The sequence below is a fragment of the Vombatus ursinus genome, unplaced genomic scaffold (genome assembly GCF_900497805.2).
Source record: "Vombatus ursinus unplaced genomic scaffold, bare-nosed wombat genome assembly UNPS02000577.1, whole genome shotgun sequence".
NCBI classification, from domain to species: Eukaryota; Metazoa; Chordata; class Mammalia; order Diprotodontia; family Vombatidae; genus Vombatus; species Vombatus ursinus.
The window spans coordinates 13,201,406-13,273,494 of NW_020940355.1; the positions used below are offsets into that span (position 1 = coordinate 13,201,406).

At 38.3% G+C, this 72,089-nt stretch overlaps 1 pseudogene; it reads left to right on the forward strand.

The window, feature by feature from the left end:
- The first annotated feature begins 14,880 nt into the window (after positions 1-14,880).
- Positions 14,881-57,521, forward strand: LOC114046784 (annotated as a pseudogene).
- Positions 57,522-72,089: the final 14,568 nt, after the last annotated feature.

Here is a 72,089-nt window from a genome sequence, read left to right on the forward strand (position 1 = left end):
TTCTCATTCAACAAAAGCTGAGGCCCCAAGGCAAGACATCTACCAGAAGCCTTAATGTCAGTAGATTAGAGTGCTTCTCTGAGCATGAACTAACTTGGAGGGAAAGCTGAGCCAGCATATAATGGTCAACAGTGGAATAGAAAAGGAGTTGGCAATCCAGCCTCAAATACTTGCTAGTTGTGTGACCCTGGACAAGTCACTTAAACCTGATTGTCTCCAAAAAAAAAAAAGAGTGGGCAGCTTTCAGAGATTTGGTGTACAGCACTGTATTTACTCATCTTGGCCAGAACACATGCAAACATCAAAACTGGTTTGGTGAAAATGATGGGGAGATTCAGTAGCTGCTAAACAGAAAGTGAGAACTCCATAGGGTTTATCAGCAGGATAATTCATCCATCTCTAAGAAAGTAGCTTTTAACTCCATCAAAAGTAAAGTTCAAGCAAAGCTTAGAGAGATGTAGGGTTCTTGGCTCAGTAAGAAGGCAGATAAAATTCAGTTTTACTCTGATAGTAACAATCTAAAGTGATTTTATAATGCCCTGAAGGCTATTTATGGGTCAGACACCTATGGTGCATCTCAATACTCAGTTCTGATGGAACCACATTGATTAGTGATAAGGACATCATCCTGGAGAGATGGGCTGAACACTTCCATAGTGTTCTTGACAGACTGTCATCAATCAATGCTGAAGCCCCTGACCTCAGATTGAAGTCAATCCCTGTCTAGCAGGACTTCCAACTGAAGAAGAGGTTTTGAATGCCATTAGGCTGCTCTCATGTGGCAAAGTGTCTGATGCTGATTCTGTTTGTTTTTAACTTTTAAAATTTATTTTATTTCTAATTTATGAAATAAAATAAGAATTTCCATAATAGTAGAATAATAAAAAATATTGCACATGAAATGGCAAATGTATTATGTATAACTCACTATTCCTTCTAAATATATAACAAATTTATCATGTAAATTTCTTTTTTTTTCTTTCTCTCCCTGCCCCACCCTAGTGATGGCTTCCATTAGACACAAACATGTATATGCATATGCATACATACACACACACACACACACATAAAATCATTCTATACCTAATTCTACTTATCAGTTCTTTCTCTGGATGCAGATAGAGTCTTCTTTCATAGGCTCTTTTTAATTCACTTGGGTATTTATAATCGTCAAAATGACTTAGTCACTCAAAGTTGTTCTTAAAACAATATTACCATTACAGAATACAATGTTCTATTGGTTCTGCTTATTTTGTTCTTCATTATTTTGTGCAACCATATTTTACTAAAATCAATGAGCTCATCATTTCTTACTCATAATTTCTTATAGCACAGTAGGATTCCATAGTGATTATATAGCCCATCTTGCTGAAACTTATAAGGCAGGGGGTTTGACTAAAATTTTTTGGCTTATATGGCAAGAGGAAGCCATCCCCCAGGAGTTCAAGGATGCCTCCATTGTCTATAAAGGAAAAGGGAATAGGTTGTCCTGTGACAATCACAGGGGAGTCTCTCTGTTAGTTATGGCTGGCAAGATTTTTGCCACAGTCCTCTTTAATAGGCAGATTCTCCACCTGGAAGATGGTCATCTACCTGAGAGACAGTGTGGCTTCAGAAAGGGCTAAGGAACTGTCAATATGATGTTTGTTGCTCAACAACTCCAGGGGGAAATGATAGGAGCAGAATAGAGATCTGTATAGAACATCTTCACTTGGTCCAAGGACTTTAATACTGTCAGTTGTGAGGGCTTGTAGAAAATCATGGCAAAATTTGGTTGCCAGTAGAAGTACATGAGTATTGTCCATCAGTTTCATAATAGCATCCTTGCACAGGTTCTGGAAAAATGGAAAATGCTCTTGTGTTTTCTCAGTCACCAATGGAGTGAAGCAGGGTTGTATGCTTGTTCCCATGCTTTTTAGCATGATGTTTTCAGCAATGTTGTCAGATTCTTTTGATGAGGATGAAAACAACATCAAGGTCAACTACCACATTAATAATAAATTATTTTACTTGAAAAAGCTACAAACGAAGACTGAAATAGAGGGAGAATTAGTATGTGACTTTTTGTTTGCAAATTATAGTGAACTCAATGCAGCCTCTGAAGCCGAGATGCAACAAAATATAAATAGATTCTCTCCTGCTTGTGCTAATTTTGGCCTAACAATTGACAAAAAAACCAGTTTCTCCACCATCTAGCATCTCACCATCCATATGGAGAGCCATCAGTTATAGCAAATGGAGAAATTTTGAAAGCTGTGGATAATTTTATTTACCTTGGCAGTATACTGTCCAGGGATATACACATAGAGATGAGGTTGACACACATATTGCCAGAGGTAGCTCAGTGTTTGGGAGGCTCTGGAGAAAAGTGTGGGAGAGAAGAGGTATTAGACTGCTGACCAAACTGAAAGTCTATTGAGCCATTGCACTGACCTCATTGTTGTATGCCTGTGAAATCTGGACAGCAAACCAGTGCCATGTCAAGAAACTTAATTGCTTCCATTTGAATTGTCTTAGGAAGATTCTGTAGATCACCTGCCAAGAGAAGGCACAGGACACCGAAGTCCTTTCTTGGGCTGAACTGCCAAGCAGTTAAACTCTAGAGAGCACAACTCTCACAGGCTGACCACATTGTTCAAATGACAAATGTACTTTTGCCTGAAAGACTATTTTACAGAGAACTCACAAAAATCAAGTACTGACATGAAGTGAAATGATAGAAAGACACTCTTAAGCCTTCTCTGAAGAACTTTGGAATTGATTGTGAGAGATGAGACAGAGTGGCACAGGACCCCTCAGCATGGCATGCCCACATCAAAGAAGGTGCTGTGCTTTATGAGCAAAGCAGAATTTCAATAGTTCAAAAGAAACATGAGATATGCAAATATAGAGACATCTCTACCCCATGGTGGACTATTTGAGCCCAACCTGTGGTAAAGCCTTCCAAGCTTGTATTGGTCTAATCAGCCACAGTTGGACACACTGTAGCTTGACCCCAACATAATGTCATTTTGGTCTTCTTTGAGAAAGAAGGACAAGAACCAACCATGGTGGATGGGATAGTCAGTCAATTAGGAAAGTGTAGAAGGATTGCCTTGATTCAGTGAGGACCCAGTTGAGTTTATATAACGTAAATTTGTAATGGATCTGGTCGGTATGGTTTAATGTTTTCTCCAACTTCATTAGGCAACAAGTGAGTAGGAATGAAGGTAGCAGATAGTGAGAATAGTCCAGGGATTTGGCTTGTCAGGGTAAATTGTTGATAGGACATTGGGGTAAGGGATTTGAGAGAAGAGGACAGAGTAGAGTCAAACTGGTTCACTAAAAGGTCAAGATAGGGAAGAGAAGAAAGTATAGACAGTGCAGAATCCCTTGATTCCTCAATTCTCTCCCAGACTATCTCCCCTGCGCTAGCCACTCTTTCCTCTTCTCCCCCATTTTGACTCGTTGGTGAATAAATTCAACTATTAACTGTCCTCCTCTTCTGAATCCTTAGACTCTTTCTATGACCAATTATGCCCAGCCAAGTCTCAGCCTTGGATCACTCTCACTATTTGCTGCCTTCACTCCTACATACATGCTGCTGAAGAAAAGTGAAAAAAAAATCATGCAACTGTTCTGTCTGTGTCCTCTACAAATTTATGCTACACAACCTCAACTGGTCCTTCATTGCTCTAGGCAATCTTATTATACCTCCATTAGCAATTCATCATCCCACCCTCCCCAGTGGCTCTTCTAAACCTTTTCATAACTCCTGAAATGTCCAGTGGCTTTCTCTCTAAGATCCTCTTAGCTGAGAATCTTGCTTCATATTTAACAGAAAAAAAATTGAGGTCATTCACTGTGAGCTCTTCCTTCTCCCCTCTTTCTCATCCCCTATCATTCAGATGCCTTCTTCCATCATCTCTTCCTATACCTCAGTTTCATACAATTAAGTGGCCTTACTCCTTACCAAGGCTAACTCCTCTAATTGTTCAAGTGATCCCCATACCACTTTGTCTCCACCCACAGATTACTCTTTCTCTCATCCTAGTCTTTCAATTATTTTCAATCTCTTCCTCTAATGGCTCATTCATTACTTGTCTATGTCTCCCCCATACTGAAAAAAAATCTTGTTTGATCCTTCCATCTCTGCTGACTTCTACATCTTTTCTGCCCTTTGTAGCTAAGCTCCTGGAAAAGGCTGTCTATGATGGGTGCCTCCACTTTTTCTTCTCTTGTCAGTCATATTTTTCAGTCGCTTCCAACTCTTCATGACCCCATTTAGGGTTTTCTTGGCAGATACTGGAGTGGTTTGCCATTTTTTTCTCCAGATAATTTTACAGATAAGGAAACTGAGGTAAACAGGGTTAGGTGACCTGCCCAAGGTCACACAGGTAACATGTGTCTGAGGTCAGATTTGAACTCAGGAAGATGAATCTTCCAGGCCTGGCACTCTATCTGTTGAGCCACCTAGCTGCCTTTTCTCTCCTCTTACTTTCTTCTTAATCCCTTGCAATCTGTCTTATCACTTTATCATTCCACCTAAATTGCTCTCTCCAAATTTACTAATGGTCTCTTAATTGTGAAATCCAATGGCCTTTTCTTAATCTTCATTCTCTTTTATCTCCATACAGATTTTGTCACTATTGATCATCCTTTCTTCCTTGATAATCTTTTCTTTCTAGGTTTTTGGGACACTAATCTCTCCTGGTTCTCCTACTACTTATTTAACTGCTCCTCCTCTGTCTCCTTTGCTTGATTCTCTTCCAGATCATGCTTTTAAACTATACATGTCTATCAGGGTTCTTTCCAGGGCCCTCTTCAATTCTCCCTCTATATTATCATAGAAGTTGAGAAATTGGGAGATTAGATTGTTTGAGGGAGTAACAATATGTATGATGATGTCCCCTGGTATGAGGGTGGGAGCTGGGAAGAAGAGAGAAAATATGTCAGGCACTGAATTCATTGAAGAAAGAAGTGTAGTGTCCTGGAGGATGGTTGACAACAGCTATCAGAATTTTGACTGGACAATAGTTAGGAATTGTGTTAACCTCAAAGGAAGAGAGGCTCCTGAGTGACAGAACTCCTGAATTCCTGGAAGTAGCAACTGGGAGCAAGGAGTATTGCAATTCCTCCATCTTGACCAGTGAATAGAGGAGGAGGGAAGAGGGAATAAATGAAAGTGCAACCAGTGCTGGAAAAGGAGGTGAGGGAGGTTATGTTATCAGAAGGGAGCAAGGTTTCCATGAGAGCCAGAGATGAAAAGAATGGGAAAGAAAAAGATTTAAGGTAAAAGTAAGTATGCTACCCCTATGGAGCAAGCATTCCAGAGAATACAGTGGAAGGGGTGGCTACCTTTAAAGGGTGACATCGGGTGGATTGGGTTGAGAGGGTTGAAGATAAGAGAATTGAGAATGGGAGCTTCCCCATCCCCTAGTTTCATTAGTGACCTTTTTTCCTGCCTTTTCAAAAAAAATTCAATCACCACAAATCAGCATCTTTTTTTTTTGTTCAAGCTCTTGAGACTCACTCATCTTTTGATTTCTTCTCCCATCCCCCTTCTCCCTTGCATTTCTCTTCCTTGCCTGCCCTAGATCTCATCCCACACTGCTGCCTTGCCTCTTCTCTCAACACCCACTCTTCACTGAATCTTTTTTATTTTTTCTCTGAAAGCATATCTCTGTCTCATCTTCTTATCTCTGGAGAAATTACCTCACTGCAGTGAGCTTTTGATTTTATTTTCAATCCTTTTAACACAGTCAGTCCCTGGATCTATTCCTCAGTCCCATGCCAATGGATCCTCTAAGTCAGACCTCTGGTTCCCACCATTGTTCTCCTATTGATTGGTGAGAGCTCACTATAGGTGTCCTTTACTGTCTTTGCCTCCCAGAGTTTTTACCTTCCTTTACATATTAACTCAGATATCAACTTTCCATGTAGTCTTTGTTGACCCCAGTTGTTACTGCTTATTTCATCCTAAAAATTCTCTAGAGCACTTTGACCTCCCTCTTATGAGCTCCATTCCATACCTGACATATCTGTCTGTGTGTCACATCCCTCGCCTATCCCACCAACCAACCCCACAATAGGAAATAAGCTCTAGCAAAATGATTGGCACATAGTAGGCATTTAATAAATATTTGTTCAATTGAATGACAATGAAAAGAACATTTGACTAGGATTCAGAAGACATGGGTTTGAATCTGGACTCTGCTATGTTTCCTTGATCTAGACACAATCTTTCTGGGTCTCAGTTTCTTTCTCAGTTCTTTAAACTGTCACATGAGAAGAATGATACCTGCCCTACTGATTTCATTGGGTTATTGTGAGGAAGGAATAGGATCATATATATGAAAGTATTTTCAAAACTGTTAAGTGCTATGCAAATGAAAGGTGGCATCATAAAAAAAAAAAACATGTATCTCAGTAAAGAAACTTCTAGTTTTCCTATTCTTTCTTCAGGGTTTCCATTGGGAATTTTATGTCCTGACCTCATCATTTTGCTTTTCAGGTTTTCAATCTCTAGTAAAACACACACATGCACATACATGTACATGCACATGCACACTCAGTATATCATACACACATGCACACAAGAACTCAAATGCACATATATGCACATACATAGACACACACAGAGCAGGTTTCATCCCTTTGCCCAGAACTTGGGCAAATGTCATACGGAAAGAGCCAGGGCCTCTTTATCTGAAGACCTCTTTAATGACACTTTTGATAGCAACATGACAGAACAATTTGACTGCTCTATGCAGGACACTGTTCTAAGTGCTTTTTAGTCAAATATTTAAATGATGATAGTCTCTGCCCTCAGGAAGCTTCCAGCATAGTGGGAAGCACCTTTTGTTTATACAGATGTAATTGTGTGTATCCAGATATTCTCTGCTGGCTTCCAGTAAACCGTGTGGGAGCTTTGGAGGCCTATGTCCAGCTAAGTGAGATGCAGGGGCTTGCAAATGAAGATAACAAAGGTCCCCCTAATTGCTAGCTGAGCCAGAAAAGGTAATGACTCACCATATATACAAAAGGAGCTATTGGACTTCCCATTTTTCCTTTCTCTCTTCCTTCCTTTTTCCTTCCCTCTCTCTTTCTGTCTTTCTTTCTTCCTTCCTTCCTTCCTTTTTCTCTCTCTCTCTTTCTTCTTTCCTTTCTTTCTCCACATCCTGAAAGTCAGGTGGAAGAAGGGGAAATTTACCTGACTCCCACTTAGTCTCCATGTAGCCATGAGCACATGGCCACTTTCACCTCTTTTGTCATTGTTCTTTACCGATTTTAGGATTGGTGTCAACTTTTTGAGTTTCGAAAGTGCTAAAGGTCCTGAAAGGCCTATAAATGTGGCACCTTTGGTGCCCCAGTGATAGTGTGTGAAAACAAGGAAAGTCTCTGCATCAGAGAGGATGACCACAAGAAAGATGTTCTAATGTGACTTAGTTAATACAGTATCCAGCAAGGGGAAATGTGAATTGCCTGATTAGCAACGTTTCAAAAATGGTTTAAGTTTTGATGTTGTTTAAATATTAGCCTCATAAATCATAGTAACTGTAATTCTAAGTCACTGAATCCTCTTCTAATCATTCTGTTAACTCACTTTATGATTCTTATATATTTAGCATTCCTTTTTGGTGAAAAGGAATAAATAACTCTATTCTCATGTCTTATTCATATTATACACTGAGTAACTTTGTTACTTTCCCTCTTTAGAAAAATCTCAGAGTTGTGATCTATAATTTAGCAGTATCCCAAGGATGGAGGTTTGTGAGTCTATAAGTGTGACAAAAGGGATACTCCTCTCATACAAGGAAGACTGTCTAGAACTGAGCCTATTCCATTAACCTCAGTCCCTGGGTATAGGACAGTGAGGGGTATTTGTTCTAACCCTGTGGGCTCACCCAAGTGGTCTATTACTAGTTCAGTACTATGCAAACAAATATTATACAAATATGATATAGAGAGACAGGAGAAATCTAGACAAAGTATAAGAAACTTTCAGATTTTAAAGAACCTTTTTGACTGGGGACAGGGAGATCAGTGAAGACTTCAAGGAAGGTGGTTTCTGAACTAAGGCTATGAGGAAGAAGATTTTAACAAATGGTGGTGATGACAGAATGTGTTCTAGGTATGGAGGATGAACTGCAATGATTAATTGAGATAGGAGATGGAATGCCAAGGGCAAGGACTGATTTTCATTGTATCCTCAGTAGTTAGCACAGTGCCTGGCACAGAGCAGAAGCTTAATAAATGCTTATTGGATTGACTTGATTTGACTTAATAATGATCCAATTGGGCTTGTATGGAAAGTGTGTGTGTGTGTGTGTGTGTGTGTGTGTGTGTGTGTGTGTGTGTGAACATCAACTAAGGCAGTCAAAATAATTTGGATCTAGACTGTTGTTTAATCAATTAGTCATGGCTGACTCTTCATGACCTTACTTGGGGTTTTCTTGGCAAAGATACTGGAGTGGTTTATCATTTCCTTCTCCAATTCCTTTTATATATGAGAAAACTGAGGCAAACAGGGTAAAGGGACTTGCCCAGAGTTACACAGCTAGTAATTGTTTGAGGCTATGTCTCACCACTGGACCCTGATGACTCTGGAGGAGAAAGTTAGGATGTTGACCTTGCACAGTTTTGCCTCACTTAAATCCAATTCACTTTCAAATCAAGACATCACCCTCCCAATGTCATTGTTCCTCTTAAGGATGAACAACAATAATTTGTGAGGCTAGAATTGAACCCAAGTCCTCCTGACTGTGGGGCTGGTGCTCTCTCCACTGTGCCACCTAGCTGAGTGTTCACATTGGAGTCAAGAGTTAACCTAGGTCTCCTAACTCCAAGTCTAGTTCTCTTTTCCCAGCTGTGGACTTGATACCCATCAGCAGGTAAGTGGGTTAATCCAGGTCTGACTCTCACTTTTATGGAAAGCGTTTCATTGGTATACACCTTGAGATGACATTCCAAAGCCAGTGTTGAGAGTCCTTATTGGAGTACAGAGAGAGTTTAGCTTCCTGAGCCATTGGTTAGGGTGAGTGGTGATGGGGAGGAAGCAATATCTGCGTGGGCAGGTAATCACAGTTACATCTCTGTAGGGACACAGCCTACTGAAGCTGCGTGAACTGGACTTACAGCTCTCCTCTCCTGGCTGCTAAGTCACACTCAGCTTGATCTAGTTGCCCTGCTGAGTCCTTCTGGGCCTCTCATGACTTTTTCTGGGGAACTAATACGACAAGCCTGCATTTATGCAACAAAGAAAATCAAGTTCTCTGGGGGACAGAAACAAAGACAGAAACAGAAGTAGACAATTTAAAAAATCGTCATAGTGTTCTTTCATCCTTTGGCAATGTTGGTTTATCTGCACAAAGAAACTGGGGATGGAATTTGAAAAGAGACTTGGTTGGCAAATAGTTTTTTCTACCCAATTATCTCAAATCCTTTTCAATCCCATTTAGAGAGGCTACTTGTCCAACAGGAGCTGCCTCCAGTGATGTGATGAAATGATTGATGAAAAAGGTAATCAAATGAGCAATTAATACTTGGTAGATGGGAGAGGCAAGCCTACAAGCTTAATATGGAATCCTTAAAGAACTTTAGTTTAACAAAAAGGAGAGCTAAGAGTTAAATGAGTGAAATTAAACACAGTAGCAAAGTGCACTCAGAAAACACCCACATTTCCAATATACAGCACAGCCTTCCCACTCCCAACATATTTCTCTGGCTGGTTTCACAGCCCTCAGTTAGCACTGGGCCTTCATGAAGAACCCTTATTGCTTTTTAGTGGACAATCATGTCCTCCTGAGAATCCTACTGCCTAATCTCTGCAAGTGTTGGAGGCCAGGACAAGGGACATTTCTGTTCACATTAGCTCAAATAGAATATGACTTATCCCTAAGTTTATCATCTATATTTCTGGCTCTGTTCTCTGGTCTTTTCAAACCTATGTTTCAGAGGAGCATTTGGTAACAGAATGTAACCCCAGCTAAAACCCATTCCAACTCTGGTGAATTTAAAAAAAAAATTCTCTCAGACTGTGATTTTCATGATTTTCTTAGCCTATCATTTAAAGAATTCTTCTTGTTGTTTCTTCACATGTATCAAAAGAGACACTAAAGAGAATGCTCATATGAGAAATTTGGACCTAGGCTAAGAGAATAGTTTTAATCAAATGCACTTATTGTCTGGTATTAAGTATCTATACGATCTTCAGCGTGTGTTTTAACCTCTGTTAGCCTCAGTTTTCTAGTCTGTAAAATGAGGGGATCTATCTATCTATCTACCTATCTATCTATCTATCTATCTATCTATTTATCTATCTATCCATCTATCTACCTATCTATATAATTAATAACCATTCCACAATACATAAATGGTTAAAGGATAGGAATGAACAATTTTAAAATGAACTAAAAAGAATGTACAACCACATAAAAATCTTCCAAATCACTAATAAGAAAAATGCAAATCAAAACAACCCTGAGGTTTCATGTCATACCTTGCAAATTGACAAAAAGGACAGAAAATGGCAACAGTCAGTGTTGGAGGAGATGTAGGAAGATAGGTACACTAATATATTGTTGGTCAAGCTATGAAATGGTACAACCATTTTGGAAAGCAATTTGGAATTACGCAAATAAAGTGACTAAAATGTCAATACCCTTTGAACCAGAGACTCCATTATTGGGCTTACACTCCAAGGAAGTTACTGATAAAAAAAAAAAAACAGTTCCCATACACTACAAAATATTTATAGCAGCTTTTTGTGATAGCTAAGAATTGGAAACAAAGTACATGCTCATCAATTGGGGAAATGGCTAAACAAATTGTGGAATTTAATGCAATGGAATACTACTCTGTTGTAAGAAATGATATGTGTGATGAATATGGAGAAGCATGGCAAGACCTTTATGAACTAATGCAAAGTGAAGTAAGCAGAGCCAAGAAAACAATATATATAGCAACTACAACAATGTAAATGGAAAGAACAATGACACACCAAAAAATGAAAAGTAAATTTAACAAAAATATAAAGATCAAGTAGAACTCAAATAAAGAGCTATGAGAAGACACCTCCAACTTACCCTTTTGTGGAGGTAAGACGTCTACAGGTGTTACACATTGTATATGTTTTTAGACTTCCTCAATGTATTGATCAGTTATGTAGACTTTTTGTTTTTTCTCTCTAAAAAACTGTTTGTCATTTGAGATGACTACCGGGGAGGGGAAAGTATGTATGTATGATACCATGATGATGTTAAAAAAACAGAAAAAAATCAATAAAAATGTTAAAGAAAGAAAGGAAAAAGAAAGAAAGAACACTTATTGTAAGTATTTACTGTCTTATCTTAATGGTATGGTAGAGAGTGGCAAAGAAGAATGGAGGGCACTATTTTGTGAACCCAATAGAATAATTATACTCTTGATACTTTAGAATTTTTTTCAAGACTGGTAATGGACAAATTTCTTCCTTTCACTCATTTTCCTCATCTGTAAAACTGAGCAAGTTGGATTACCCCAATGTTTCCCAACCTATGAGGCTTAGAACACATGAACTCAATGGAATTATTACAAGGCATGTTCAAATGCATATGTGCACTAAATACTGACATCTTGGTCTTTTTAACCACAAGAATATTCAGCATAAATAATATTTGGGGTGTTTTTTTGACATTGATTTAATTTCATTGACACTGTGAAGTGGTATGCTACACAAATATTAAGTTTAAAGTCAACATATAAGGCAAAAATCCTGCATAGCCATAATTTCTCTTGAAATGTCTTAAAATCTCCCACAACATCAGTAGAGAATCAAAAGTACTAGGTCCTCTTTAAAATAAGATAGTCCATATCAGAGAGTAAATGTATCTGAGATGGTTGCTATGGCAATAACTGAATCTAATATAAGCAGTCTAGTGGCAATATGGAACTAGTCTGACTGAAGTATCTGAACTGCATCTACTGAGCCAACATAGCTATTGAACATGCTCTTGTATTTACCCACATTTTATCGTCAGCTTGTTGGGTCTGTGAATGGTTACATTTAGCATACTCTCCCCCATCAGAAAGGCTAGGGAACTGGAGTGTAGACTGATCTTAAGCAGAAGATAAATTAAAGCACCATGGTAGGATGATGGTGGTAATTTGTTTGACCACTTGTAACATTTCCTAAATAGCTGGAGAATTTCCGTTATGCATTGATGGAGGCAGGAACCAAACTGATGAAATCACAGATCTTTGAAGTAAAGAATTCTCTTCTATGTAGATGAATACCTATATCTTCATATATGCTCCCTATTGTGGAACTCTACTACTAATAGGAGTTAGGGTTTATACAGATTTATATAGCATTTGTTTGCAAAGCACTTTGTCAATCTTCAGGTACTATTATGATCTCCATTTTACATATGAGGAAACTGAGAAAGAGAGGCATGAAGTGACTGGTCCAGGTTCATATAGTAGGTAAAATGTCTAAGACAACATTCAAACCTAGGTCTTTCTGACTCCAAGTTCAATAAATTATCCACCGGATCATCTAACTCTAACATTCTTTTGTATAGAGAAAATTCAGTATAAAGCAGATAGTTCTTACACCCCATCTCGTATAACTTAGTTCCTAAAGCATCCTAAAGTCTTTTTTGTAAGGTGGTTTCCCTCTTATCATGGCCACACAGCATGGACTTTGAATGCAGTGGCATAGCAAAGCATTTGTAAATGTGCTTTCCATCATACATGATATTCAAAAATATATGTTCTTTACCTCCTTAAAAATATGAAGGCAAAGAGCTTTGGACTTGTCGTAAGAAGCACTGGGTTTGAGTTTTTGAGCCCAAGCTCTTTTGTTTACTGGCGTATAGCTTTGATCAATTCATTGACAAATCAATGGATAGCTAGGCAGAGAAAGAGACTTGGATTTGGAACTAGAGGGCCTGGGCCCAAATCTCTACTCTGCTATTTTATAGAATTATTCATTTAGAGCTAAAAGGAGCTTTAAAGGTCATCTAGTCTAAGCTTTTCATTTTACCAATGTGAAAACTGAGGACTAGAAAGGTTTGGTGTTCAAGGACTCATTGGTAGCGTCTTACTACTTAAATGACCTTGGGCAAGCCACTTAACTTCTCTGGTCCTCAGTGTCTTCATATGCAAAATTAAGGTATTGGACGAGATAATCTTTCTCTGTCCCAAATCCTAGCTGAACCCCGCTTTCCTCTTTGGGAAAAAAGGGATAATGCTTATACTATGTGCCTTCTTGTGGTAAAGATAGAAATAAGATCATATTGATGATGTTTAACCATAGAGTATTATATAAATGCGTGCTATTATTATTATTGTAAGAATGGTTTCTTCATCTAGACACCTAAATTAGGATAAGAGCTGAAATATACCACAAGGGTCAGAGGAAAATAGTTTCAAACACCTGGAAGAGTAGTAGACAGGCCCCTCTCCTGGACTCCCTCACCAGATCTTAAATACTTTATTCTCCTTTCTTCTTCCTTCAATATCTCCCCAGAATTCAGAAGTTACACAGAAGGCAAATTGCTTAGCATCATATACCGATACAGGCTTTTTTCTTCCACTAATGAGTTCAAACTCATTTATGAAACTCAAGCAAATTTAGATTTCCACTGAAGAGCAAATCTTGAATGTAAACTTCCCCCATACCTGCATGTAGGACACAACCTGCTTCCTCTAGACAGTATCACTTACTGTCAGTAGTTCAGAGAAGAGACTGCTGATGGTGGATGTTTTCCTGCATCTAGAACCTGAGATGCTTCAATTCTGCCATCTGTTCTGAGGATTACCTTATTACCTGCCAATGGCTACACACAATGAAAAGAATCAGAGTAAATGTTCCCATGAGAAAGGAAATCTGTCTGAACAGTTAGTCAAAGGTATGAAGCTGTTTTCTGGAGAGATTATGTATTGTATCTGTCCCTTCCCCCCAAAATATTAGATGCACCTCATAATAAAATGAGCTGGGAATGTTTATTATCTGACTAACTGACATTCATGGATTCCATGTTAAGAATCCTTGCCCTTAATACAAGGATCTAAGACATCTCCAGAGACCTTGTGATGGAAAATGCTATCCACATCCAAAGAAAGAACTGTGGAAGTCGAATTGCTATTTTTTTTCTCTTCTGTTGAGTTTTGTTTCCTCCTTCTGATGGTTCCTCCTATTGATTTTAATTTTTACTTACAATATCGCTAATGTGAAAATATGTTTAATATGAATGTAAATGTATAGCCTATATCAGATTGTGTGCCATCTTGGGGAGGTTGGTGGGGAAGAAGGGGGAGAAAAATTTTAAACTCAAAAGCATATGGAACTGATTATTGATAAATCAAAATAAATTAATAGAAAAAGAATCCTTGCCCTTAATAAAAGACTTATGGATGTCTTATACATCACTATATTATTTGGGAACCATATCACATTGAAGGCTAATACTGAATTTGAGGTCCATTAAAACTTCCAGGGACTTCTAAGTGCCAAGATGGTGGAGTAAGAAGTAAGTTGCTCTCACCCTCCCTTATTGACCCAGAAAATATCACCCTGAGAAAAACCCTAGAACAGCTGAGCAAGTGGAAAGTTGGGGTGCAGCAGTCTTGTAGCCAAGGAAGCTTGGGGGATTAACAGGAAACGCCTCTCTCACTATAGGGGAGGGGGAACAGTACAGGATGGGAGGCATCCTAGCAAGCCAGCAGCAAGCCCCACCTCAGCAAACCAGGGGGAGATCCTGAGCCTCAGGGTGGTGGAGCAGGCAAATGCTAACAACAGAACCGTCAAGTGCCTCAGCACAGGTAGGGGAGCTGGTAAACACCAGCTTAGAAAACCACCAGGTGTACTGGCATTCTCCAAACATTTGAGTGCCTTAAAGGACCCTGGGTGAGCAGATGTCCTCCAGAGGCCAGACACCCCACCCCCACCCCAAGAGCTCCACTGCTGCTGACATCAGTTCAGCACCAGGTAAGTTGCCAGACCCCTACAGCCCTCCAGCTGCCAGCACCTGTGAGGTCAGTGTCCCCTGCACTCCAGCAGGAGAGCTCAACTTTAAAAGCCAGTAAATAGGCAAACACCATGAGGAGAAAGCAGAAATGGACAATGACCATAGATTCTTTCTTTGGGGATAGGGAAGATCAAAACATAAATTCAGAAGAGGACAACATTGTCAATATACCCACATTCGAAACCTCAAAGGAGAATATGAGTTGGTCTCAAGCCCAAAAACTTTTTTGGAAGAGTTCAAAAAGGATTTTAAAAGTTAAATAAGAGAGGTAGAAGAAAATTTGGGAAAGGAATTTGTTCTTGTTGTTCAGACCTATGATTCATCAGTGTTGGGATTTCTCAGTCATTAAACCATCTGCAATTTACACAATTAGACACTTGCCTGGGTATATTCAGAGCTTAAGTGATTTGCCCATGGTCACAGCTAGTATGGGCCAGAGATTGCACTTAAACCCAGACCTTTCTGACTCCAAGTCCAGTTCACTAACCCCTACACTATGTTGCCTCTTAGGGTAGTTATGACAAGATGTGGAAGGTCTGGATATGCAGTAATTTCTATAGAAAATATTTGGAAGAATTTTTTTGGGGGGGAGGGTTTGCTTTTTATTTTTTTAACTTTATAATTAATTTATTTGTTTTTAATTTTCAAAATTCAACATAAATGTCAACATTTAATTTTCAACAAAACTATAAGATTTTGAGTGTTAAATTTTCTCCCCTTTTGTCTCCTCCTCCTTCCCCAAGATGGCATGCAATCTGATATAGGCTCTACTTATACATTCATATGAAACATATTTTCACTTTAGTTATGATGTAAAGAAGAATTAGAACTAATGAGAAGGACAACAAGAAAGAAGAAACAAAACAACAAAAGAAAAGGAGAGCAAATAGTATGCTTCCATCTTCATTCAGACTCCAAAGTTTTCTCTGGATGTGGATAGCATTTTCCATCATGAGTCTTTTGGAGTTGTTTTTCAGATTCTACTTCTCACTTTGTACTTTAAAGTGGATTTTGGAACCCAGGTATACAACTTTATATTTATTTCTGTTAATTTTTTTTCTTATTCCATTAGACCTATCATTCTATCTTGTTGAGATTTTTTGGGATTCTGATTGTCATACAATGTACTAACTATTATGTCATCTATAAGCACAGAATCTACAGAATTTCAAAAGTAGAAGAGAATTAGTCTAATTTCTACCTGAAAAAATATTTCACTTTTAAACTTATTGGAAAAGGTCATAGACAAAAATGTTAAACTGCACTAAGTCATAGATAGGTTCTTTGGGCACTGTACCAGGGACATGACTAAGTTGATGTTGAACCAGCAATGACTTAATGCTCTTTGGCTCCAGTCACTCAGCTGTTACTGATCCACCTAGCTTCACATATCATTTAGCCTATATTTTTCTATTTTGTCTTCAAGGATTTTGAAAAATACTTTGCTTTTATTCATTTCACCATACCATATTGCTTCCTAAACTGGCTCTCATTCCTCCTGTTAAAGCCTGGTTACTTATTTAATACCTAGTAAGCTAGAAATCTGAAAAATAATTTGCACAAGTTGTCTCTCATATCCAGAATCTCACTCCTCACGTCTACCTCATAGACAAATTAACTTTCTTCAAGGCTTGGTTCAAATACTATCTCCTGAAGACTTTCTTCATCTTCTTCATGTTAGTGCTTCCTCCCTCCTCAGTTTCTATCTGTTAATTATATATGTCAAATCCTGGATTATAATCAGCAAACGTGGAAGAAATTTATTAAGAAAAATTTTAATGTCTTCTTTCTTGCTCTTTTCATGGTAGCCTAATAGTTGCTGGCAGTGACTGGTCCTGGCCACTTCTTTAGTTGCCAATCAGGCTAATTCCCAACTTAGACAAGTTTAAGGGAATAATAATCAGGTCTCCCAAATCCTCTCTCAAATAGCTCAATCCTGACCTCTTTACCAAGTTTTAGACTCACCTTTCCAATTACCTACAAAATAGCTTCAATTTGAATGTCCTACTAGATGAACATATCTAAAACTGAAATCCTATTTTGCCCTAAATCTCCCCTTGTTACTAACTGCCCTACCTTTGTCAGTTGTATCATCATTCTCTTGGCCAACTTAATCATACTGAAGATCTTGAAGCCATTTCCCTCTGCTCTCAATGCATGGGTCCAATTAGTTCACAATTTTTCAAGATTCCACCCCTGCCTCATCTCTTACATACATCACTTTCTTTATATGCCCACTGCCTTTCCTCTAGTTTCAGTCTTCTTTTTCTCCCACCTAGCTGGTCACAATGAGCTCTTAATTAATCTCCTGGCATATAGTTCTTCCCTTTCCCATTCATGGTAGTCATATTGCTGTCAGGGTAATCATTTTATTACAAAGGTCAGATGATGTCACTTCTCTGTGCACAAACCCTCCATGGTTCGAACTGGAGAGGCAGCATGACATGATGGAAAACCTTCTGGAGTTTTACATTAAAAATAGCATGAGTAACTCCATTTTGCCTTTATCCACCATTTGTGAAGTTAAATTTCAATTGCTTGTAAGTCACCTGATTATAGGAGAGCCAGAAGATGGGAAAGTCAGAATATTACCCCTCTCTCTCACCTCAGTTTCTTCTGATCCTCTCCACCAATAAAAAACAGGGTGACAATCCCTACATCCTGTTTTTCACTCATTTAACTGTTTGTTAACTGTGCAAAAACATTTATTTACTGCGCAAAATTGTTTATTAACTGTGCACAAATGTTCTGGGTCCTTGTACTGACTGAGAGCCTTGCACCAGACTTGTTTTGCAATCACATGCCTTGCTAAAAATAATTGTTGTCTGGTTGAATCTTGGAATTTTTTTTCCTCTGTAACAGGAGACAGAGGACTTGGGTTCAAATTTGAGCTTCTTTACATGTTTGATTTTTGGTAAAATGAGGGGAGTTAAGTTAGATCATCACTAAATTCTCTTCCAATTCTGAGGTATCTAGATGATACAGTGGATAGTGTGTGGGACGTGGTCAAGGAGCCCTGGGTTCAATCCTGCCTCAGACAATTCCTGCCTGTGTAACCCTGACTACGTCACTTAGTCTCTCTCATACTTAGTAAAATGGGGCTAACAATAACATGTCCCTCACGAGATTGTTGTGAGAATCTAATGAGATAACAAATTTAAGCCTCTTTGTAAATGTTGGACTGTTAAATAAATGCTAGCTATTATTATCTGTCATCCTGTTGCCTACCAAATAAAATTCAGATTTGTTAGCCTGTCATTCAAGTCCCTCTATAATCTCACTTCAACCACCCTTTCCTTCTTTATCTCACATTAGATCATGTCACATAGGGATAACAATTGTCCCATTATTTATTGATGTAGAGGATGCCTTCTGCAGGCCCGCACTGCCTTTTCAACCTTTAGTTTTAGTTGAGAGCTTAAATGCCCAGGCTCACACAGCAAGCAACCCAAACACCCCAGAAGAGAGGGAGGTATCTGTTTCTTTCCCTTTGGATCTCAGTTAAGTGCAGTAGGAACAACCAAAGAACCCAACTGGTTTCAAGACCAGTGCTCTATCCATTCGCCATGCTCTTATATCATATGTGCTCATCATACACAAATTTTTGTGGATATATATATGCTTAGGTTTCTGTATATGCACATGTGCTTTTGATTTTACATGAGAGATAGAAAGCTTTAGTGGATAGAGTAGAAGGAAGTCATGCCTCTGACACAGACTGGCAATGTAACTCTGGGTAGGTCATTTAATTGCTCAATGCTCTAGGCGGTTGGTGTCTAACTCAATTAGAAAGGGGGAGTGGAGGCACTAAAATGTACTTAAGGATCCCTGCAGGCCATATATTAGCTTAGAAAGCCACATATTAACATTATCTTTATTTTATTGTTATTTTTTAATTTTGTTAAATATTTCTCAATTACATTTTAATTTGGGTGAGGTAGGACTAAGGTGTTGTGGGCCCTGCGTTTGACAGCTCTGCTCTTTGCAACTTTCTAAGACTATGAGATATGGAGAAGGTACTGATCTGCATTGGTAGGTTTCTTCATCTGGGACATACCTATACCAAAACCAATAAAACTACAACTTTAGTCCCTAATCCCTACCATATACATATAGAAACCCCCCACATATACCTAGATATTAGAAGCAGCCAGGTAGGTGACACACTGAATAGAGTGCCAGGCTTGGAGTCAAGAAGACTTATTTATCTTCCTGAGTTCAAATTTGGTCTCAGACACTTACTAGCTGTGTGACCCTGAGCAAATCAGTTAATTCTGTTTGCTTCAGTTTCCTCATCTGTAAAATGAGCTGGAGGAGGAAAAGGCAAACCACTCCCTTATCTTTGCCAAGAAACCCCAAATGAGATCAGAAAGAGTTGAACATGACTGAAATAACTGAACCACAAAATAAATGTTTGTTGAATGTTGTCTGTAGAATCCATACTAATCATCAGTATCCCTTCCTTGTTGCCTGATTCACTTAATGTATTTTTTTAAAGATTAGTTTTTATTTTTATTGTGTTATACCTACTTTCTTTAATATTATTTAATTTTTCTCTGGAACTAAAAAAGAATGTGCATATTATCTTCCTTCTCATTGGGATTTTTCTGTTTGTGTCTGTATTTTTACCATTTACTTTTGCTATTCCTTGAATTATCTTCCTATGATTAGTCTGGAGTAGATGGGAGAAGAGTGGTTTAAGGAAGATTGATGCAAGAAGTTTCCTGAATAATTTGAAATCTTACTGTCTTTTCTATGCAAGCCCTAGCTCTGCCTGGGCAAAAGTAGCCTTAGTTAAGTCTTCTAGCTCATGTTTCTTGAAATGTGGATGTAAGCCATGCAAACAGTTTCCTTTGGATTTAGTTAATTTATCCAACAGACAGAAACATCTCCACCTGCCCAGGTAATTGAAGTTATTGGGAAGGATCACCAAATCTTAGAGAATTTCTATTTGATCCCAATAGTTAGACAATGTTTTACATGAGAGTTTTCGTAACAGAAACTGGGCTTAAAGACTTAAAAAAAAGTCTTTCTAGAGTGCATTGTCCTCATAATCTCTACTGAATCACTGTGAGGGACTATTACTTATTGTTGAAAAATTGAAGTAGTTGGGTCAGATCCAGGTCCTAGGTGACATAAAAGTTGATGACCTGATGAGGTATTAAAAATTGCAGAAAGAGACCCAAGGGACACAAAAATATTAACAAGGTATTAGAACTAATGGCTCTAAAAAAAAATTTTTTTCCTAGCTATGTTGCATGAAGCAGAAATGCTATTAATGGACTTTGATTAACTCCAGTGTATCAATGAATAGAAAAAAATAATGGTTACATTAATTTATAAGCCATGTAAATATGAAGGTTAAAACTAAAGAGAAAAATATAACATTTTTTCATTAGTCTACATTGATTTAAATCACCAAAATGCTCTATTGATTAAGCCATTTTAAGGCTTAAAGGCCCAAAAAGGCAAGTACCTTTTCTTTCCTGTACGTACATTTGTTGTCTAAAAAAATAGCTTATTTGAGTTCCTCCTTGAGTATCTTAGCTTTCTTGGTTGGCTATTGTTTTTCCCCTTGTCCTCAATCCTATCTTCAGCCTCTACTACCATCTATAAAGACAAAGGAAGGTAAGTAACACAATGAGGGCTACTCAGTAAACATTGGCAGGTGTCTTCAGGCAGACCACGTGGAGCACATCCCACCTACATGTCAACTCAGTTGTTTTTTGTTTTATTTTTCATCTCATCAGGAAAAGGCAAAGAAGGCAAATTTCACAGAAATATCATATAGGATTGTTAAATTCCCAATAAAGAAGTTGTTTTATTTTTTTCAAACTCCCTTCCCCCACCTTTCTATCAAGATTGCTTTAATTATAGTGAGGTAATGTGAAAAGAAAATAATGAAGAAACAGGAAGAGAGAGAAAGGGAAAATATTTCATTTATATAATAATTTGAAAACTAATCCTGATATTGACTTTTTCAGCACCAACCCAAAGCCCACAATACCTAATTCCTCCTGTCAACAAAATTCTAGCAAGTAAAAACTGAAGATGATAAATCTGCTCAACCTTGACTTTATCAAGACATATATGACAGGGAGCTGGACATTCAGAGACAAGCCCTTATGAAGCTGATGGCATTCTCCATGTGGGCTTATGCACAACTATTCTATGATTCATTCCTGTCTTCTGACTTCCTGGTGGGAAAAAACGCCTTTTGATTGGCTGGTGCACCAGAACTGAGTGTACATACAAAAGGGCTGTCATTGGTCAAAGTCAACCTTCTTTTCAGACTTTTCTATTTTATCTCCAATATCCCTTTACCTTAGGTAGCAAAAAATAGACACATTGGGGCAAGAAGTAAGTGTACCATGGTCATCCTAGTTAGGGAGAGTAGGTTAATCATGCTCTCCTGACCCAGAGGCTTACAGTGGTCATTACCTCCTCACTTCACTGCATCCAGACAGGAAAATGGGCTTGCTTTGGCTTGTTGGTGTTTTTTTGAATGCACACTCAGCAGCCAATGATAAGGACTTTTCTTCTCTACTGGGTAACCAGACAGGAAATTATCATAGTACATATTTTTCTATGTGAGGCATTGCATCAGACTAAGCACACTGTTTATATTCATAAGAACTGGGTAGTCTTTCTTCACACATAGAACCAAATTTGGGCAAATCCAATTTGACCAACCTAGTTAGGATTTAAACTCCATCAAAATGTCCCTTCCTCTACTATGGATTAAGTATTGGGGTGGTTTGAATAAGGACTCCTGTTTAGATGGTCAAACTTAATGCAGCAAGCACTATTATTCAGAATAGGGGTCAACAGAATTTAAGAATTGGAACAGGTCACCTAGGTTACCTGGGCAGTGTTCTCCTTGTCATCAAATGTGAGTTTCTGTTCAGCATGAAAGATTATAGATTTAGAGAGAGAATGTTCCTTTGAGGCTGGTGGGTTCTGCCCCCTCGTTTTACAGATGATGAAACTGAGGTGAAAAAAGTTGTCAGGATTGCACAGCTATTAAGTTATCAGAAAAGGAATTTAAACCCAAGTCTTCCTTGCAGCAATTCCAATGCTTTATTATGTTACATTGTTTCCTACTTTGCCAAACCTGAGGTTTGTATAGCACCTAATCATTTCCTGAAAGCCAGAACTGTGATTCACATTTTTATTATTTTTCCACTTTCAATATCCTTTGTTTCATTTTCATTGGAAAGACTCCCAAGGTATAGGTGCTCATTACTGCTGGCCAACTAACTTTCTGTCCCCAGTGCCTAGTGCAGTGCCCCCACATGGTAGGTGCTTTTAAAAAATACTTGTTGAATAAAAGCACATAGTATGTCTCAATAAGAAGTGAATATGCATTCTTTAGAAGCAGATTGGTATAGGGTGTGGGGCACTGGGCTTAGAGTCAGGAAAGACTGTGATTCCTACAAAGAGGTGACCAAGAGAAGAGGTCATGAGGTGGGATGTTCTGTCTTTGTGAGGGTGGAGAATATCAGACTAGAATTATATTTGTCTCCCCTATAAGTACTGTTGATGTCTAGTGGCATGATTTCTAGGTTCAAAAACCACTAGCTTCTCTGTCCCTTAAAGGCACAGAGTACTCCAAACTTACACCCATTAGCTTGGCCCCTTCTCACCAGGTTACACAGAACTGCCTCAGGCTCATTTTCTTCACTCATGAGCACCACAAAGTTAAGAATGTTTGACCTGTTTTTCCCTGCTGAGATTTGTGAGGATAAAATGGCATAAAAGACCAAAAAAAATGAAATTGCCATAAAAGTGAGGCATTGATGCCTTATCTGTAAATAACCAGTTGATTTGAATTACTCATTTAAACTTACAGCCCAAGCCCCAGAAATCACATGCTTACATATTTGTTCCAGCTCAGTCAGGACTGTGAGCTTGGTAGCAAATGGAAGGCTTGGGAGGAATTACAAATGTGCCCCAGTGTGTTGCAGTTCCACTTTAGTCAGAGCTGAGGCATTTAAATTCTCACACTTAACAAAATGTGTAAAATCTTTTAATAAATGAGGTGGTGGCCTTCCATAATGCACTGCTTTGAATTTTCTAACTAGTGTTAAATACCTTCTTTCCATCCTGTTATAAAAAACATTCTTTAAATAGCTTATGATTTTTCAATAGTTATTGGACAAGGCTTTAATCCTACCTTTTCAGACTTTCTCATTCTACTGTCCATTGTGTGTCATAAATTCTACCCAAAGTGGTCTATTTAGCGTTTGCTGAGCCGTGCCTCATACTTTCAGGAATTGGCTCATAGAACAGATTTGTGGGATGGTGGATTGCATGCTGGACCTGGAGTCAGGAATGCTTGAGTTCAAATCCTCTCTCAGGCACTCACTAACTGTGTGATCCTGGGCAAGTCACTGATCCTCTCTCACATTCTCTTTATTTATAAAAATGGCAATAATAATAGCACTAACCTTATAGGGCACTTGTGAAGATCAAATGAGACTGTATATGTAAAGCATTTTGTAAACCTTAAAGAGTTATTATTCTTGTTGCTGCTGCTGCTGCTGTTGCTGTTATTGCTTGTAATATCTCTTACCTCTTCCTTCATTTGTGCCATTTGATACCCAATTCCAATTCTACTTTCCTCCGTGTATGCTGCCCAGCCCCTCACTCACAGGTGATTGCTCCTACCTTTGACATTTAATAGCATTTTTAGAATTTTGAACCTCTCACTGTATATATTTATTTATGCATATTCTCCTTTCCTTCCTTCCCTAAAGTCAAGATAGTCTAATAACAAGAGCTAACATTTACATAGTGCTTTAAGGGGCTCAAAGTGTTTAACATAGATGATTTCATTTGATGAAATGGTTGGTAAGCTTTGAGTTGAAAGATCTTAGATTCTAACTTCTTTATTTTACAGGTAAGTAAAGTGAGTCATAGAGACATTAAGTGACTTGCCCCATAGCTAATAAACATGTGAGGGAGGATTATGAACCAAGGTCTAGTCCTGATTCCAAGAACATGCCCTAACCACTGGGCTCCAGGGGCATTCTAGTACTCTAAGAATCTTTTCTATAGAGTGGTAGATAAGCACCTTCCAATCTCTGACTGGCTCCTGCTACCGGTGCCCCCCCATTGATGGGACAGGCATTCAGATTGGGGTGTCTTCCCCACCCTCATCTGCAAAAGTACAATAATTTTAGCCCTTGTCAAGCTTTATAAGATTGGGCCCTGTCATGGAGTCATCAGGGGAGGAAGTCTGTGAAAAGGCTCCTGGGCTCAAGCAAGAGTGGAATTTAACTTCAATAGAAGTCAAGGGCAGGAGTAGTGACTTTGATCTCTCCCTGGCTGCCTTAAGCTTGTGCATATGTGTGTGTGTGTGTGTGTGTGTGTGTGTGTGTGTGTGTGTGTGTATGTGTGTGTGTGAGATAGAGCTAATTTATCGGGCAGGAAAATTTCAGGCAGGTATAATGTTTTCATATCCTCCTCCCTTCCTCCCCTTTGCCTCTTGGAGTCATGGATGGAGAGTTTTCTAGAACAAAGTTTACACATCAGAAATTTTGTCAAGGATGTGGGGTAACTTTGTATTGTGATGTCAATAATCCTGATTTTCCCTGAGATTTCCTTCATCTTTCCCTACTATTGTCTTCTCTCCTCCCCTCCTCTCAGTCTCCCTTTATTTTCCTGACCCTGTCTTACCCACAGAATCATTCTGTTAGATCCTGTTTTACAGATGAAGGAACTGAGGCTTAGAGCAAGGAAGCAAACTAACTGAGGGCACACAGCTACGGATTAAGGTCTCCTACTTTCAGGTGCCCTGGGTCTTCCCTTCCAGCATCCTGGGACATCACCAGTCTTGACCTTTGTCTTGCCACTGGAGTTTGATAACTCTGGAGGAGAGAGTGAAGATGATGACTGCACAGCTCTTGCCCAGTACATGAGCAAGTCGAGATATCACCCTCACAATGTCATCGGTTCTCTTTGAGAAAGAAGGACAAGCAACAACTCTAGGAGGATAGATAGAGTCAGGAAGATCTGGGCTCAAGCTTCTCATCAGACACACATTCCCCAGTTGTGGGAAGTTGGGGAAGTCTTATTAATTTCTTATTGCTTTAGGCAAATCTTAAGTCGGTATTGTACAACAAGCATTTCATTACCATAGAGTTTTCTCATTGGGAGTTCTCAGGGCTTGTTATCTCAGAGCTTGTTAAAAAAAAAATTCTCACCCTCTCTCCTGACCATCAGGGTTGGGTGGGTGGGGCTCAGCCTGTCCTGTGTAATGATCCCAGTAGCCTTCCTACTCTACTAAACTAAGAAGCTCCAGGAAAGTTAAAACACACACACACACACACACACACACACACACACACACACACAACTTGAGGAACCCTATCAGACAATGATAAGCAATGTCCCAAAGCCACCCCACTTCTGCTCTGCCTTTTTGAGGAGGGGGGATTTGCATATCCTCTAGTCTCCAATTCCCTCTGAGTCTTCTCTCCTTCACGAGCATGAATGAGCACTAATCCCGAGGTTCAGGAAAATGCCCAGAGTCTAGAGATGGAGTGTCTTGTTTAAAGAACAGCAAAGTGAAAAAACGCTCTAAATCACTATTGATTAGAGAAATGCAAATTAAACCAACTCTGAGATGCTACCTCACACCTGTCAGATTGGCTAATATGACAGAAAAGAAAAAAATGACAAATATTGGAGGGGATGTGGGGAAAATAAAACACTAATATACTATTGGTGAAGTTGTACACTAATTCAGCCATTCTGGAGAACTATTTGGAACTATGCCCAAAAGTCTATAAAACCATGCATACCCTTTGACCAAGCAATGCCATTACTGGGTCTGTATCCCAAAGAGATTTAAAAAAAAAGGAAAAGGACCTATGTGCACAAAAATATTTATATCAGCTTTTTTAGTGGTGGCAAAGAATTGGAAATGAGGTGATATTCATCAATTGGGGAATGACTGAACAAGTTGATGAATATAATTGTGATGGAATACTATTATGCTAAAAGAAAGGATGAGCAGGATGCTCTCATAAAAACCTGGATTTACATGAACTGATGCAAAGTGAAATGAGCAGAACCAGAACTTTGTACACAGTAGAAGCAATATTGTACAATGAAGAACTGTGAATGACTTAGCTATTCTCCATAATATGACGATCCGAGTCAATTCTGAAGGACTTATGATGAAAGGTGCTGTCTATCTCCAGAGAAAGAACTGGTGGAATCTGAATGAAGATTGATGCACACTTTTTCTTTATTTTTTCTCATTTGTTTTTTTTTTTTTGGTCTGTGTTTTCTTTCACAGCATGACTTAAGTGGAAATTTGTTTTGCATAACTACACATGTATAACCTGTGTCAAATTGTTTACCTTCTCAATGGGAGGGGGAAGACAGGGAGCGGGAGAACTTGGAACTAAAATTTTGAAAAAATGTTAAAATTATTTTTACTTGTAATTGGGGAAAAATAACATATTAAATTAAAAAAACAAACAAAAAAAACCAATGAATAGCAAGGAAGCCAGTGTGAAAGATTAAAGTATAATAATGCTGGGAACAGGTTGTGAAGGACTTTGAATGCCAAAGAGAGGATTTTATATTTTATTGCAGAGGTCATAGGGAGCCACCAATGAAAATAGAAAAGAAGTTATTTTCTTTCTCTCTCCTGATTTTTACAGCTGTGAATTTTCATATGATCACAGGACCATAGCTATATACCTAGAAAAGAACTTAGAGTTCATTTTGTCCAATGTCCACACTTTACAGATGAGGAACTGAGGCTCACAGAGATTAAATGAGTGCCCCAAAGTGGCATGGTCAGTATGAGAGTTGTGATTCAAACTCAGATCCTCTGGCTGTAAATCCATCTTTTTTTCCCACTATACCCATTTTGCCTTGCAAATTTAAATTTCGTATGTTGAAATTTTGTTGGCTCCTCAGGAGTTATATGTTGCTGAAGTAGGGAAAACAACAACAACAACAGCAACAACAATACTGTGTTGGGAGTCAGGAGACCCAGATTTTAGTCCTTCTTCTGCTTCTAATTAGTCACATGATCAGAGGTAAAATGTATAGCCACCCTGGGGCTCATCTATAAAATGAGACCTTCCAACTTTAAAATTCCATGACTGTATGAATTTAAGTTCTAGTCAAACATGACTGTCAAATGAACAAATTAACAGAAATTTCATGAGAGCTTTCTATACTTTGGGGAGAGAATAGTATCTGAAGAAAGAGCAATGAAGTGGTGAATCATACACAGGCAGTTCTCTATGTCCCTCCAGAATGGACTAAATGAGGAAGACTGCCTTAAAAAGAATAAACAATGAAATTCTGTTGTCCAGAGACCTGGATCCATCTCATGGAGCATTCTTTCATTCATTCAATAAGCATTTTTTTTAAGCATTTGCTATATACAGAAGCACTGTGTTCTCTCTGAGTGGGTTATGTGGTGGTGGGGAGATTGGAGTGCACTATTTTAAAATATAAAGAGTAATAGGAGGGGTTCATTTATCTCAAGGATTATAGATACATTTGGTAACATTTTAGAATGCTATCAGTTCTACAGGCTTAGCATCTTAATGGGTTCCGGGCTGAAAGCAGTCAAGGGCAAAAGCTAATAAAAAGATAATTTAGTTGTAGTCCTAGGTCTAGCAAGGTCTGTGCACATACACAATGGCAATGCAGTAACCATAGCTGATTATAGAAAATATCAAGAATGGAGAGAATGTGAAGGACATGAAAAGGAAAAAATGCAGCTAAAAAAAAGAAATAAAGATAATTTTTCAACAATAAACAGGTCAAGAAATAACCAAGTCCATTTTGATTGTTGAATCTTTGCTGGAGAATTTTTCTCTTCTCTCTTTCTCCAGGACAGTGAGTCATTATCAAACAACTTTCATGGTCCTAAATTTTGAAGAGGGCATTCAACCACAAGGATTTATATGTAGATAATAACTAAGGGAGAGGGGAGGGGGAACTCAGACACATGGAGACTAAAGGTACTGATGGGGAAAGTTGGGCATACTTTCGAAGGTCTAAATACTTTGCTTACTCAATTTTTAGTATTAAATCCACCCCCCCCCGCAAAAAAAACCTAAACTCAGTTATCAGTAGAACTAGCTTAAGGCAAAACTGAGAAATCTTTGTCCCTGGGAATCCCTTGGCTCTATTCTTTTTCACTGGATATAAGCTTCTTAAGGGTAGGGAGGGATTTGTTTTTGTTTTTGTATCCCCAGTGTCTAAAACAATGCCTAGCTGCCTAGCACACAGTAGGTTTTTAATAAGTATTTTTTGACAAAATGTTCAATTTGTCCTTTCAGTAGTATCCCATTCTTCTTTCCCCATAGCCTCAACTCAATGTAAGTCTCATCTCTTTGTCAAATAAAATCTGATATTTGATCCCTCATTTACATTTAGATATGAATTAAACTAAATTCAACAAAAATTGTAGATATCTATCATTTACAAGTCACTGTGCTAGGCTTGAGGCAGATATAAAGATAAACAGGAAGGGTTCACTTATCTCAAGGTTTGTCAATATATTTGATAACATATTCAAGTGCTATCAATCCTACAGGCTTGGCATCTTTTTGGGTTTCTGGCAAAAAAGTCCTTAGGCTGACTTTAGATTTAAAGCTATAAAGCACCTTTTAAGTCATCTAGACCAATTCCTTCACTTTACAGATGAGGAAACTGAGACCAAGAGAGATTAAGTGAAGTGTCCAAGGTCACCCAGCCAATAAATGGAGCAGCTGAAATTCAAACCCCAGTCCTTTGACTCCAAATCCCATAGTCTCCCCCCCCCCCCAGATGGTCCTATACTGATAAAGCCATGGTCAGTGGAATTTATAGCATTAGTCTTTCCCAGTCTCTGAAATTCCACTAATTGGGTTTCATAATATTTGTTGGTAAGGATAATTCGAATAATTATTAATTATTTAATTTCTTTTTTGTATTAAAGTTTATATTTCTAATTAAAAAGCATGTATTCTCTTTCCCTCTCCCATGTATTGGCCATTTCCAAAAAATGTGCATGTTATTTTGTTATGTTGTTTGGAAGTGGATGGCGTTCTTCATCATTGGTCTTCTGAAATCATTATATTAATCACAGTTCTTAAATCTTTCAAGGTTGTTTATTTTTACAATTTTGTTGTTGTAGAATAATATCTTTCTGGTTTTAAGGCAAAACTGAGAAAATCTTTGTCCCTGGGAATCCCTTGGCTCTATTCTTTGTCACTGGATATAAGTTTCTTAAGGGTAGGGAGTGATTTTTCTGCATCAGTTCATGCGAATCTTACCAGGTTTTGAAACCATCTCATCAATTCTTTATATTCTAGTATATTCACATAACGTAGTTTGTCCAGCCACCTCCCAAGTAATGGATGCCATTCCTAGTTTCCAGTTCTTTGCCATCACACAAAGAGCTGCTATAAATATGTTTGTACATATGGGTCCTTTTCCTCTTTCTTTGATCTCTTTTGAATAGAGGCCTGGTAGTGGTATTACTGGGTCAAAGGATATGTACAATTTAGTAACTGTGGGAGAGATGATTTAATTTCAAACATAGTGTTGTAATGTTAGTAAAATGCTTCTTTGAATTAAAATTTAACATTGCCCTCTTTTGTCAGAGACTTTTCCTGTGATGAAATTTACCCCTGTCTGCCTCCTCCTTTCCTTTTCTCTCAGTACATTTTCTTAGTTAGATCAGATTAATTCACTTACCTGGATCCATTTAACCCACTTGATTTGATTTTTTTCATCATTACATCAAAGTCAATTTATACCCACCCCCTTTATGCATGCCCTTTTAACAAGGTGTAATAACTCTACAATTCTCAAGAGTTACAAGTGTCATCTTCCCTTGTAGGGATGTAAACAGTTTGCCCTTATTAACAACATATTGTATCTTTCTGTCCCATTTACCTTTTTATGTCTCTCTTGAGTCTTGTGTTTGAAGATCAAATTTTCTGTTGAGCTCTGGTCTTTTTATCAGGAAGGTATGGAAGTCCTCCATTTTGTTGAATATCCATCTCCTCCCCTGAAAGATCATGCTCATTTTCTCTGGGTAGTTGATCCTTGGTTGTAATCCAAGCTCCTTTGCCTTATGGAATATCATATTACAAGCCCTATGGTCTTTTAATGTAGAAGCTGCAAGGTCCTGTATAATCTTGACTGTGGTTCTATGAGGTTTAAATTGTTTCTTTCTGGCTGCTTGTAGTATTTTGTCTTTGACCTGGTAATTTTGGAATTTGGCTACTATATTCCTTGATGTTTTCACTTTGGGATCTCTTTCAGGAGGTGATTGGTCAATTCTTTCTATGGCTATTTTACCCTCTGGTTCTAGGACCTCAAGGCAGTTTTCCTTTATGATTTCCTGAATGATACTGTCCAGGCTCTTTTTTTCATCATAATTTTCAGGTAGATCAATAATTTTTAAATTGTCTTTCCTGGATTGATTTTCCAGGTCAGTTGTTTTACCAATGAGGTATTTTACATTTTCATCTATTTTTTCATTCTTTTGTTTTTGTTTGACTGATTCTTGCTCTCTCATAGAGTCATTAGCTTCCATTTGCTTAATTCTAATTTTTAGCAAATTGCTTTCTTCTATTAGATTTTGTACCTCCTTCCCCATTTGGCCAATTTTACTTTTTAGGGACTTGTTTTCTTCAGTGTACTTTTTTTCCAGTTGGCCAATTGTATTTTTTAAGGACTTGTTTTCGACAGTTAATTTTTGTCCTTCCTTTTCCAAGCTATTGACTCTCTCTTGCATACCTCTCATTTCTTTTCCCATTTTCCTTCTACTTCTTTCATTTGACTTTTAAAATCCTTCTTGAGCTCTTCTAAGAAGGCTTGTTGGGCTTCAGACCAGTTCATATTCCCTTTCGAGGTACCAGATGTGAATTTGTTAACAATGTTGTCCTCTTCAGAATTTCTGCCTTGATCTTCACTCTTCGCATAGTAAGAGTCTATCGTATGTTTATTTTTGCTCATGGTGTTTGCTTATCTCCTGGCCTTTAAAGAGATTGGGCTCTCCTGCTGGGGAGCAGAGGGCACTGACCCAAGCTTCTTGTTTGGGAGCCTAGGGCCTGGTCAATGGCTTTGTGTGCTGGGACCTTCAATGTTGGCAGTGGGAGGCTGTAGGAGTCTGGCAGCTTACCTGGTATTGGGCTGGAATCAGCAACACTGGAACTCTAGGGGTAGGATTGGGCAGTGTGGCTCCTGTAGATTTCCTGCTCACCCAGGCCTTTCCTTCCTTTTGCTTTCTTCAGCTCCTTTCAGATGGATATTGTAGGGTGTTTATCCACCTGGGGCCCCTTGGAGTGCTGCTTCCCTTAGTTTTGCTGAGGCGCTGGAAGAGTCGGTTGCTGTAGAATGCCAAAGCACCTGGTGGATTTCTGAGCTGTTTTACACTAGTTCCCCTGCCCTCAATGAGACACTTGGGGGTCCAGGTGTTGGTGTTTGCCTGCTCCACCACCTGGGCTTCAGGATCTTTGCCTGGTATGCTGAGGTGGAACTTTCCACTAGCTTGCTGAGATGCCTCCCATTCTTCTGTACTACTCCCCTTCCCCCAAGGTAAGAGGGGCCTTTCCAGTTAATTCCTCAAGCTACCTGGGCTACTGGCCTGCTGCACCCCATCTTTCTTCTGGTTCAGCTGTTCCAGGGTTTTTCCTGGGGTGATATTTTCTGGGCTTTCAGGAGTTTATAGGGGAGGGTAAGAGAGACTCACCTCTTACTCCACCATCTTGGCTCCCAGAAGCATTATGATAGTCTTTTGAAAAGAATACTTTTCAAGGAATAACCTCCTCAGCTAAGCAAGTTATAGCACATGAATATAATGGAATATTACTTTACTGTGAGAAATGATGCATATGATGGGTACAGAGAAGCATGGAAAGACTTACATAAACTGAAGCAAAGTAGAGGAAGTAGATGGAGTTAAACAGCATATGCAGTGACTATAACAATAAAAAGAAAACAATGAAACAAATGTAACAGGTTGCTGTGAAACTATAGTCACCAAGCTTTACTTCTGAAAAGAGTCAGGAGAAGATACCTCCCTTCTTTCCTTGTAAACATGAGTGTCCATGGGTGTGGAGCTCTGCAGATAATGTCAGACTTTTCCAATGTGTCAGTTTTGTTGAGTTATTTTCTTGTTTTTTTTTTTTTATTATAAGAATGGCTACCTGGGAGAGGAGCAGGGAAGGAAATACAGGTGGTATATAAAAATATATTGATTATTTTTTTTAAAAAAGAAGATATTCTCCTTACCATTTACCCTGTACACACAGTTACTCCCAGAATGTGGTCTCTAGCTATGCTGCTCTTTCATTTCTTCATCACTCTCTAGATTTGGGGCACTGACTAAAATCTTGAAATCATCCCTTTCTATCATTTCTGGACACCCTCAAGCACATCCAGTTTGAGATATCCAATAGGCAGTTGGGGATATGGGACTGGAGTTCTGGAGAAAGATTAAAGCTGGATAAATAGATCTGCAAATCATAAGCATAGCCATGGTAATTGAATTGATGGAAGCTAATGAGAATCCAAGTGAAATCTTACAGAGGGATAAAAGAAGAAGGCCCTAGACAGAGCCTCGTGTAGGGGGAGGGAAGATGTCACGATCATTAGTGGATATAACCTGGACAAAGACCCAACAAAGGAGATGGAGAAAAAGTGGGTATATAGGTAGGAGGAAAATCAGAAGAGAATAGTGTCATGGAAACCTAGAGAGAAGAGTATATTAACAATGTCAAAGGCTTCAGAAAGGTCAAGAATGGTGAAGATTGAGGAAAGGCTGTTAGATTTGGCAACTAAGAGAACAATGGGCAATTTTAAAGAGGGTATTCCAGTTGAATGATGTAGTTGGCATTGTAAAGAGTTCAGAAGAGAGTGAGAGATAGGAAAGTGGAAGATCTGAATTTGAATCCTGCCTCATATACTCAGTAGCAGTGTGACCCTGATGAAATATTTTCCTTATAACACAACCACATGAATTTACATCTCCTCATTGGTAAAGTGGTGAAAATTGTAGCACCTTCCTCACAGAGTTGTTGTGAAGATCACATGTCAATATATATAGATAAATCCACACACATATCAATCTATTTACAATACGTATCTACATGCCCATACATGTGCATCTATCCATATATACACACATACACACACACATATATATGTACATATATATATGTGTGTGTGTGAGATATAAGTGGGAGCTCATATTATTAAATAACCTATTAGATGAGAAATGAGGAAGAGGGAAAACTGAAGGTAAACCTAATATTTTAAGTATGAGTCAGGGTGAAGGTATTGCCACTGACAAAATAGGGAACCTAGAAAGAGAAACAGGTTTTTGGGGAGAAAGATAATAAGCTTTGTTTTAGACCTGGTGAGTTAGAAGCCCAGGTGGTATATCCAGATGGAGCTATCCTGTGGGCAGTTGGAGATGTGGGTCTGCAGCTCAGTAGGATGCTTAAGCACTTGGGATGTATTATTCAGACCACCCAAAGCTGTCAGCATCTCTACTAGGCACTAGCCCAACTTCAGGTAAGGCTGTCTTTCCTGTCCCTTAAGGCTGTGTCCTCCAGCTATTCCCTAAATCAGTTCAGGGCTTGGATCTTTCCTTCTTCCATCTTTACTAGGGGCTGATTTAAGGAATGACTAGAGGACCCCATACCCTTAAGGATTATCAAATAAAGCTTTAGCTAGGGCTGAGATAGTACCTAGTAGAGATGCTGACAGGTCTGGATCATTCAACCCAACCTGTATGACTAAGCAGCCTTTAGAGCAGTAGATTCTGATCTTACAACTGCCTACAGTAATGTAAACCCTTAATGTTTTCTTCTTCCTGCTTCAGGAAGCCCTATAGGCTCTTAGGATCATAGGATTTAGAGCTAGATGGGGTCTTAAATGTCATCTAGTCCAAAACCCTCACTAGACATATGAAGAAACTCAGGCCCCTTACCAGGAGAAGTAACATTCTTAAGTTTACACAGGCAGTAAGTAGCAGAACCTGGACCCTTGAATCCAAGTCCAATGCCTTTGTCATTATACCCACTTTAAAGTAAATCAGTCCCCTAAGTTGCAGTTGTTATAGGAGGAAATAATGGAACCCTTCTCTCTGAATTGTACACATGGATCTGGCTGGGTATGGTGGTACCTACCTGGTCTCTGGTGTTGCTAGGAAGGTTGAGGTTGGTGGATAACTTGAACTCAGGAGCTGTGAGCAGCAGTAGGATTAAAGCCCATGGGGTGTCCGCATTAAATCGGTTATTAATATGATGAGCTCCCAGGAAGGAGAGGAGGCAGGGACCAGCCTGCCTAAGAAGGGATGACCTCATCCAGGAAAAATTATCTGTGCTATTCAATATTGAGTTCAAATCAACTCTGCCATCGCACCTGGATTGGGAGTATCAACTTATTCCCCCATAATCCCTCTAAACATTCCAGTAACTTTTCAGATCAAATCATCCTTCCCTAGCCCATACTCTCTTATGTATGTTGTTTCCTGCATTGTAACATAAACTTCTGAGGGGAGGGACTGCCTTTGTTTTTATATTGGCATTCTCAGCACTTAACACAGTGATTGACACAGAGTCCTTAATAAATGCTTTTCCATTCAAATGCTTACATTCAATCATTCCAATATATAAGTGGGGTATATTGGAGTCAATCACACAAACATAATTTGACTTTATATATACTTCATACATATTTTACTCACAACCAAATAAGATATGCATATATGCACACACAGAAATTTATACATATGTGTATACATATATATTTATATGTAAATACGTATGCACACATGTGTATATATACATATATATGTGTGTGTGTGTATATACAGTTCTTTATTTATAACCAAATAACTACCACACAAATTATATACATAAGGCTCTTTCCAAACCTGGACAACCAAACTCTATCTGGAGGCATGCCTAAACCCAGGAATTCTAGGAATCCATTCTGAATGGGAATTCTGAATGGGAAGCCACTCATATTAGTAGCTAGCAAGTATTCCCAAAACCAGGGTCAACAGATATGCCCAATGCTCTTTTACTTACAATCTCCCAGAGGGGTAGATGGCTAATTATTTGAGGGAATTCAGACCAAGGGTACTTATGCCTTCTTTGCTGGCTTTCTTTGCTGACTTCTCCTTCACTGGTTGGGCTTTCCAGTCCTGGTCTCTAATCACTTCTCTGTAGGGCCAGATCATTGGCTATACTGTGTGGGATCCTGCTCATTTCTTTCAACTAATTCATCTCTAATGAAATTGTAGAATGGTAGAGTTAAAAACAGGCATCTCCATGAGTAGCTCCATCCTTCCCTCTAAGTCTTCACTACCCATTCTGGGTAGCTCTGATGTATGCTCTGTCACTTCCATCTCTATTTCTTACATTAATTTCTTTAGCAGCCAAAGTTTAGTCATGCCCTCCTCTTCCTCCTCCTCATGCTTCTGTTTTCTGACACAATACATTTCTACCCCATCAATAAAGAAGTAGAGATGGGTATAATCAAAGATTGAGCAGAGGTGAGGTTTCTAAAAGATCCATCCCATTTTCAAATGGTGTATGTTGCCTTGGCTGGTACATCTCCCTATTTCCTAGCATTCTTTAGTGATAATAATGATAACTCACATTTCTATCATGCTTCAAGGGTTAGAAGTGATTTTTTCATAACAACCCTGTGAGTACAATTGTTGTCATCTCCATTTTACAGATGAGGAGGGAGATAGAGAGGGGAAGTTGACAAATAGTAAGTATCTGAACCATTTCCAAATTCAAATTCAGCTTGAACTCATTAAATGCTAACTATATACAAGGTAAGACTCAGATCTGGGTTCTCTGACTCCAAGACAAGAGATTTGTCCATCATACCACACTGCTCTTATTTCATTAATCCTGAGAGAAGCTGTGATCCAGTGCTCTTCATAGATTTTCTGCCTTGCGTCCTAAGTGGAGAGGCCCTTACTTTCCATAGATCGATTTCCTTAGCATCTTTTTCTTCTTCAATGATAAGCTGATAACTTACTCAAAGAGAGGCAAGGCGTGTAATGAAAAGCTCACTGAACCTACTTCAACTTTGGAGCTTGGGTCTAAATATGTGACAAGTGAGCAAGTCATTTCATTTCCTTGAGTCTATACCTCTTTTTTATTTAAAAATAATCTTTTGTTGATAGCTTGTATTTTTACATCACATTCATTTCCGAATGTATCACCACCTATCCTCTGAGTGAACCTTTCTTTGTAAGAAAGGAAAACGGCCACATGTAAAATATATGCAACGTTCTGTCCACAGTCCCCTACCTCTTCAGGAGAAAAAGAGAGATACATTGCCTTATCTTTTTGTAGAGTTAAGATTGGTCATTTTCATTAAAATACCACTGTTTTTAGTTTTATTTTAGTGGGGTTTTTTTTTAGTAATCAGTGTGTCTATTTTTCTTTTAGTTCCACTTAGAACCAAACTTTACTCTGTATCAATTTATACAAAACTTCTCATGTTTCTCTGAATTTTTCATATTCCTCAATTGTCACTACATACTAATATTTCATTACATTCATACGTCACACTTTGTTCAGAAATTTCCCAATGTCTTGTCATTTATATTTTCTTATTTGCAAAATAGAGCAAATAACACTTGACTTAATTGCCTCAAAGGATTGTTGTGAGAAAACTGCTTTGTAAATTGCAGGGCACGTTCAGAAATGTGACCAAAAAATCCTGGATTCTCTCCTCTAGGTCTTAGAGAGCAAAGGGAAGAAGAGAGTGTAGCCTTAAAAATAAAGCTAATCCTCAATTGTTTTAGAGAGGATTATCTTGGTCCCTTGTTTCTTTTCTTCTTTTTTCCTGCTATATCTTCCATATGGCCATCTTACTGTTAATTAACACCTCCACCAGACAGTGGGCTGAGAAAGAGAGAGGAGGTGAATTCCAAGGCATCCATTGAGGGTGTTGATTCCTGAATCTCACTCCCTCTAATGCATTATTCAAGAACTTTTTTTGAACTCTTATTGTAAAAGGTAGAATTGCTTCTTTCTGAGGAATGATTTTTACATGAGCATGAAACTCAAGAGACTACTTGTTCTTAATAAAGGGGAAAAAAATAACACCCCTCATAAGGAATAGAAGAATGTCACCTTTTTTCCCCCTGGAAGCAGTGGTTGTCATAGCTGCAAGTACGTTTAAAAAAAAAAAAGGCTCAATTTGGTATTTGTGATGCTATCTACTGAACCTTTCTTCATTTGATTCAAGTAAGTACAGCTTTCTGTATTTATAGATTCATAGAGCTTTTTAGAGTAAGTTAAAATAATTAATAAATTGAATTGGAATGTACTTTACATACTCTGTCAATTAAGCTGACATTTGGGGTTTTCTCAAATCTTATTATATGGTGTTGATAATCATTCAGAGGTTCAAGGTTTTAAGTCCACCCTTGATACTTTTGATCTGAGTTTTAATGTTAGCAGCAGCAGGGCCAACTTGAGGTGAAACTGTGAAGTAGGCAAAAATCTGATCCCCATCCCTGTGCTTTTATGTACTCTGACTACAAGCAGGCCCAATAAGGAAGAGAGGTTGGTGTACTTCTCAGGGATACCAACAGCAGCTGCTCCCTTCCTGCCCCCACAATTCAACTGCTCTGCCTCACAGAATCCCAGAACCTCACAATTCTAAGAGTCATAAGAGGCCATCTAATCTAATCTAAATCTGAGAAAGAATACATGATATAGCCTTCTCATTCCCAACATTTATTCATCCAGCCTATCTTGGAAGAAATCAAGTGATAGGGGAAACTACTATATCCTGAGATAGTCCATTCCACTTCTGGAGAACTCTAATAGGTAATTTTTCTGTATATCTAGTTGAAATCTGCCTCTCTACAACTTGTACCCCTTATCTCTAGTTCTACCCTGTTAGAATCAAACAGAAGACTATTCCTCCTTCATGTGACAATAGTGATCATGTTTCCCTTATCCCTCCAGTAAGTCCAGTTTAAACCTCCCCAGTTCCTGCCACCAGTCCTCCTCTGGTATGATCTGAATGCCCTTCAGCATCCTTTTGTGTTTCTCCTTTGAACACTATCCAGCCTACTGATGTCTTCCCTGAGAATACCTTGAACTAAACACTTTTCTGCAGATGTGGTTTGGTCAGAAGAGTACAAAAGAACTAAGAAGCCACCTCACCAACCCCTGTCTTTGTTCCAAATACTTACAACGAGCAATATGCTAGTAAATATTTAACAACCAGCTCTCAAAAAACCCAAATTTAATCTGCGTTAATCATATCTTTTTCATCACTTTCTTAAGTCTAGATAATAAATTGGAAAATAAATAAAGCCCCGAGTTGCAGCCAATTTCAGAGGTATAAGTGCTCACACTGAAAAATTTAACAAGCTAGCCAAACAATCTGGCTCTAGCACACCCCTGCTTACAGAACTCTTCACAGCCCAAGATCACATTAGCTTGGTTGCATGCCTGATAGTGACAATACCTGCCTAATAACTTATGAAATTACCCACATGTTGGCATCTTGTGTACTCTAGTCATAAGACCAGCCCTGATCATCAGCACAAAAAAAAATTAATTGATGATGGTGAATGTATCATTGTCTCACAGGACTAAAGCATGGATCCCAATGTTAATAGTTAAAATTCTACCATGTAGGCTGATTTTCTTCAAGCCTGGGCTAATTTTCTCTAGGAACGTGGCTTTTCAGTCCTTGCTAATTTCAGGATAAAGAGGTGTCTGTTGTTCCAGATGTTTTAATTTTTTTAGCCTTTGTGATATTGCTGAAGGGAAGTGGGTGGTAGCAGGAAGGAGTAGTGGGAGAAATTTAGGCATGATCAAGCCAGGAAACTTATTCTCCTTCGGCACACCAGACTCATAAACAATGAACAAAGCAAGTGTGATTGTTTCACCACAGTGGTAGCATTCTTTTTTTGCCATTTAAATTAGTGATGGGCAGATGGATTTGCTTAAGCTATTTTTGTCTTAGAAGATCTGGGATGTGTGCATGTCTGTGAAGCAGGAATTGTTGATTTATTCTTTTCTAGGCCCATTTAAGCTTTTCATAGTCTCAGATTTGGTTAGGGACTTCAGGTCATCTTGTCAGAATTCCTCATCAATGCAGGAATCCTTCTTCATCTCTGACAGATGGTGATCCAGCCTCTATCTTAACACCTCTAGTAATAATGGTTATCATTTAAACAGCACCTTAAGGTTTGCAGAAATTTATATGTAATATCTCATTTGATCCTCACATAACCCTGGGGGGTAGATGCAATCATGATCCCCATTTCACAGATGAGGAAATACAGGCCAAGACAAGTTAAAGAATTTCCTAAGGATACACAAACAGGAAATGTCTGGGGCAGGATTCGGCACTCTAGGCACAGCTTCACCTAGCTGCTTTCACTGGTGCCCTAGAAGTCACTATTGCCCAGAAGCATCCCTTTTAGTCCTCTGGTTAGCTTTCAAAGCCCTTTATAATTGGGCCCCTTCTTATCTCTCCAGCCTTTCTACACCCTACTCCCCTCACTGTACTCTGAGATCCAGTGGTACTAGCCACCTTGACATTTCTCATACACTCATACATGATACTTTCTCACTCCAACCATTTTCATTGGCTGTTCCTCATTCCTGGAGTGCCCTCTCTTCTTTTGTCTGCCTCTTGATTTTCCTGGCTTTCTTAGCTAAATTCCCTCCTGCAAGAAGCCTTTTCCAGCTTTCCTGGGAAAGGCTTAATGTTTTCCTCCAAGAGCACCCCAAATTTATCTTGTCTATATCTTATCTCTATGTAGTTGTTTGCATGTTGTCTCCTCCATCAGATGGGGAGCTCTGTGGGAGCAGGGATTGCATTTTGCTCTTCTTTGTATTTCTAGTGCTTCACATAGTATCTGACACATAGTAGGTGCATAATAAGTGCTAATCCTGACCAATTATATTATTGCACAATTCTAGTTATTATAAAGTTCAAATACCAAGGATATAAAGTCAGAATCACACATGATTTTGCAGCCATAACTTGTAAAAGAGCAGAAAGCCTGAAATATGATATTCCAGAAGGCAAAGGCATATAACCAAGAATAACTGGCCCAGAAAAACTGAATATAATCCTACAGGGGAAAATGGATCTTCAATGAAATAGAGGCCTTCCATGCATTCCTAGTGAAAATACAAGAAAATACAAGAAACTTTGAAGTTCAAACACAGGGGTTAAGAGAAATATAAAAAGGTAGATATGAACAAACAATGATAAGGAACTAAACAAGAATAAGTCACTTAATTGAGATATGGTGAAATGATACATGTGTACTTTCTGAACTCTATCATCATTAGGGGCCATAGATGACATCTAATTAAGACAGAAGGCCTAGGAATGGTTCTGTTATGGCTTAAAGACTTAAAAAAAGAATGGAAAGCAAGGGGAAATGGAATGTTCAAGGTAGAGGGAGAGAAAGGAAGGTTAGGAAAAATTACCTCATATAATTGGGATGCCCAAGCAAAAGTCTATAAAAAGAGGAAGGAGTAGGGGAAACAATTGACCCATGAACCTCACTCCCATCATCATCATCATCATCATCATCATTATCATCATCTTCTTCTTCTTCTTCTTCTCTCCTCCTCCTTCTCCCTCTTCTCCTCCTCCTCGTTGTTCTTCCTCCTCCTCCTCCTTCATACAATTTTATTGCTTCTATTGCCTTATTAAATCTACTCTACTATTTCAGCCTTTTTTAGACCAGTAAAACGCTGTTATCATCTAGCAGCCCAGTACTTACTTGGGATGACAATCTAACAGTGTCTATTCTTGGTTTCATTGCTCCTTTGACTGCCAGTCTCAGAAGCAGTCTATCCACATGTAGCATGAATTCAGAGGACTACTCATCTTCCTGGTAGAGTATTCCAGGATACTGAACATGAGCTCTCTATGAAGTCTCTACACTTCCAAATGACTACTCTAGCCTTCAAAATTAACATATATAATTTAGCATGTCATTCTAACAATGGCATAAGGGCTCTCTGATTTCAGACTATTTATGATTGAATGCTTGTCCCTTAAGATTTTCCTTTAGTTTTGTCCATTTCTTCTCTTTATTTATCTGTCACTGCTGTAATATTTCATGGAAAATATTTGAAATCTTATTTAATATTTTATTTTTCTCAATTACATGTAAAAACAATTGTAACTGTTTTTTCAAATTTTGAGTTCCACATTCTCTGTCTCCCTCTCCTCCACTCTTCCTCGAGAAGGCAAGTAATTTGATATACATGTATAGTCATGCGAAACACATTTCCATGTAAGTCATAATGTGAAAGAAAACACACAAAAATCCCAAGGAAAATGAAGTTAAGAAAAAGTATCTTTGATCTACATTCAGGCTCTACCAGTCCTTTCTCTGGAGATGGATAGCACCTTTCATCATAAATCCTACAGAATTGGCGTGTCATTGTATTGCTGAGAAGAGCTAAGTTATTCAGAGTAGATCATACAATATTGTTGTTACTGTGTACAATGTTCTCCTGGTCCTGTTCATTTCATTTTGCATCAGTTCATGTAAGTTTTTCCATGTTTTTCTGAGAGCATCCTGCTCATCTTTTCTTATAACATAATAGTATTCCATCGCAATCATATACAACAACTTGTTCAGCCATTCCCTAATTGATAGACATCCCCTCAATTTCCAATTCTTTGCCTCCACTAAAAGAGCTGATATAAATATTTTTGTACATACAGGTCCTTTTCCTTTTTGATTTTTATCTCTTTGGGATACAGACCCAGTAGTGGTATTGCTTGGTCAAAGGGTATGCATGGTTTTATAACCCTTAGGGTATAGTTCCAAATAGCTCTCCAGAATGGTTGAATTAGTATACAAGTTCACCAATAGTACATCAGTGTTTTAATTTTCTCACATACCCTCCAACATTTGTCATTTTCCTTTTTTTGTCATATTAGTCAATCTGACAGGTGTGGGGTAGTAGCTCATAGTTGGTTTAATTTGCATGTCTCTCATCAATAGTGATTTAGAGATTTTTTTATATGACTATAATAACTGATTACTTTGTCTGAAAACTGTCTGTTCATATCCTTTGACCATTTATAAATTGAGGAATAGCTCTTATTTTTATAAATTTGACTCAGCCGACTATATGTTTGAGAAATGAAGTCTTTATCGGAGAAACTCACTGTAAATTTTTTTTCACAGTAATGGTTATCAATTATGTTTTTCCTTCTATCCTATTTTCCCTGTTTATCCTACTCTCTCTCTCTGTCTCTCTCTCTCTCTCTCTCTCTCTCTGTCTCTCTGTTCTCTCTCTCCCTCTGTCTTTCTCCTTTTACCCTGTCCATTCTCAAAAGTGTTTTGCTTCTGTTGCTTCTGACTTTTACTTCCCCAAACTGCCTTCCCTTCTATCACCTTTTCCCCTTCTCTTATCCCTGTCCCTTCCTACTTTCCTGTATGGTAAGATAGATCTCTACACCCAACTGAGTGTGTATATTATTCTCTCTTTGAGCCAATTCTGTTGAGAGTAAGGTTCATGTGCTCCCCTTTCTGCTTCCCCTATTTTTCCCTCCACTGTAAAATCTCTTTCAGGTCTCTTTTTGTTTGTTTGTTTGTTTTTTATTAATAAGTTTATTTTTAATTTTCAACATTTACTTGCACAAGATTTTGGATTCCAAATTTTCACCCCATCTCACCCCTCCCCCCACCCCAAGATGGCATGCATTCTGAATACCCCTTCCTATAGTCTGCCTTCCCTTCTCTCGCTCCCCCCACTTTTCTTATCCCCTTCCCCTTCTATTTTCCTGTAGGGCAGGATAGATTTCTGTACCCCATTTCCTGCATTTCTTATTTCCCAGTTGCATGTGAAAATATTTTTTTTAATCATGCGTTCTTAAAACTTTGGGTTCCAAATTTTCTCCCTTCCTCCCTCCCCATCCACCCTCATTGAAAAAGCAAGCAACTCAATATAGGTTATACATGTGCAGTTATGCAAAACACTTCCATAGTAGGCATGCTGTGAAAAACTAACTCTCCCTTAATCCTATCCTGCTTCCCCTCCATTTATTCTATTCTTTCTTTTGTTCTCATCCATCCTCAGAAGTATTTGCTTCTGATTACTCCCTTTCCCACACTGTCCTCCTCTCTATCATTCCCCTACTCTCTTGTCCCCTGTTTTCCTGTAGGGTAAGACAGATTTCCATACACAATTGAGTGTGTATGTTATTCCCTCCTTAAGTCAAATCCTATGAGAATAAGATTTACTCATTCCCTCTCACCTTCCCCCATTTCCCCTCCACTGTAAGAGCCTTTTATTTTCTGTTTTTTTGTGAGATAACTTACCCTGTTCTATCTCTCCCTTTCTCCTTCTCCTAGTATATTCCTCTCTCACTCCTTAATTTTATTCTCCAGATATGACCCCTTCATCTTCAACTCACTCTGTGCCCTCTATCTATCTATCTACCTACATACATATAATTTTTTCCCTCCAACTACCCTAATACTGAGAAAGGTCTCATGAGTTACAAGTATCATCTTTCCATGCAGGAATGTAAGCAGCTCAACCCTAATAAGTCTCTTATGATTTCTCTTTCCTGTTTACCTCTTCATGTTCCACTTGAATCTTGTATTTGAAAATCAAATTTTCTATTCAGCTCTGGTCTTTTCATCAAGAATGCTTGAAAGTCCTCTATTTCACTGAATGACCATTTTTCCCTTGAGGGATTATACTCAGTTTTGCTGGGTAGGTGATTCTTGGTTGTAATCCTATCTCGTTTGCCCTCTGGAATATTATATTCCATGACCTGCCATCCCTTAATGTAGAAGCTGCTAAATCTTGTGTTATCCTGATTGTGTTTCCACAATACTTGAATTGTTTCTTTCTGGCTGCTTGTAATTATCTTCTCCTTAACCTGAGAACTCTGGAATTTGGCTACAATATTCCTAGGAGTTTTCCTTTGGGGATCTCTTTCAGGAGGAGATCAGTGGATTCTTTCAATTTCTATTTTGCCCTCTGGTTTTAAAATATCAGGACAGTTTTCCTTGATAATTTCTTGAAAGATGATGTCTAGGCTCTTTTTTTTGATCATGCCTTTTAGACAGTCTAATAAGTTTTAGATTCTCTCTCCTGGATCTATTTTCCAGGTCAGTTGTTTTTCCAATGAGATATTTCACACTGTTTTCTAATTTTTCATTCTTTTGGATTTGTTTTACAGTGTCTTGATTTCTCATAAAGTCACTAGCTTCCAATTGCTCTATCCTAATTTTTAAGGAAGTATTTTCTTCAGTAAGCTTTTGGACTTCCTTTTCCATTTGGCCAATTTTGCATTCTTCTCCTCGTTGGCTTTTTGGACCTCTTTTGCCATTTGGGTTAGGCTATTTTTTAAGGTGTTATTTTCTTCAGTATTTTTTTAGGTCTCCTTTAGCAAGCTGTTGACTTGTTTTTCATGATTTTCTTGCATCACTCTCATTTCTCTTCCCAGTTTTTCCTCTACTTCTCTTACTTGCTTCTCAAAATCCCTTTTGAGCTCTTCCAAGGCCTGGGACTGATTCATATTTTTCTTGGAGGCTTTGGATGTAGGAGCTTTAACTTTGTTGTCTTCTTCTGGTGGTATGTTTTGATCTTCTTTGTCACCAAAGTAAGATAAATGACTCTTTTTTCGAGGTTTGCTCATGGTCCCAGCCAATTACTTGAGTTTTAAACTCTTTGTTAAGGTAAGAGTCTGCTTCCAATATGGAGAATGTACTGTCCCAAGCTTCAGGGTTTTGTACAGCTGTTTTCAGAGATACTTCTATGGACCTGAAAATTTTCAGTTCTTCCAAGGTGTTATGATAAGGGGCCACCACAAGCTCCACCATGCCAGTGCTCCTCCTTGCCCTAGGACTGCCCCTCAGAACTGTGACCCAGATCCAAGCATGGGCAAAGAAGAGATTCCTGCCTCAGCACTGGCAAAGAGATCCCTACAATCCCCCTCTGATCAGTCACTCGATTCCCCCTCAGTCTGTGGGCCAGAAGCTGAGGAGGCAGCCGCTGCTCGTGCTTGGGACTTGTGGCTAAAACCTACCTTTCCTCTCACTGCAGGCACAGACTTTTTCCACTGACCTTCCAAGTTGTATTTGTCATTCATGGATTGAGAAGTCTGGAAACTGCCACAGTTACCCACGAATCAGCCCTCTGAGGCCTGCTTCAGGTTCACTGTGGCCTATGCACCCATGACGAACTGCACTCCTCTCCCTGCCTGGCACAATATACCTTTCCAATCAACCACCCAGGTTGTCTTGGACTGGAAATTTGTTTCACTCTGTCTTTTTGTGGGTTCTGCTGCTTTAGAATTTGTTTAGAGCCATTTTTTTTACAGGTATTTGGAGGGGTTTGGGGGAGTGCTCAAGGAAGTTACTACTTTCATTCTGCCATCTTGTCTCCACCCCCTAGGATTATGGTTTTTTCAGGTCTCTTTTGTGTCAGATAATTTATCCCACTCTACCTCTCTCTTTCCCCTTCTCCCAGTGCATTCTTCTTTCTCATCCTTTAATTTTATTTTTAGAGAACCATACCATCACATTCAACTCACACCTCTGCTTTCTACCTATGTATACTCCCTGTAACTGCCCTAATAATGAGAAAGTTTTTAGGAATTATACATATATTTTCTTGTACATGAACATGAACTATTTAACCTTATCAAATCCCTTATGATTTTGTTTTGTTTTTTTGCTTACTGCTTTATGCTTCTTTTGCATATTGTATTTGAAAGCAAATTTTCTATTCAGATCTGGTCTTTTCATCAAGAATGCTTGAAAGTCCTCTATTTTGTTGAATATCCATTTTTTCCCCTGAAGGATTATAGTTTTGCTGGGTAGGTGATTCTTGGTTGTAATTCTAGCTCTTTTAACCTCCAGAATATCATATTCCAAGCCCTCCAATCCTTTAATGAAGAAGTCATTAAATCCTGTGTTATTTTGACTGTGGCTCTGTGATATTTGAATTGTTTCTCTTTTGCTGCTTGCAGTACTTTCTCCTTGATCTGGAAAGTCTGGAATTTGGCTTTGATATTCCTGGGAGTTTTCATTTTGGGATCTCTTTCAGGAGGTGATCTGTGGATTCTTTTGATTTCTATTTCACCCTCTGTTTCTGCAATATCAAGGTAATTTTCCTTGATAATGTCTTGAAAGATGATGTCTAGGCTTTTCTTTTGATCTTGACTTTCAGGTAGTCCAATAATTCTTAAATTATCTCTCCTCTGTCTATTTTCCAGGTCAGTTGTTTTTCCAGTGAGATATTTCACATTTTCTTCTATTTTTTCATTTTTAAATTTTGTTTAATTGTTTCTTGATGTCTCATAAAGTCAATAGCTTCCACTTGCTCAATTCTAACTTTTAAGGAATCATTTTCTTCAGTGAGCTTTTGTATCTCCTTTTCCACTTGGCCAATTTTACTTTTAAGTTCTTCTCTTCAGTGAATTTTTGTGTATCTTTTTTTTCTATTTAGCCAATTCTGCTTTTCAAAGCATTCTTGTCTTCATTGGATTTTTGTGTCTCTTTTACCATTTGGCTTATTCTGTTTTTTAAGATGTTATTTTCTTCAGTATTTTTTTCTTGTGCCTCTTTTACCAAGCTATTGACTCTTTTTTCATGATTTTCTTGCACCACTCTCATTTCTCTTCCCAATTTTCCCTCTAACCCTCATGGGTGATTTTTAAAATCCTTTTTGAGCTCTTCCATGACCTGAGACCAACTAATATTTTTCTTGGAGGCTTTTGATGTAGGAGCTTTGACTTTGTTGTCTTCTTCTGAGTGTGTGTTTTGATTTTCCTTGTCACCATAGTAACTTTCTATGGTCAGAAATTTTTCTGTTGTTTGCTCATTTTCTGGCCTATTTCTTGACTTAACTCTATGCTAAAGTGAGGTTCTGCTTCCCAAATAGAGGGGGCACTGTCCCAAGCTTCAAATTTGTTGTGCAGCTATTTTCAGAGGACTGAAATTCTAAGGACCTGTAAATTTTTGTCTCTTCCAAGGTGGTATGATCTAGGGAGAGGTGTGTTTACTACTCTCCTTTACTGTGCATTGGTTTGTGAGCAACCACAAGCACTCTTTTCACCTCTTGAACTATGGCCAGGGTCCCTGTTCCCTTGCAGCTGCAAGCTCTGCTGTGCCAGTGCTGCTCCTTACACTGGGACTAAGACCCAGGGCTGCTCCCTGATCCAAGTATAGGCAATGCAACAGAGTCCTACCCCTGGTACCAGCAAAGGGACCCCTATAAATCTTCTGACCTGTTGTCCAATATCCTTGCTGTCTATGGGCTGAGAGGTCTGGAAACTGCCACTGTTGCCACTGATTCAGTTGAACTGAGGCCTACTGCTTTGTTGGGTCCCGGTCTGCACTGGATTATGCTCCTCTCTCACCCTGGTGCAACACACCTTTCCTGCAGACCTAAGTTGTCTTGCACTGGAGAATTGTTTCACTCCATGTTTATTGTTGCTTCTGCAGTTCTAGAACTTGTTTAGAGTCATTATTTAAAGGTATTTGGAAGGGTTTGGAGGATAGCTCAGGTAAGTCCCTGCCTTTACTCCACCATCTTGGCTGTCTCACTGCTGTAAATATTTCAATGGCATGTCCTATCCAGGACTCAGATAGTTCCTCTCCAATGGTAGCTCTGTTGAGAAGGAATATGATTTTGAATAGGGGGTGTTCTTCCACTGGCATATTTTTTGTGTCTTCTCCAAATGCATATGTTCACCTTCATAAATCTTGCAATGTCTTTAGAAAATCTGTCCCTTTGCAGGAGAGTCCTGATCTTTCTTTCTATAGTTTTCTCTCTTTAACTAAGGTCTGGACATGTGGATTACCCAATCAAATCTCATGGCTGGCTACCCATCTTACTGTAGTAAAATTCCTCCATTCTGCTGTTCTACACTCACATTGCTTCATTCAACACCTACTCCTGGATTTGACTAAGGTCCAATAGATTGTGTGGCCTCACTCTTAAAATGTAGCAATGGTAAGTGGTTACAGGGCCCAGATATGCAGACTACCACTTCACTCTTTCACACTCTCCACCTTCAAAACTTTCATGCTATCCCCACTTTGGATATGAATACCTTTCCCTCTCCTCTTTCTTCAAGTCTAATGAATCTCAGGATTCAAATCAAAGGAAGGCAAGACAAAATGTCATTTACTGGCAGATGCTTTTTATGTATACATGTATATAGATGGATAGATAGATAGATAGTTAGATAGATAGATAGATAGATAGATAGATAGATAGTTGGTGTGTATGTCTATATGTGTGGCTATACTCCTGAAGAGCTAAAACAAGTCTACTTTATTTTGGCCTCAAGATACAGCAACTCTTTAGGACACCTGATGTAAAATCCTGCCTTGTATTTTTTACTTACTAGTTGTGTGACCTGGTGTAAGTCTCTCTATTTGTAAAATAGGAATAATGAATTTTATACTCACAGGATTGTTCTAAGGAACTCACTTTCTACATCTTAAAGCACTCCTTATGAGTTAACATGCTCCTATAGCTTTATTCCCACTAATTGCTACTTTCTCTAAACTCCATTTTGTTTATTATCCATTACATGTCTGATTCACGTATGCATATCTTGAGTCATCTCCTAGAGTGAAAGTTCTTGGAGGCCATATTTGTTTTGTACCTCCTCTAGGACCTAGCAAAGTCCAATTTACATAGTATGCCCTCAATAAATATATATGGATTGAATTCACCATCCAGTACAAACAATTACTTTTATTAAAGCTGGCTTTGGATTATCTTAAGCAGAAATGGTTTTTTGGCTGTATAAGTTGCTTTGTTTCATACTTCTTTTCTCACTGCTAATTCTCATGTGGAATAAAGATCTAACTAATTTCCTGTTCCTTCAGAAATTGAGATCCTATTGACTAGTCTTGGGAACTCCTGCACAAAAGAATAGGCTTAAAATCCCAAGGAGTAGTTGTCAAGATGCCATCTGATAGAGGATTATTTATTATTTGCTTATTATATTAAAAAGAATGGAATCTTAGCAACAGCCTCCTGGAATTGGCATGTAAAGACACTGCCATGTAGAAAACAGAGATAGCATCTGAAGCCAGCCTCACATTTGATTTGGCCTATCCACCCTATAAACAAAAGAGGGTCCACCCCTTTAGGAAAATAAATGCAAGCACTCTGAAAAATCAGAAAATCCGAGTACTGTGATGTTCAAAGAATCCCACCTCAGTTGGATCAAAAAGAGAGCAGGTCATGTACCTGTTTCCTGGAAGATCTATCCTTTCTTCTGGTGATCTGAATTGTAAATAAAGCACAGTGCAGTACCATGGAAACAGAACTGCCATTAGAAAATCTGGGTTCTAGTCCCAGTTCTGGCACTAATTTGCTGCGTGACCTTGGGCAAATCACCTGACTCCTTTGAGTCTCTGTTTCCTTGTCTATAATATAAAGGGTGGAGTGAAATGAATGATTATTAAGATTCCTTCATTCTATAACAATCTAGGATCTATTTAGAAAGAAAGCTCTAGTCAGCCCCCAATGATTTTTAGCTACCTAAAAAATGGTGTTAAGTGTTATTGCTCATTTGTTTTCAGTCTCATCTATTTTAGATCAAACAGAAGTGTTGGAGATTTTATGTGTGTGTGTGTGTGTGTGTGTGTGTGTGTGTGTGTGTGTGTGTGTGTAAAATCTCGAACACTTCATATATCTATATCTATATCTATCTATCCACACACATATAAATTTCAAGACTGTGATCTGCATTCTTGTTTTTTAAGGTATTAAGTCTTTGAAATTCAAACAAGAGTTCATAAAATTCAGCAGTTAACTTCTGGATTCTCCCATATTTGAAGATATCTCAGCAACAAGATGGACATGAGAAGACAAACTCTGACTTAGCCTTAGGAATAGGGAGGATGAAGAAGAGGTCAAACTTTCTGTCAATAAGATGAAACATTTTCTATGAGAATAAAGGTGGCTAAAGGGAAAGGAGAAACAATATTTAGTGTTTCTCCATGTGACTGTCTGTAGGCAGGAGATTAAAGTGGGCTGTGAAGTGCATTTTGCTCTTCATCTGTCTAAAATGTTAGGAGAGTCTGTCAGTTAGAATGGCAACACACATTATTGGTGGTGGAACATGAAACCCCAGGTCTGAAATGGGTGTCACTGGGAAAGATTTCAGAAGCACTTTTCTGCTATAGCTAAGACAATGATAAAGGAGTATTTGAGATAAACTTAGTCTGCAGTGGGCAAATGACAGGTACACAGTGGGTAGTCTATGCAAGCTGGGATAAGATGGACAAAGATTTTGAGGTGATGAAACTGACACTTAATACAAGGGAAATGAAACTCACCACCTCCATCTGTCTAATCTGTGTGTGAGTGTCCCCTGCTGGAGATCCAAGGAAAATTCTGCACTTGGAAAAGTTATTCAGCCTGCACAAATTTCATGCACATAGTGCAATGTCCTCTGAAACATCATCTGCCATTTGGTGAGAGATCAAATGGTGGCTCATTGTAGAGAGGAGCTTTTCTCTTCTGAACTATCCTAGGAAATTAAGATTTTAAGGATAACCACAGAAATTGTTATCCTGTATGGCAGTTGAAAGCAATTTCCTTCTGTCTTCTCTATCTTTTCTCTGTTTTCTTAAAAGATCTCTTATATCATTACTCCCTTCAAGAGTGCTAAAAACAGTCCTTCCATACCATTGTAGATATTCTCTAATTTTGAGAGGCTATTTGGTGAACAACGTTCTGGTGATTAGCTTTTCCAGAATGAACTACATCGGTTCTTCGTATTGCTGAATCTATACTTGAAAGCTTAGTAGGACCTGTCAGGGTCACTGGCCTTTGAGAATTCAGGGCCTCTTCCATGCTATGATTTACTCATTCATTCATTCATTTAACAAACATTTATTTAGTTTCTATTTTGTGTCAGACACTGATACATTTTATGTGCTAGATATCTGAGTAGGATTTAAGTGGAAATATCTCACCTCAAGATTAATTCAGATTTAAAAAAATAATTTATATACATAATATATGCATTATATATACATACACACACACACACACACACACACACACACAGAGTAGATAGAGCACTGGGCCTGGAGTCAGGAAGACTCATCTTCCTGAGTTCAAATTTAACCTCACATACTTACTAGCTGTGTGTCCCTGGGTAAGTCACTTAACCCTATTTACCTTAGTTCCTCACCTGTAAAATGAGCTGGAGAAAGAAATGGCAAACCACTCCAGTGTCTTTGCCAAGAAAACCCCAAAGGGGTCACAAAGACTAAGGCACAACTGAATAAAAACAACACATATTGTATACATACATGTGTATATAATGGTTTATAATAGGTATGAACAATAGTTAGATGAGTTTACTAATGATCAGAAACTTAAAATTGAACTACGAATTTGTACTCCCCAGGCCAAGCTCTAATTTCTTCCCTAGCATGTCATTACCATGAATGTTTGAAATCTGAGTCACATCCTCATTGTTTCTGTGTTTTAGTCAAGTGAAGAACATATAACAGTGACACAAGCAATTATAATAAGTATAAAAATTGATTTAATGCTATAGAGAAGGCATCCTGCTGCCAGATGTGGGTGATAAATATAAAAGAAGACAAGAAAGGACCCCATATGTGAACATTGTGTGTGGGGGGGTGGGAGAGAGTGATGCTTAAATCAATTCACATATTCTATGGATTATAATTTGAAGCTTCACATGCTGTTATGTGTTGGAATGATTGAATCAGAAATTCCCTCAGAGAAGGGCTGTAGGGATGGATGTCCAAAGTCTTATTTGTGTTCCTGTGAAGTATTGTGTTTTCATGCATCAGATGCTCTGAAGCTTCCTACTAAGTTAGAATATGGCAAAAACTACAGGAGAGCAGCAAAGGATTACGCCTTCCAGTTTGACAGTTTTAAACATTTCATTCTGCATGGAGAAGCACTTTATGGTAGAGTAAAGAACAACAGAGTAACGATTTGGAATGTCCATTGTATAAGCACTGCAACCAGAGAGGCAACATGGTTTAGGAGAGAAAGTGCTGACATGGGATTAACCAGACCTCTGCTCTGACAGTAGCAGTGTGACCATGACCTAGTCACTTACCCTCTCTAAGACTCAGGGGTTAAGACTGAATGATCTCTAAAGTACCTTATAGTTCCAAATCTTTGATTTGCAATCTATGTGTCTACATGACTAAATAAAGCCAGTTGGCTCAATCAAATCTGGGACCATTTGTCACTGTGCAAGAGGCATCTTGGGTGAACAAAATGATTGTCCTTGATGTATGTGTGTGTGTGTGTCTGTGTGTGTGTGTGTCTGTGTGTGTGTGTGTGTCTGTGTGAGAGAGAGAGAAAGAAGAAGAGGAAGAAGAAGAAGAAGAAGAAGAAGAAGAAGTAGAAGGAGGAGGAGGAGGAGAAGGGAAAAAGAAAGCAAGGGGGCAGAGGAGAAAGAGAGAAAGAATACATGAGGGAGAAAGAGGGGGTGGGGAAGGGAGGGAGGAAGGAAGGAACAAAGGAACAAAAAAAGAAAGAAGAAAAGAATGGAGAGAGGGAGGAAAAGAGAGAGGGAGGATGGGTAGATGGAGTGATAGAAAAGAGACAGATAAATGGACAAATAATTTATTAAGCACTTAGGTCCCAGGCCCTGGGCTAAAATGTTATTGATTCAAAAACAAGAAGACAAGATGCCCTTGCTCTCAAGGAGCTTAAATTCTAATAAATTAATTCTAATAAGAGAAGAGAAAACATAAAGGGGTGCTGAAAAAAGGAAGCGGGGAATGGGAGGATGGTATCTAGCCAGAGACAAGGCAGTTACAATGGAGGTGGAGCAGGCCAGAGAGTGTGCTGGAAGTGAAGTGATCACTGTGGCTAGGATTTCTCAAGACATGACAGTCTGGGAAGACAGTGGTGCTCTTGACAGAAACAGGAAAACTAAAGGCTTCAGGCCTCTAGATAACCAGTTTTCTTTGGGATAAGCTGACTTTGAGATAACAACAGGACATCTAATTGGACTCAACAATCCCTCCCTTCTCCCTGGAGTTCTGTATCTGGGATAGGAATGCTGACTCACATCACCTGGATTTTTTTTTTTTTTTTAGCAAAGCCAGGGTTTGAGTCCAATGTGTCTGCATAGCTGAGTTTTGGAACATATAGAATCGCTGACAAAAGTGCAGAAGAAGATTCTTTTCTGCTTTATGAACAAGTCCCCTTCAGTGGCCATAAATGAACAACTCCCCAATGATAATATGGATCATCAGTGACCATGAACGCTCATGGAAGAAAACCTCAAAGAAGAAAAATTATTGCATATTAAGAAAAAAGAAATAATAATAACAAAAGACCCATGAAATAACTTTATCACCAAAATGTGACCTATCCCTGCTCAAGTCTGTGCAGGAAAAAGTGTCCAAAAATGGGAAAGGAGCAAAAGTATATGGAAATAACCTGGGATGAGTTAAAAATTGTATGGGGTCTTTTGTTGTTTAATTGTGTCTGACTCTTCATGACCCCATTCGGGGTTTTCTTGGCAAAGATACTGGAGTGGTTTGCCATTTCCTTCTCCAGCTTATTTTATAGATGAGGAAACTGAGGCAAATAGGGTTAAAGGACTTGCCCAGGATCACACAGCTAGTATCTGAGGCCAGATTTGAACTCATGAAGGTGAGTCTTCCTGATTCCAAGCCTAGTGCTCTATCCTCTGTGCTACCCAATTGCCCCTACTGAACAGAGCTTTATCTTGGTGGTCCTAAGGGTCTGCACTAGAGTTCAGAAGCAATTTCCCCAAGTTTATTTAAAAGAAGAAATTGAGTTTTTAGTAGCTTGGCTTATCAGAAAGTTTAAAGTTGATTATGGATTTTAAAGTTATAGTGTATAAATGCATATTGCTTGTGGAACTCAGAGTGAATGTAAATAGCAATTGTTTCTGTTCTGGCCAGAAACACTGAGGATCTTCCCCTCCCAGAAGGATTCTTTTATGAAGGCAAACTAAGCCATCTTTTGCTTCAATTCTTACTTAGCCTTTAATTACTGGATGGGTGTTGCCTCAGACAAACTGAGATGTGGTAAAGACCTTAGCTTAAAAAGGCCAAGGTCTGCCATTGCATCCTGGGCCATTGCCAGTCATCCTGACCTATGTCTTGCCACTGGACTCTGATGACTCTGGAGGAGAGAGTGAGGCTGATGACTCTGCACAGCTCTGCCTCACTTAAATCCAATTCAGTTACAAGTCAAGACATCACCCTGCTGATGTCCTCTTTGAAAATGAAGGACTGGGGCAGCTAGGTGGTGCAGTGGATAGAGGACCAGCCCTGGATTCAGGAGGACCTGAGTTCAAATCCAGCCTCGGACACATAACACTTACTAGCTGTGTGACTCTGGGCAAGTTACTTAACCCCATTGCCTAGCCAAAAAAGAAAGAAAGAAAGAAAGAAAGAAAGAAAGAAAATGAAGGACTAATAATAACAACAACAAACAAAAAGACTTGAGGAAGCAGATGAATGAAGGCACTGGAGTATGACGTTATAGAGTTTCTGAAACTGTTTGCAAATTAGTTGAACTCCTATTTTAAACCTATCAAGGGGCAGCTAGGTGGTACAGTGGGTAAAGCTTTGGCTTTGGAGTCAGGAGGACCTGAGTTCAAATCCAGCCCCAGACACATAACACTCACTAGCTGTGTGACACTTGGCAAGTCACTTAACCCCAATTGCCTCACCAAAAAACAAAAAACAAACAAAAGCAAAACCTATCAAAAGACTAATGAACTGAAATGGGCATATAAACAGATTAGATGACCTCTGTTTAAGCATTGTGGACAAAGCAACCAGCATGTTATATCTTAAAGTACCATCTGAAAAAGTTTAAAATTTTTTTTAATTCCTTTTTCTAAAAGGTTTGCCACATCTTCATGCAACTAATCCTTAACAAGTAAGACTTGAATCTAAGACTTTCTGAATTGGACTGGCCCTCTAGCCACTGCACCATGTTGCCACTCAAAATTGTAAATTTATTGTTTAGTTACGTCCAACTCTTCATGACCTCATGGACTATATTGTTCATGAGATTTTCTTGGCAAAGATACTGGAGTGGTTCACCATTTCCTTCTCCAATGATTTACAGCAACCAGGGGTTAAGTGACTTGTCCAGGGTCATATAGGTAGTGAGTGTCTGAGGTCAGACATGAACTCAGATTTCTGACTCCAGGCCCAGAACTTTATCCACTGCACCACCTAGCTGCCTCCCAAAACTGTAATTACATATATGCAATCTTCAGCTCACTTCAGCCTCCACTTGAAGAGATGATTGAATTTGATATTTTTCTCCATTCCCTTTACAGGAATGCTTCAGGTTTCTTCTCAAACCTTAACTTGCTTTCAGCTCTGGCAGTTGTGGCCATACACACCCATAAAGCAGGGCCATGACAGGACTGGAATTGCAGCCCAGACGTCTACAACCTGAGGATCATCCATTAAGCTATGATAACTGTTAGGACCTCCAACAAAACTAATAGAAATCACATTAAATTTTTTTTCTGGTCCTTAGTCTCTCCTTCCAGCAAACATATCGTTAGAAATTTATGACAACTCCTGTCTAGAAACATCTACCTCCTTGACCATTAACCATGCTCCCTGGGGCTCTTTAGGCAGAACCATCTGATGAGAGGGCAGCCTTCAAGTGGAAAGACAGTTCTTCTAGAGAAGAGTAGGTCTCCAGAAAGCCATGGAGTAACGAGAGCTCTTCAAGGACATAGCACTCTTTAGGATTTAGGTTTTTCTTTCTTTAGCAAATAGGGTCTAAATGTACTTCCTTGCATAATAGCAGGAGTTTCAAAGGGAAAGACGCACCAGTTCTGCAGAGTAGAGAAGATAAAGTCTTTTTTCCCCCTAATCATGAGTGGAAAGAAGTGTAGAGGCCCAGATCTGTAGACAGACTTTTCTTTTCTCTCTCTAAGATTCACCAGCACAGATGGTTGATAAGCCAAAGATAGATGGATGTAATCTTGATCCCAAATAAGGGAATGTGATTTCTCCAGTTATTTCCAGCCTCCAAATAGGGATTTACTCAAACAGCATATGCATTCCTCATTAGCCCCAACACTGAAAGAAAGATGAAGTAAGAAAGTGTGTGTGTGTGTGTGTGTATATATATACATACATATATATACACACACACATACATATGTGTATACATATACACATAGGCAAATACATATATATGTGTATCCATACACACATGTATATATGTGTGTGTGTGTGTGTATGTATATATGCACATATGTGTGTGTGTTTTTAGGGCAGTTTTGATGAACACTTTTAAAAGTTTGGACTGGTTCATTTGTTTCCAGTCCAAATATTAGAATTTGGCCATGTAACCAACCTGAGTCTCAAGTGAAGCTCTTAAGCTTCTCTTCTCTTTACAATCAGACAGAATTCAGTATTAGGAGTTCTTAATGATAGCATATTTTTATGGCTCCTGTCTTGTTTGGGTTTTGTCTTTCTCTGTGTTCCACTGGGAACCTCTAAATTTAGCTCGTTTCTGGTTAGGATATTCAAGTCAACTCATGTGTTAAGCATCAAGACTATCAATAAACAATTTAAAAATAAAGCTTATTTACTACGAAGCAGACAAAAATAATAAAAACAGTGCCACAGAATCTTGTAGTACGGGGGAAAAAAACCTCACGATAAAAGAAAGGAAAAGTCTTGTTGTACTGGCATGGTTGGAGAACCTCAACGAATTCAATTTATTAAATGTATGCTTTATGACGGGCACTGCATTATGTGCTAGGGATACAAGGACAAAAATGAAATAAATGTTTCTGCCCTCGAAGGGCTTACATTCTGCTGGGGTAAAAGAACATGGAGCTTTTCTGCCCGCTCCCCCCCAACCCCTGCCAAGCGCCGCTCTAGCGGCGTCACGCTCACACCAGGCTCCCGGCCCCAACAGCGCCTCCCTCCTTCCACTGCCATAATCATCTACCGGGACCTCATCAGCCGTGATGAGATGTTTTCCGACAATTAAAAGATCCGGGAGATTGTGAATGGACTGTGCCTGGAGGTGGAGGGGAAGATGATCAGTAGGACAGAGGTGGCCATTGATGATTCACTCATCACTGGAAATGCCTCTGCTGAAGATTCTGAGGGTGAAGGAACAGATGCCATTGTAACCACTGGAGTTGACATAGTAGTAAACCATCGTCTGCAAGAAACTAGTTTCACAAAAGAATCCTACAAAAAGTACATCAAAGACTTCATGAAATCAATCAAAGGCAAACTTGAAGAACACAAGCCAGACAGATTAAAACCTTTTATGACGGGAGCTGCAGGACAAATCAAACACATCCTTGCTAATTTTAAAAACTATCAGGTCTTCATAGGCGAAAACATGAATCCAGATGGCACGGTGGATCTCTTGGACTTCCGTGAGAATGGAGTGACTCCATATATGATTTTCTTTAAGGATGGTTTAGAAATGGAGAAATGTTAACAAATTCAGCTGATTACTTTGAATCACCTGTCATCCTAACTAGCTGCAGCTTTTTGTCATGTACACAACACCAGGACTTGGACAAACTTGGATTGATGTCATCTTGAGTTTTGTTCATTTATTTTTGACCTTGATTTATTTGGAGTGGAGGCATTGTTTTTAAAAATGTGTCATGTAGGTTGTCTAAAATAAAACACATTTAAACCCATTTGAGAGAATTCCTCTTGGTCTAGTGTTTTTTAAGCTCATATTACAGTAACATGCTACAGTTGTACCTCAAGGATTGTTGTAGAGATCATTGCCTGGTCTTAGGTTACTTTTCACCAATAAGACTCCTCAGATAGACTTTTCTGCAGTTGACTGCTTGTGAAAAGAGAAGAGATGCCCACAAATGTGCCAATAGTATGAAGTAGACCTTTCTACACTTTCATTTCACGTACAAGCTGAAGTAGAGTTCACTCTGGAAGAGATTACATCCAAAATGAATAAAATGAAATCATGTAAAACTAAAAAAAAAAAAAAAGAACATGGATACAGAAATACAAATTATAGACAAAGTAATTCCAGTGGTACGAAACACTAACAGTTAGGGGGAGCAGGAAAGTTCTTGTATGAAAGGTGGCACTTGAGTGGAATTTTTAAAGAAGTTAAGGATTCTAGGAAGCAAAGAGAAGAGGAATACAATTCCAGGACAATCTGTACAGTCGCTTTCAGGTCACTTGCTGAGATCAAGTTTTGCTTAAGAGAAAGGAGAGGCCCTAAAGTCATCGAGCTCTTATGACGTATGAGGAAGAAGGCAGGAAAGAGCAGAATGAAAAAAACTTAAAGTGTTTATGCATTTTGCCTTGTTCTCAATATTATTTAAAGTGACCATTTTGGATATGTCTATGATATGCCACACTAAATGAACTGTAGACCCTTGGCTTAATTTATAATGCTTTCACTTACAAGTTCTGCCAAAAAGAGAAAAAAAATAAGAAAAGAATAACAACATAGCACGTATTTTGGAAGTTTCTATTCCAGGATCTGTAAAAATAGCAATGAATTGTCTCTAATAAAAGGCATAAGGGTCAGGATGTGAACATATTTCTTCATTAGTACTGTAATGTTTTCTTTTAACTAAAATTTTTCATTTTGACAGCAACTAACAAAGAAACGGGAATCAGGTGACTCAGGGCTCCATCATAAAAAAAGGCCATGAAAAATATTTACAAACACAATGTCATATAAAAATGTCCCCAGGAAACTTCATTATGATTATTTGGAATTTTATTTCCTTAAGTAAATTTGGCATCATACTCTCCTAATATCATACCATGACACATACTGCCATCTATAAACAAATTTCAGAGGGTATTAAAATGTTATGTATGGGAACATAACATTATCCATATCTATATCAAGGGTCAGAAACATTAAGATACTAATGAGCTGACATTTTCTAGCTTTTCAGTAAGAGAGAGAAACCTCCTTAGAGACACAACAGTGTTGTCTGACTCTTCTAGGGACAAATCCTGATTACTTTGTCATACCAAGATAAAAGAAATGGGGATTTGGTTTGCATTCATATTTCTGAAAATGACTGGTTTGGTTCTAGTCTTCTTATGAAAGCTTGAAACCCTCCTATTTCATTGAATAACCATATTTTCCCTTGATGCATTATGCTTAATTTTTCGAGGTAAGTGATTCTTGGTTGCAGTCTCAGCTCTTTTGCCTTCTGGAATATCATGTTTCTGAAGGCTGAGAAGAAGATTTACAGCGTATTCCTAGAAATTCTTCCTTTGTCTACTGGGGCCTAAATGGATGAATTTGGATCTGCTTCTATTCTAGTGATTAAAGAAAGCAAACATTGCTGTATTATGTTTTAGTTGACTTGCAATGGATAGTGAAAAGGCTGAAACTGGGGCAGCTAGGTAGTGTAGTAGACAGAGCACTGGCTATGGGGTCAGGAGGACCTGACTTTTAATCCAGTCTCAGACACTTACTAGCTGTGTGACCCTGAGCAAGTCATTTACCCCAATTGTCTTCCCCCACCTCCCCAAAAAGTTGAAAACTATTAACATTTCAGTTGGGAGAGCCAGTTTACTTAATTTCTTTACCCATTCCTGAGGGAAAAATGTTGTGCATATAGGAATAGTGATAATTACCTTCAGATAACTTGTCCTAAAAACCAGATCTCATTGAGAGGTGCTCTCAATGCTACATACAAATCCAAAAAATTAAAGTTATAAAAAAAGAGATAATTGATTATAAATAACTAGACTCTCTCTCTCTCTCTCTCTCTCTCTCTATATATATATATGTATGTATGTATGTATAAAACTAGTCTTAAAATCCCTCTGAAAATTATTTGACCAAACCACTCTTAATAATTTCCTAAATTGTATTGTTTTTATTCATATGTATCAAGGCTCCTTGATACTTCTATTGATATCTTCTATTTATCATTCATTCTTTTTCTTTCTTTGGCTGTTTGACTCTTTAGGCAAACAAAACAAAACAAAACAAAAACAACCCAAAATTTTGCTGCCCATAGGAAACCCAACCAGTGACCCTGTAGTTCTTTGAGATTTTAAAGTCATCATAGTTCATCATACAGTCATATTCTGAGATAAATAGCTGAAGCAGGTTGTTAAAATCGATGCATTTCAAAATGGCCAATCCAATTATTTCAACCATCTTAATAGCCAAATACATGGTCATGTAGAAGTCTTCAACTGCTTTTCAACTAAGCATTCTCCTGCAGAACATGACATTTTTGCTCTATTGTACTTTATACACAATGGTCCCTATGGACAAAATGCCAATGAAAATATTACACAAAGAAGAGAAAGGAAAATTAAAATGTGTTAACTTTCTCCTAATGTTTTTGGTTCAATGTTTATTTTCATGACTTATGGTTGCTAGTTTTGAAACCAAACCAAGCTGTATCATATCTGGTTGGTAGATTAAACAAGTCTAACATTTAGACAATATATGGTGTACTTTAAAATTTAAATAAAATTAAAATATGCCCCCATGAGAATGACTCATTGGCCAAAGGTGAAAATTGTAGTATTGCAAACTGTAATAGAAAAAGTTAAGATACTGGTTTGTTCTGCCTTCAACTAGGTCTGTTGCATTTCATTTGTACCTTATCCTCTTTTGGCTTCCATTTTTTCAACCATAATGTGAAGGAGTGGCACTAGATAATCTACAAGGTCCTTTCTAATGATGACATTTCTATGTTTTAAATATGACCAACAGTAGAATTTTCATTAACCATCCCATGGTTACCTTAGCTTAAAATTAAACTAACATTTAAACTTAAAACTAAAAGTTGAGTGATAAGCAGTTCACCAAGTAGGTCAAAAGAACTTTCAAAAAATCTTACAAATTAAAAATGAAGATCAAAACAACCGCGAGTAAGACACACCTGTCAGTGTTTTACAGGCATAACTGAATGCCAAGATACGAAGGTTTACCTTCCCACTTATAAAAAGGAACTGATAAATAGATACATGAAGGGCAATCATCTAATGACTAAGTATAACATCAGAAATAGCACAGACTTCAGAAAACAAAAGTTGCTATTTTCCAAGAAATACTGACAAGGAGAGGTTGGGAGTGGTGTTATCACCTACCGAGGAAAGACAAGAAAAATGAAGACCTAATTTTTTTTTAAATGTGAAAAGGAAAAGTGAGAATTGAATAGAGATAGATTTTCAGTAGAGAATTCTATTGAAGAAAAGACTTCTATATTTCCATGGGAAGTGTTTAAAAAAAGTTCTTTGGTTTTTTAAATTAAAGAATATTCTCCTTTCTGCCTAGCCACACTTATGGAACAACTTTCCTTGAAATTAGTGGAAGCTCCAGGATAGGTCAACAAAATAAATTTTAGATGGCTTCCATACTTCAGAATAGGGGTTATGTTCATGATAGATTTAAAACAAGAATGACCTGGCAGGGTAAGATACCAGACACTGAGGTCCTTTTTTGAACTAAACTGCAAGCATTCACCTTCTACTGCAGAGAGCACAACTATGATGGGCTGGCTGTGTTGTTTGAATGCTAAACATATGTTTGCCTAAAAGACTATTTTATGGAGAAGTCATACAGGGCAAGCACTCACATGGTGGTCAGAAGAAGAGATACAAGGAAATTTTCAAGGTCTCTCTTAAGAACTTTGGAATTGATTGTGTGACATGCGAGACACTGGCACAGGACCTCCCAGAATGATATGCCCTCCACACAGAAGGTGCTGTGCTCTATGAGCAAAGCAGAATTGAAGTAGCTCAAAAGAAACTTGAGATGTGCAAATTTAGAGAATCCACCTCAAATGGTCACATGGACTATTTGTGCCCAACGGGTGGTAGAACATTCTGAGCTTGAATTGGTCTAATCAGCCACAGTCAGACACATTGTAACTTGACTCTAACATAGTGACGTCATTTTTATTCTCTTCAAGAATGAAGGACAACCATCAAAACAAGGAAGAGACTACTATGATCAATATCACGAAAATGGCTTCACTTTGCATCAGGACATAAGTTTCTGATAATATCACTACACCATAAGATATTCTTTTTTATGGTGTAGTAATATTACATTATATTCAAGTATCAATACTTGTCTAGCCGTGCCCCAATTGATGGACATCTATTTTGTTTATAGCTCTTTGTTATTACTAAATGAATGAATGAATGAATGAATGAATGAATAAACAAATAAAGTGTTGTATAGGTTGAGGAGAATGATTCCAATGCATTGGGAGGAACCTCTTTGGAGGATTTATGGAAAGGCATAGGTAAGAACTATAGAAGCTAGAACTGGGTAATGGGATTATAATATGCACATGTGGAGGGAACACCTCACTAATGGAATTGTGGATCCATCAAAATACCAAAGTGTATTTTAGATTAAAGAAAAGAAATTCACACACATTTATAGAAATGAATTCACTTAATGGTTGCCATACCTTTTTACGGGAAAATTTGGGAATAATATTGGATATAGGATCATTTTCACACACACACACATAAATAGATTCCCTCCATATATTAAAAAAAACCTAAAGTTGAAATTATTGATGAATGTATATAGTATGCTCATTTTATTCTGCAGTCCAGCCAATGTAATCAATGCTTATTGTTCCCTTTAGAGATCATTCTCTCATTGATTTTGATTTATTTGACAGATTTCAAGTATAGCATTTGTGTAATGCAGTTGTCTCCTTGGCTTGGTATTACTATGTAAAGCCTCAAGGTTTCATTATTTTCTTGCTCAGAATAAGGGTTATATATGCCATGATTACCATCCTTTCTGCTTTCTAGCCAATCCTTTGTTAGAAGAGACAAAAATCTCATTTCTTTCAGATTCAGTGTGATTTACAGACATAATAGTTATTGAGTTATTAAAAGCAAGGCTTTAATAACTTTTAAAGGAGCAAATACTTCTGGAATGTGAACCACTCAAACAATAACTGTTTCCAAATGAAGCCAACAATTCTCTAAATTCTTTGCTTCTACCTTAATTGCTCAATAGAATAATAAGTCAAGGCTCTCAAAGAGCCTCAGGCACTAGCACTGTACTTTTGTCATACTCCTCTTAGTGCTTAGAGCCAAGTTTTATGATCAAAGGTTGCTTTGGTTTGTGGCTTTATCAAGGTTTGTTTTGTTTTGTTGCAAATATTAGCAAATCAAGGCAATAGTAATAGGAATATGACATCCTAGTTAAGCCTGGATAAAGGATACACACACACACACACACACACACACACACACACACACACACAGGTACATATAAACCTCAGTCTACATGCTAGGGACTTTAGCTGTTATAGTTAGTAAATAGGAGGACAAGAATTTGGAACTGCTTCTTGATACCCTGAATGTGCCTCTCTTCATGTCTTACAGGAGTGGAAGGCTCTATAGATACATGCTATTTCTTGCCCTCGTAGCTGGCTAGCCAAATGGAAAGTTAGCAGTGCAGAGAGGTGGGAGGAAGCAATGAGATATATTGGCTGGCATCAGAGCTCCAGTTTCAGAGGGGGTGTGATATCAAAAGGAGAGAAAGAAAGCCTGTGCTGCAAAAAGTTAAAATTATGAATTAGGAAAAAAAATGATAGAAAGAAGACATTTTCCCCCACTATGTCATAATACCTGGGAAAGAAATTTTCTGTCATTGACTATGAAACCCTACCTATTTTTCCTAAATGTTTTAAAACCCACTATCCAATAATCTAGGCTGTATGGCTGACTATACCTTGATTTCCTCCGCTACTTTACCATGAACTTGAAGGTGGAGCAGTTATTTCCATCCAAAGATTTGATAGCAGTTCCAGTTGTAGTATGCTCCATTTTTTGAAGAATCAAATTATCTTTCATTAGAAGAGGTCAAGACTTGATTGGTCCATTTGCTTTTGGTGAAGAAAGCAATAGTTATAATGGATGTCTGCATAAATGAAGTCCTCCATCACTACTCTATCATGCTTTTGTGCAAAGTTTGTGTTATGTTTACCAAACTCATCTATTTTTTTTCTTTATGTCCAGGTAATTGTAGTGTATTCCCATAGCAATATTGTCTTTATTTCTCCTTCCACTGAGATTTACACAAATGCTCTCCACCACACTTCCTCTTTCTAGTTCCTAGATTTTCTCCTATGAGTTAAGTATATCTAATGAATGTAGAATTATATTTCACCTTCCCCTCCCTTTGTCTGTTGCAATCATTTTGAATAAAATAGAACTTTCCAGAGCCTAGGGAAAAATCATGAGTACCTTTCAACAAGTTTTTGTGAAGCCCCAGCAATCTAATTTGCCTTCTTGTTTTAGGATTTCTAGAATTTTCTTTGTTAGCCACACTCCACTCATTTGTTGCCTCATCTGAGGCCATGGATTTTATCCCTGGTTTCCTTCTTGAATTTAATCTCTGGGAAATTTATTACTAGTTTCCTTTCATGTTATTCTTATGGCATGTAGTTTGACAGATTTATATAGGCCATTTTCTCCTCCTTCCCTTCTCAATTTAAAATCCTTTTATCAGTCAGCAAGCATTTTTATTAAGCACTTACTATGTGCCAGGCACTATGCTAAGTACTGGGGATACATATGCAAGCAAAAAGAAAGATATTCTCTACCCTCAAGGAGCTAACATTCTAACGGGGGAAGACAAAACATAAAAGGGAGCTGAAAAGTTGAGAGTGGGTAGGTTTCCAGGTAAGGACATGGTTTAAAAGATTCTAAGCAAAATATGTATTTTAAAGACTCTAGTCAAATACATATTTTAACAACACTTGTTAGGTGCACCTTATGCCTGGCCAAGAGTCCATCACTGTTACGTTTTTCATCATGGTCAAGAAATCCATAACCAAATCTTAGGTATTAGCTTCATAATCTTTTGTGCACTCTTCATATCTGCTTTTCTTTTCAGATAGCCATACCTTCAATTGTTGACTGTGATGAAAACAATACTTGTGTGCTTAAGAGGTTATGATTCTCATCTAAAGCTTTGTAATACTTAGCAATGTCTTTTTATAGTATCATCTGAGTCCAAGTGAAATAGCAGAGGTTGGTAGTAGTCATCAGGTTCGCCATCTCTTCCTAGATGACTTCTCTCCTCATGACTACTAAAAAGTCACTTTATCATTCCTTGGGGCACCAGAAGTTTCTTGTTCCTTCTGGAATTAAAATCTCCTTTCCCAGCCCCTATCCTTATGTGAAGATTTTTTTTTGTTGTTTATCTATCCAAGTGACCAGAAGTCTTCCTTCCTCCCTTCTCTCTCTGAACTTCTTTTCTCTTTACAACTTGCTGATATAGATCAAACTTCCCCTTTTCCTCTTGAGTTTGTTTTAAACTTAAGTCATTCTTCTCTTTTCTTTCTTTTTACATTTTTTTCAATTACACATAAAAACAATTTTAACATTCTTTTCTAAAAAATTTGAGCTTCAAATTCTCTCCCTTCCTCTCTCTCCTCCCCTTTCCTTGAAAAGGAGAGCAATTTGATGTAGATTATACATGTTTAGTCATGCAAAACACATTTCCATATTAGCCACACTATAAGAGAAAACACAGACAAAAATAAGAAAAATAAAGAAAGTTTTTAAAAAGTATGCTTCAATATACATTTAGATTCCACCAGTTTTTTCTCTGGAGACATACAGCATTTTTTTTTATCATAAATCCTTTGGAATTGTCTTGGATCATTGTAGTACTAAGAACAGCTAAGACATTCACAGGTGATAATCTAACAATATTACTATTACTGAGTACAATATTCTCCTGGTTCCACTCACTTCACTTTGCATCAGCTCATATAACTCTTTCCAGTTTTTTTTGAAACCATCATCCCCATCATTTCTTGCAGCACAATAGTATGCCATTACAATCACATACTACACCTTGTTCAGCCATTCCCCATTTGATTGGCATCCCCTCAATTTCCAATTCTTTTCTACCACAAAAAGAGCTGCTATAAATATTTTTTGCAAATATAAATCCTTTTTTCTTTTTTTTTATTCCTTTGGGATACAGGCCTAGTCAAAGGGTATGCATAGTTTTATAGCCATTTGGGTATAGTTCCACATTTCCCTCCAGAATGGTTGGATCGTTTCACAACTCCACCAACAGGGCATTATTGTCCTAATCTGTTCAAATCCCCCCAACATTTGTCATTTTCCTCATCTATCTTATCAGCCAGTTTGATGTGTATGAGCTGGTACCTCAGAGTTGTTTTAATTTGTACTGTTCTAATCAATAGTCCTCTTCTTTCAAGGAAAAATTGTTCTTCCTGATAACCTAGAATTTCTCCATCTATTTTACCTTCTACTCAAGGAGAGAACCATCCTGCATTTTGAATATACCTAACAGTTACTTGGCATGGTCAGAAACTCTCTGTATGTCATAGATCAAAAACAAAACAAACAAAAACACACACACACACACACACACACACACACAAAGACCTTTACCCTCCACTCCAGCTGAGAAGTGAAATATTAAGTCTTCTGTCATTGTTGGTAACTCTAATTAAATAACTCCTATGACTAAATGCTGTGGAAATTAGCCCATTTGACAACTTTGTTAACTTAGCTAGGGGCTCAGTGCTTGGCAGCTCCTGAGTAAGGTTTTGTTACCTTCTCACTCTTTTTTAAAAAAAATTCTAATGATGCTTACTTGCTCAACTGATGGGAAAGTAGCTTTCTTCCAAAAATACAATGAAAAAGGAAGTTGCTCCCCTGCCATTCTTTGTGATGAGGTATTAAGCAGAATTCAATTATTGGCCACTTTCTGTCAATCACAGATGACAAAATTCAGGAAAGAATAGCTAACAGAGTAGAAGACAGATTCAGGAGAAAAAAAAAGATCTTGACAAACTAGAACACTGAGGTGATTCTAAGGAGATGCAACTTGATAAAGATATATTTGAAGGGTTTTAAAACAACCTTACAAATAAAGATAGTGAACAAATGGTTAGAGAGTTATTTAACTAAAAGAGATCTGGGGAAAAAGAGATTTTTGGAGGCGGAGCCAAGATGGCGGAGGGAAAGCAGTGACTGTCTTGAGCTCTCTCCCAAAGCCTTCCAAATACCTAAAAAAATAACTCCAAACAAATTCTAAAGCAGCAGAACCCACAAAAAGACAGAGCGAAACAAATTTCCAGTCAAAGACATCCTGGATGGTTGGTTGGAAAGGTATATCGTGCCATAGGGGAGAGGAGCGCAATGTGGCATGGGTTCGCAGGCCACAACAGCCCTGGAGTAGGCCTCAGAGGACTGAATTGTGGGCAGCTGTGGTGGTTTCCAGACTTCTCAATCCCTGAATGCCAAAGATAACTTAGAAGGTCAGTGGAAAATGTCTGTGACTGTGGTGAGAGAGGAGCTAGGCAAGTCTTGAGCGTGTCCCGGGCCACAGCTTTTTCCTGAGCTTCTGACCCACAGACTGAGGGGGAATCAAGTGGCTGATCAGAGGGGGATTGTAGGGATCTCTGCCAGTGCTGAGGCAGGAATCTCTTCTTTGCCCATGCTTGGATCTGGGTCACAGTTCTGAGGGGCAGTCCTGGGTTGAGGAGGAATGCTGGTGTGGTGAAGCTTGTTGTGGCGGTGGAGAGAAAATGCTTCGCCCCTTATCATAGCACCTTGGAAGAACTGAAAATTTACAGGTCCCTAGAAGTACCTCTGAAAATAGCTGTACAAATCCCTGAAGCTTGTGACAGTACATTCTCCATATTGGAAGCAGACTCTTACCTTAACAAAGAGTTTAAAACTCAAGTAATTGACTGGGATCATGAGTAAACAGTGCAAAAAGAGTCAGACTATATTATCTTACTTTGGTGACAAAGAAGATCAAAACATACAACCAGAAGAAGACAACAAAACCAAAGCTCCTACATCCAAAACTTCCAAGAAAAATATGAATCAGTCCCAGGCCTTGGAAGAGCTCAAAAGGGATTTTGAAAAACAAGTAAGAGAAGTAGAGGAAAAACTGAGAGTGATGCAAGAAAATCATGAAAAACAAGTCAACAGCTTGCTAAAGGAGACCTAAAAAAAAAATGCTGAAGAAAATAACACCTTAAAAAATAGCCTAACCCAAATGGCAAAAGAGGTCCAAAAAGCCAATGAGGAGAAGAATGCCCTAAAAAGCAAAATTGGCCAAGTGGAAAAGGAAGTACAAAAGATTACTGAAGAAAATACTTCCTTAAAAATTAGAATAGAGCTATTGGAAGCTAGTGACTTTATGAGAAATCAAGACACTGTAAAACAAATCCAAAAGAATGAAACATTAGAAAACAATGTGAAATATCTCATTGGAAAAACAACTGACCTGGAAAATATATCCGGGAGAGAGAATTTTAAAATTATTGGACTATCTGAAAGCCATGATTAAAAAAAGAGCCTAGACATCATCTTTCAAGAAATTATCAAGGAAAACTGTCCTGATATTTTAGAACCAGAGGGCAAAATAGAAATTGAAAGAATCCACCGATCACCGCCTGAAAGAGATCCCCAAAGGAAAACTCCTAGGAATATTGTAGCCAAATTCCAGAGTTCCCAGGTCAAGGAGAAGATAATACAAACAGCCAGAAAGAAACAATTCAAGTATTGTGGAAACACAATCAGGATAACACAAGATTTAGCTGCTTCTATATTAAGGGACCACAGGGCATGGAGTATAATATTCCAGAGAGCAAAGGAGATAGGATTACAACCAAGAATCACCTACCCAGCAAAACTGAGTATAACCCTGCAGGGGAAAATTTGTCATTCAGTGAAATAGAGGACTTTCAAGCATTCTTGATGAAAAGATCAGAGTTGTATAGAAAATTTGATTTTCAAATACAAGACTCAAGTGGAACATGAAGAGGTAAACAGGAAAGAGAAAATCATAAGAGACTTATTAAGGTTGAACTGTTTACATTCCTGCATGGAAAGATGATATTTGTAACTCATGAGACCTTTGTCAGTATTAGGGTAGCTGGAGGGGAAAAATTGTATGTATGTATGTATATATATAGATATAGATAGATGGATAGAGGGCACAGGGTGAGTTGAAAATGAAGGAGTCATATCTGGAGAATAAAATTAAGGAGTGAGAGAGGAATATACTAGGAGAAGGAGAAAGGGAGAGGTAGAATGGGTAAATTATCCCACAGAAGAAAAAAAACAGAAAAGAAAAGGCTCTTACAGTGGAGGGGAAATGGGGGAAGGTTAGAGGGAATGAGTGAATCTTATTCTCATAGGATTTGACCTAAGGAGGGAATAACATACACACTCAATTGAGTGTGGAAATCTGTGGGGGAATGATAGAGAGGAGGGCAGATTTGGAAAGGGAGTAATCAGAAGCAAATACTTCTGGGGAGGGACAGGGTCAAAAGAAAGAATAGAATAAATGGATGGGCGGGATAGGATTAGGGGAAATAGAGTTATTTTTTCACACCATGTTTACTATGGAAGTGTTTTGCATAACTACACATATATAACCTATATTTAGTTGCTTGCCTTATCAATGAGGGTGGTTGGGGTGGGAGGAAGGGAGGAAATTTGGAACCCAAAGTTCTAAAAACACATGTTTAAAAAAAATGTTTTCACATGCAACTGGGAAATAAGAAATACCGGAAATGGGGTACAGAAATCCATCCTGCCCTACAGGAAAATTGAAGGGGAAAGGGATAAGAGAAGGGGGGGGAGAGATAGAAGGGAAGACAGACTAGGGGAAGGGGTATTTAGAATGCATGCCATCTTCAGGTGGGGTTGAGGGGTGAGATGGGGTGAAAATTTGGAACTCAAAATCTTGTGGAAGTAAATGTTGAAAACAAAAAAATAAATAAAAATTACTATTAAATAGAAAAAAAAATAAAAGAGATCTGGGGGTTTTAGAGGTCATCATGAGAATCAAAGGATTATAGCCCTAGAACTGAAAGGGACCTCAGTGGCCATTTGGTTCAATCTTTTATCTCTATTTTATGTATGAGGAAACTGAGGCATAGGGTGGTTAAATGACTTGCCCAAGGTCACACAGGTGTGTTAGAAGTGGAATTTTTAAACCCAGGTCTTTTGACTCTTAGAGAAGAAAGTGGCCATATATTCCAGTATCTTTGACATGAAAACCTGACATGGAGTCATGAAGAATTGGACGTGACTGAACAAACAAACTTCTGGCTCTAGAGCCCATGCTCTTTCTACTATTTGCATCCAAAAAACATAGAATGCTAGGGCTCAATCAAAATAAGCATGTCTTCAGGGGGAAAAAAGAGGTAAAATCTCATCCTGGTCTAACCACATATGGAGCATTGTGTTTGGTTGTTGGCACTATAGTTTAGGAAGGGCATTAATGAGGTTGAGTATGTACAGAGGAAGGGAATTGGTGCTTTGAGTCCTTGCCAAATAAGTATCAATTAAAGGAAAAGGGATGTTCATCTTGAAGAAGAGAAGATTCCACAGGGATATAACAGCTGTGTTCTAGCTATTTGAAGGACTCTCATGTGGGAGAGGGATTAGGTTTGCTCTACTTGACCCTAGAAGACAAAACGAGGCAGACCAATGAGTAGAAATTGTGAAGATGCAATTTCAAGATCAATTTCAGAAAATTGGCTTAGCACTTTGAGTTATCCAGAAATGGAATGGGCTGCTTCAGGAGGTCATAGGTTCTCTCACATTTGACGTCTACAAGAAAATGTTAGATGACTGCTTATCCTGTATTTTATAATGGCTAATCCACTTTGGTCAAGGGTTGGATTTTGTGGCCACCAAGGTCCCTTCCAACTCTAAATTCTGTGATTCTGTCATTTTGTTTACCTCTTCTATTCTCTGCCATTTTTCCTGTGCCCCCACTGTCCTATCCTCTCAAAAAGATAAATATTTTAGAAGCTGGAATGGAAAAATCATAGGAAAGATTCCAGGAAACAATAATTTGCTTCTCCAGGAATTTACAGAGAAATTTAACATTTTTATTCAGTAGCAGTTCCTATTAGGCATGATAGCTTTCAACAGCTGTTCATGTACCTCATTACTCCCACAACTCTTGAAATGCAATATTGTGAAATTTCAGAGGAATGAAAATCATTAAAACATCATCTTTGGGGAATACATATCTTTGAGACAAGGTCATTCTGGTCTGTGTAACAGAGCACTGGGCTCTTCCTTTTCCTATATCTTAAGGTTTGGGGGCTATATTTTCTTTTCCTCCATCCCCATCATTTATTCATTTATTTATTCTATCATTTTCATTCATGATTTCTTGAAATATAAATCTGGTAAACCAAGCTTTGATAAAGTCTTTGATAACAGATTTTTGATAAAAAATCCATCAGGATTCAGATGAAACTCCTTGACTATGCCTTTAAAACCAAGTTGCTTTGGCTCTCAATGATAGGCCAATAATAGGTCCCAGCCCTAGCCTCACTTGCTCATTGTTTGGGTTTTGATTTCTCAGCGTGAGTATAATCAGCAATTTTTACTGTTCTGTCCAGGAACTCTGAGGGTCTTCTCCTCCTGGACTGATTTTTTTGGGAAGTGAAACTAGGCCATCTTCTGCCTCAATTCTTACCTAGTCTTTAATCATTGAATGGGTGTTGCCTCAGATGAACAGGGACCTGGGAAAGACCTAGCCTAAGAAGGCCAAGGTATCCCACTGTATACTGGGCCATTGCCAGTCATCCTGACCTATGTCTTGCCACTTGACTCCAATGACTGGAGGAGAGAGTGAGGCTGATAGACTTTGCACAGCCCTGCCTCACTCTTGCAAATATGTTGACTTGATCACCTTCCTTGTGTCCTTGGTCCTCTTTAAGAACAAAGGACAAACACCACCACAAGCAGAGCACTAGAGTTCAAATCAACAAATATTTATTAAGGGCTTACTTAGCCTCATGGACTTTGTAGTCTAGTCATCGAACTTAAAATTAGAAATATGGCCTTACACTGTCTGCTGTGCCTAGAATGCACTCCTTCCTCACCTTCACCTCCTAAGTTCTCTCTTCCTTCCAGACTCAGTTCAAGCACTCCCTTCAATATAAAGCCTTTCCTGATTCACCCTAATGGCCTGAAGTTTAAGTACTTTTTGTATATATTAACTTTATATTTATTCTGTACATACTGATACATGTGCTTTTTGTTTC